This window comes from Chiloscyllium plagiosum, unplaced genomic scaffold (assembly GCF_037043375.1).
Source record: "Chiloscyllium plagiosum isolate Xiang-an unplaced genomic scaffold, Cpla_swu_hap1 HiC_scaffold_52, whole genome shotgun sequence".
Lineage (NCBI taxonomy): Eukaryota > Metazoa > Chordata > Chondrichthyes > Orectolobiformes > Hemiscylliidae > Chiloscyllium > Chiloscyllium plagiosum.
The window spans coordinates 8,075,989-8,148,077 of NW_028270190.1; the positions used below are offsets into that span (position 1 = coordinate 8,075,989).

The following is a 72,089-nucleotide window of genomic DNA, read 5'->3' on the forward strand; positions in this document are numbered from 1 at the left end:
TTTACTGACTCTTCATTTACAAGTTTACGGACAATGCAGCAATATCACCAACACGCAGTATCATTTTAAGTACAGGATACGTAGATATAATCCTTATTAAGAGAATACAGATATGAACACTAAAAAAAAATACGTTGGCATTCGTTGCCGCACTCGCCATCAAAATTACTGCATGCAACTTCCAGAACCATTCATATAGCTGTGCAAAATGATCTGGATTGCATAAACTTGCATTTGACTGTCACTTCCACAGTCCCCCTCGATAGCAATAAAGTGATTTAGTCTTAACAAAATTACTGATCAGTATAAATTGCTGCTATCCCTACACTGGCTATCTTGGTAACTTCTTCCCAACTCTACCGTCCTCCCTCTGGCAGTAATCACCTCCAGTTCCTGTGATCCTCTGCGTGTAACCTGCTCGAATCAACAGAACACACGTAACCTCTGTCAGCTTCTCCACTCTCTCACTCTGCCAGTAAATACAAACTTCATTCTCCATGTAAACTCGTTATAGCAGTCCTTACCCCTAGAAGGTCCTTCTGTCAAAAGAGCTGGCAATGCCTGCGTATTTGCCCTCAATCCCCATATATTTCATGATCTGTGTCATCTTAACTAGAACATTCAATTCACCTTATTGATGAAGCAAGTCCCAGTTTCCTGAGCGGTCCATATCTATGTTGATCTCTTCCAGATCCAAAAGATCTCCCTCAAGTTTCTCATGCCACACAATCCTCACTATCTGTAATCTACTACTGTTCTAAAAATCTCCCCCTCTCTGTAAATTTTTCCAACCCAACCAAACCTCTTTATAAACTCCTGCATCTCCTGCAATGTGGCTAATCGGTGTAACCTCCTCCTGTCTCTATAACAATATTAATCTGTGGAGAACCTACAATCCTCCCATTCTGTGTAATCCTCTCAGATCCCTGAAAGCTTCCCGATCTGTAGAACCCTCTCCAATGCCTGTGACTTTCCCGATCCAGTTCCTACAAGACTCACTGTCGATGCAACATCCTCCCATCGCATTCACACGCCCTCTCAATGCAAGTTCCAGCAGTCGCTCCATCCATCTACTCATCTCCATATTCTGCTTCTGCACTGACGCCCCTATCTGAGCAAATGTCGCCCTCCTCCACAATGTCCCGAGCGAAGGAACTTCCTCCATCACCATGAACCCTTATTAATATGAAGCCTCCGTTGCCACTTCAATCCTCGCAATTTTGCAAAATCCTCCAGTGCTGATATCCCTCCCTGTCTCTGTAACCTGTACCAGTGCCCTTCTGGTGAACATTGCAGAGGAAAAGTTGTTGAGGTTGGGCTATGTTACGGAGGTAGGAAGACCTTCAGAAACTGGAGGACCACTCAAATGTTGGAAGTCTGTGGATCTTGCATTCGAGCAGAGGTAGCGGTATTTAAAGAATCTGAAGGATTGGATCGATAATGGGCTGTGAATCCTGAGGGATATTACAATCTGAATCACGGACGTCTTCTGATTGGGCCAAGGGATTCAAAACAAATATTTTGTAATTATAAATGCACAAACCTTGGATCTTGTTGAGCTGCATCTGGAGAACTTTACTGGAATGGATGAGTGCAGCTTCAGGTTCCCAGGTTGGGAGATGTAGTTCAAATGTGAATCTATTTGGCCATTCTCTCTGAGTGTTTGACTCTGACCTGGTGCTGCTCATGTGATCTCCAGATCTGCATGATACACCAGAGTTCACCTCAGCAAAATCTTAATTTGGAATTTTGTTAATTTTTCTCCTTATTGTAAAGTGGCAAATTGGTAAAATGCAGGAACTGGTTTCCAAGTGGAGAGAATGAAATATTCTTCATTAACTTTGACACATTCAGTGAGGTTTTGTGGATTCTGCCGTTTTCTGTAGACTGTCGTTCAGAGGATTATATAACCTGTGAATCTGAATGATGAGTTTCGTTGTTTTGTGCAATTAGTCATCATGTGACTGTAACGGAGATGTTATGCTGTGGCAATGCTGTAACACTATAAATACCTAAAAGATGGTATGTCTCCAACTGGCTCAGAAGGCTGTGCACTGGGACTTGAGCACGAGGATCTGGGAAACCTCCGATTGTTTATATGTGGCGCTTGCACCAGACTGGGTGAGCGCTGCTAACTGAGGAAATGACAAACCGAGAGCTTGGGGTCTTTCTGTTGTGTCTGCCCTTGTACCACATAGTTACTTACCTCTCATTAAGTGAGCCTGTTCCGTTCTCCATTCCTGGCAGGACACCATCACTGAAACCCACTTCTGCCGCTGAAAGTCTCCCCTCTCTCTAACCCGTTCCAGACCTTACAGCTTCGCCTTCGTCTACTATCTCCTGCAGTTCGCAATGACCTTGTTCTTTGTTACCCTGTGAAATTCGTAGGTGCTGTGTGGAAACAAACCTGAAGTGGATGTGAGTCACTGAAATAAAGACCCCTTCCCCATCTTATATGGGAATTTTCTTTGTCAATATGAGCCTCCTTGTGTGCCTGTCCCATAAGAGGAAGGAGGTATCATTTCAGCATCCATCCTATCAGTTCCCTGGGAATCAGGACATTAATGAGTTCAGTTATCATCCTGATGTCTCTCAGCAGGAAAAGGACCCAAGTATTCAAGTCAGTATCCCTCTGTGTTTCTGCAATCACTTCCTGTTGCTCTATCCTTCTGAAAGCTATCCCAGCCTGGATAGTACTCCAAACTATTATTTCCTGGGAATGCTTTACAACTCCTTACTTCTGCAAACTTCATGCACTCTGACAATCCGCCTGAATCGCTATGAACTTCTCCGGCTTCTACAGTGCTCCCAATTTCTAAATTCTGTGACAGCCATATCTGTATCCCCGAGTCATTACATTTCTCCTTGTCTTGGTGAACTCTTTGTCTCCAGAAGGTCCTGCAGCTCCAACATCCATCCCTATCTGTGGAACTTCCTCTGGACGCCACAACCCTCGCAATGTCTGCAGACTCCTCCAGCCCTCACCATGTCTCTAATAACCTTCGGTCCTGCCAACCCTACTAACACGTCCCTAAAACCCTCCAAATCTGTGGAAGCTCCACCAGACGTTATAGCTATCTTGCTCTCTCTGACTGTCTCAGTGATTTCAAACATCACCAATTCCACAACGTCTTCCAGATTCATACGCTGTATACTCATACAGCGGCTCCTGTCTGTAAAACACCCCACATACGTTCGAGACAACACCCTTGCTCCCCACGTATTCCAAGACTTCCGTTTCGCGGCCCCCAACGCCTCATCTTCACCATGGATATCCAATCACTCTACACCTCCATCCGCCATGACCATGGCCGCCAAGTCCTACGTTTCTTCCTCTTCCGACGTCCCCAACAGCACCCTTCCAACGACACCCTCATTCGTTTGGCTTAACTTGTCCTCACCCTTAACAATTTTTCCTCGAATTCTTCCACTTCCTCCAGACCAAACGGGTAGCCATCTGCACCGGTATGGGGCCCAGCTATGTATGTCTGTTTATTGGCTACGTCGAACAGTCCATTTCCATAGTTATACCGGCACCACTCCCCACCTCTTCCTCCATTACATTGATGACTGCATTGGCGCCACCTCATGCTCCCGAGAGGAGGTTGAGCAATTCATCAACTTCACCAGCACATTCCACGCCGAACTTAAATTCACCTGGACCATCTCTGACACCTCTCTCCCGTTCCTGGACCTCTCCATCTCAATTAATGACGACTGACTTGCCACTGACATAGTTTTACAAACCCACCGACTCCTACAACTACCTGGATTATTCCTATTCCCACCCTACGTCCTGCAAAAATGCCATCCCATATTCCTAATTCCTCCGCCTCCGCTATGTCTGTTCCCAGGAGGACCAGTTCCACCACAGAACACATCAGATGGCCTCCTTCTTTAGAGACCGCAATTCCCCTTCCCACGTGGTTAAAGATGCCCTCCAACGCATCTCATCCACGTCCCCCCTCCGTCCTGAAACCCCACCCCTCCAACCGTAACAAGGAGAGAACCCCCCGGGTGCTCACCTTCCACCCTACCAACATTCGCATAAACCGTACCATCGCAAAAAGACTCCACCATCAGGGATATATTTCCCTCCCCATCCCTTTCCGCCTTCCGCAATGACCATTCCCTCCGTGACTACCTGGTCACGTTCACGCCCCCCTACAACCAACCCTCCCATTCTGGCACCTTCCCCTGCCACAGCAGAAATTGCAAAACCTGCGCCCACACCTACTCCCTCACCTCCATCCAATGCCCCAAAGGAGCCTTCCACATCCATCAAAGTTTCACCTGCACATTCACCAATATCATTTATTGTATCCATTGCTCCCGATGCGGTCTCCTATACATTGGGGAGACTGGACACCTCTGAGCAGAGCGCTTTAGGGAATATCTCCGCGACACCCAGACCAATCAACCCCACCACCCTGTGGTCCAACATTTCAACTCTCCCTCCCACTCTGCTGGGGACATGGAGATCTTGGGCGTCCTGCACCGCCGCTCCCTCACGACCCAGCGCCTGGAGGAAGAACGTCTCATCTTCCACCGCGGAACACTTCAGCCCCATGCTATCAATGTGGATTTCCCCAGTTTCTTCATTTCCCCTTCCCCCACCTCACTCCAGCTCCAGCCTTCCAGTTCAGCACCGCCCTCATGAAGTGTTCTTCCTGCCTATCTTCCTTTCCACCTATCCACTCCATCTTTCTCTCTGACCTATCACCTCCATCCCCACCCCCATTCGCCTACTGTACTCTATGCTAATTACTTCCCACCCCCTCTCATTTATCTCTCTACTCTGCAGGCAGCCTACCTCTGTTCCTGATGAAGGGCTTTTGCCCGAAACGTCGATTTTCCTGCTCCTCGGATGCTGCCTGTCCTGCTGTGCTTTTCCAGCACCACTCTAATCTCGACTCTGGTTTACAGCATCTGTAGTCCTTGTTTCTTACCTCTAAAACTCACCTGCGTCTGTAAACCATCTAAGTGATACAACACTACTCATTTCTGTAATCTCACGCCACCACAACCATTCTCCCCGTCTCTATAAGCTCTGCCTGCCACGAGTATTCTCCCTGTACGTGTCAATACCTCCAGTGACTGCAAGCTCCTTGGTTGTGTAATGCCCACCAGACCCTACAGCCATCACTAACTGTGTAATAACCTTCACCCCCATATCCAACTTGCAGCCACCTTCTCTCACCTTTGCAACCCTCCCTATGTCTTGACATTCTTCAGTCGCTAAATCCATCCCTGTCTGTGTAATCCCCTCCAGTCTCGAAAACACGCTCAATTTTTTTAACCTCTTCAAACCCTGACAGCTTCCCCACCTCCACCCCTCCACTCCTCCATTCCCACCCCCGTGCACACTCCATCAGATGCTATACACCTCCCTATCGGTGTGACGAATTTGAGGCAATTAAATTCTCCTTATATCTGTAAACAATTTGTCTCACTGTAGCCCATCCTAATGTCGTAAGGTACTCCAGTGCATCACAACACTTTGTATGACTGCAGCCTCCTACAGTCACGATAAGCTTCCCTATCCCTGTCCAGCATGCACAACACTCACTCACTCCAAAATATCTTCTAGTGCATAAAACCAGATCATTCTCGAATATTCGCCAGTCCATACTAACCTCTCTGTCCATTTAATATTTTCACGTCCACTCCTTATACCTGTAATACTCTCCAGTCCCTACCATCATCCCTATCCCGTAGCATTCTCCAGTCAATACCATCCTCCCTGTTCCTGAAATAATCTCCAGTGCATACCATCCTCCCTATGTCTATTAGGTTCTTCAGTCCATGCCATCATCCCTATCCCTGTAACATTATCCAGTCCATCCAACCTCCCTCTTCCTGTCACATTCTCCAGTCCTGGACTCATAGAGTCCTGGAGAGGTTCAGCATGGAAACAGACCATTCAGTCCAACCCGTCCATGTCGACCAGATACCCCAACGCAATCTGGTCTCACCTGCCATCACCCGGCCCATATTCCTCCAAACACTTCCCAATCATATACCCATACAAATGCCTCTTAAATGTTGCAATTGTACCAGCCTCCACCACTTCCTCTCACATTCCCCAGTCCATACTATCCTCCATATCTCTGTCACATTCTGCAGATGCGGCAATTGGCATTGAATGTGCCACAACCTTGATTCCTTTGAATGCCACCACATCCTGCTCAATGTAGTATCTAATAATGTGCATCCCGACACACATACCTAAGCCTGGAATCTAATCCAGGCCCCTCTATCGCTGCAACTTCCTCCAATACTGAATTCCTTTCTCCAACTGGCATTCAGCAGCACCAGCAACTATCCTCAACTGTGTAACGTCCTCCTGCCCCTCGATGCCTCCCTGTCTCTGTAAATCACCCCTTTAACCCCTACTATCACTGAAACACTCCCTACATTTGCAAAAATGTCGACGAAAGGTCGCTTTAACTGAAGTGATAAAATATGATTGAACTGTCTGGATGGAAATGTGGCAGCAGAATGACCATGCCTGGGAAGTGAATTTTGAAAGATTGCCATGATTTTCGCAGCATAGGTAAAACGACAAACACAGTGTTGTGAAGAATCAATGCAGTTTGCGAATTAGTGAGACAGCCAATTCAACCTGGGAATTTCACGGAAAATGAAATTCATGAAATGAATTAAATTCAGAGTCATTTTAGTAAAACTTAAAAAACTGAGAATGTACTTGCAGCAAGGGCAGTACAGTAACTGTGTATTAAAATAGTCTCCATCCGAACTGGGTAATGAGTGACTATCAGTATTGGAATGGATGGAATCCAGGATTGTATGTGAGATGGTTTTCTGTAACAGCATACCAAGGAGCAATCAAGAGAAGGGACAGTTCGAGATCAAATGTTCTGAAAAAAGATATGTCTAATCATCTCATATCAGCGGAGTTTTGTGAGCAGAGAACCAGAATACTATAGAATCGTTTTTTGAGTTCGAAACAGATTTAGTTAAGATCATAATTCATAGGAATGGCATCAGGCCATTTGCCCATCGAGAATGCTCTGCCCTTCAATAGGATCGTGGCTGGTCTGATAATCCGCAATTCTACTTTCCTGCCTTTCACGCGAACGCATTGTTTCCCTGATTAATTAAAATCTGACCTTCTCTTCTGTAAGTATACTTAATGACCTAGCCTCGACAGCCCACTGCGGAACTGAATCCCAGAGGTTCACTCCCCTGTGAGGGAAGAAATTCCTCCTCATCTCTGTCGTGAATGAATGTTGTCTTGCTAGGATTTTATGCCTCCAGTCACACTATCTCGAACAAGGGAAACCAAAGGAAGTGGCAAAAATCGTTATTGAGGGTAAGGCAATGGATGTTGTCGATATGAACTTTACTGAGGCATTTGTAAAGGTTCCTCAATTTAGGTTGGTCCAGAAAATACGTGGAACTGTCCATTTTTCGCAGTTACACTGGCATGACATCCGTCGTTTTCCTCCATTACATTGCTGACTGTATCGGCGCCACCTCGTGCTCTCACGAGTAGGTTGGACAGGTCATTGACTTTAACAGTGCCTTCCAGTCTGACCTCAAGTTCAATTGGGCCATTTCCGGCACCTCCCTCTTCTTCCTGGACATCTCCCTCTCCGGGGATCAACTCACCATGGACATCTATTTCAAACCCAGGAACTCCCACATTTGCCTGAACTATACATCCTCCCATATCCGTCTTTGTAAAGCCGCGATCCCGATGTCCCAATTCCTCCGCTATGTTTTCTCCCAAGAGGAGAAATTCCAGCCCAGAACATCCTGGATGGCCTTCTATTTCGAAAAACTCAAAAATGCCTTCCAGTGCATCTTCCCCATTTCACGCACATGAAACCCACGCCTCCAACTGCATGCTACTCTTACGTGAGGAACAAGAGGATTGCCAGAGTGAGGGTAGCGTCATCCGAGATCGTGAAGGGAAATATGTATCTGGAGTAGCAGGAGGTAGGGAAGGTCCTTAGATAATACATTGCCTCAGTATTCACTGTTGAGAACGATCTTGTCGTTTGTGAAGGATGCGTGAAATAGGTTGATATATAAGAACATGTTTATGTTGAGAAGGCGGATGTGATGAACATTTTGAAAAACATTAAGGATAGATAAATCCCGTGGGCCAGAAAAAGATATACCCAAGATTAACACAGCAACAGAGGGAAGATTTTGCTGTACGTTTGACGGTGATCTTTGTGTCCTCACTGTCTATTGGAGTCATGCTAGATAATTGCAGGGTGGCAAATGTTATTGCCTGGTTCAAGACAGGGACGAATTCTAATTGTGTGAATTAGAGACCAGTTAGTCTTACGGGCAGTGAAGGCATATCGAAAGAGTAGGACAAGTCTTAAACAAGGAATCAAGCGGGAAAAAAGCGGTCTTGAAATAGCTATAGCAAGCAGAATTAAGGAAAATCCCAAAGCATTTTATTCTTATATAAGAAGCAAGTGGGTAACAGGAGAAAGGATTGGTCCACTAAATGAGAAAGAAGGAAGGCTTTGTGCTGAACCTGAGAGAATGTGTGAGATTCTGAACGATTACTTTGCATCAGTGTTCACTGAGGAGAGGAACATAATGAACCTTGAGATGAGAGATAGAAGTTCGATTAGTCTGGATCACGTTGGCATAAGTAGGAAAGATGTGTTGGGTGTGTTAGAGGTTATTAAGGTGGAAACATCCCCAGGACCGATGGGATATATCCCAAGTTGCTGAAGGAGGTGAGAGAGGAAATACCTGGGGCCCTGACCAATACCTTTGTGGCATCCGCAAATACAGACGACGTGCATGAGGACTGGAGGGTATTTTATGTTGTCCACCTGTACAAGAAGGTTAGTAGGGATATTTCAGATAACTACAGACCAGTGATCCTGACGTCAGCGTTTGGGAAGTTACTGGAGAGGGTACTGAGAGATAAGATCTATTTATATTGAGAAAAGAATGAGTTTATCAGTGATATGCAACATGGTGTTGTGCAGGGGAGATCGTGCCTTGCCAACTTAATAGAGTTCTTTGAGGAAGTGACCAAGTTGTTAGATGAAGGAAGGGCTGTTGATGTCATATACATGGACTTTAGTAAGGCGTTTGATCAGGTTCCCCATTGTAGACTAATGGAGAAAGTGAGGTCACGTGGTGTGCAGGGTGTTCTAGCAAGGTGGATAAAGAACTGGTTGAGTAACAGGAGACAGTGAGTAGTAGTTGATGGGAGTTTCTCGAAATGGAGAAAGGTGTTCCACAGGCTCCACTGTTGTTTGTAATATACATAAATGATCTAGAAGGGGGTACTGTTTGTATGATCAAATTTGCAGATGGCACAAAGATTGGTGGAGTAGCAGAGAGCATTAGGGGATGTCAGAGAATACAGGAGGATATAGATAGACCGGAGGTTTGGGCGGAAAAGTGGCAGATGGCTTTCAATCCAGATAAATGTGAAGTGATGCATTTAGGCAAGTCTAATTCTAGAGCAAATTATACAACGAATGGAAGATTGTTAGGAAAAGGAGAGGGGCAGACAGATTTGGGAGTGCAGGTCCATTGTACCCTGAAGGTTACTGCACAGGTGGATAGAGTGTTCAAGAAAGCATTTGGAATGCTTGCCTTTATTGGACTGGGTATTGAGTATAAGAGCTGGTATGTCATGTTAAAATTGTACAAGACATTGGTTCGGCCGCATTTAGAATATTGTGTACAGATCTGGTTGCCACATTACCAAAAGAATGTGGACGCTTTAGAGAGGGTACAGAGAAGGTTTACGAGGATGTTGCCTGGAATGGAAGGTGCTAGCTATGAAGAGAGGTTGAGTAGGTTAGGCTTACTTTCAGTCGAAAAAAGGAGATGGAGGGACATGTTTGAGGTTTACAATATCATGAAGGATATAGACAGGGTGGATAGAAACAAACCTTTTCCCAGGGTGAAGGATTCAATAACCAGAAGTCATGCTTTCAAGGTGAGAGTTGGCAAGTTTAAGGTGGATACACACGGCAAGTACTTCATACAGAGGATGTTGGGCGTTTGGAATGCATTGCCAGCAGAGGTGGTAGAGACAGGCACGGTAGATGCATTTAAGCTGAGTCTGGACAGATGCGTGAGTAGGTGGGGAGCAGAGGGATACAAATGCTTAGAAATTGGCTGACAGGTTTAGACAATTGGTTTGGATTGACTCAGGCATGGAGTGCCGAAGGGCCTCTTCCTGAGCTGTAAATTGTCTTTGTTTTTGTCCTTTTTTTTGTGGTGTGCAGATTATTGGAGAAGACTCTGAGAAACAGGATTTATGACCATTTGGAAAACCATAGTTTGATTAAGGATAGTCAGCATGGCTTTGTGTGGGGCAGTTGAAGCCTCACATATTTTAAAGAATTTCTTCAGGCTGTGACAAAGCACATTGATGAGATACAGAGTCACAGAGTCACAGAGATGTACAGCACGGAGGCAGACCCTTCGAAATAACTCGTCCATGCACATAAAATATTTCAACCTAATCTAATCCTATTTTCCAGTACTTGACCATATCCCTCTACACCCTTCCTATTCAGAAACCCATCCAGATGCCTTTTAAATGCTGTAATTGTACCAGCCACCTTCCTCCTGCCAAACTAGTTACTCTGTCAGCTCAATCCATACACGCACCACGCTCGACATGAAAATGTTGCCCCTAAGTTACCTGTTATATCTTTCCAATCTCACCCGAAACATATGTCCTCCAGTTCTGGTCAAGCTCCCCCGGGAAATATACATTGCCTGTTTGTCCTATTCATGCCCCTCATGGTTATTTCAACCTTTATCATGTCACCACTCAGCTTCTGATGCTCCAGGGAAAATATTCCAAGTCTGTTCAGCCTCTCCCGACAATTGAAATCCTACAACTCTGGCAACATTCTTGAAAATATTTGTTGAACAGTTTCAAGCTTCAAAAATATTTCAGTTCGCCAGGGTAGTTGCATTCACAAAGTACGGAGGCATGGATTACAGGGAATTTTGGATATCTGCATACAGAATTGATTGACCATAAAAGTTGGAGGGTGGTGGTAGATGGGAAGCATTCAACCTGGACCTTAGTGATCAGTGGTATTCTGCAGGGATCTTTTCTAGGAAAACACATGGATGTGGATGTGAAAGAGCGGGTTAAGAGGATTCCTGATGACATGAAATTTGTTGGAGTGGTGGATAGTGTGGCGGGATGTTGTAGTTTCCAATGGGATATTGACACGATGCCGACCTTGGTTGAGAAGTGGCAGATGGAGTACAAACTGGAAAAGTGTGATGTGATTCAGTTTGGAAGTTTGCAGAATTCAGGATTAAAGGTAGGTTTCCTGGCAGTGTGAACGAATGGAGGGGCCTTGGGGTCCATGTCTGCATACTCCCCAGTGTTGCCACCCAAGTTGACAGGGTTGTTTGCGTTTAAGAGCTGCATAGTTATGCTGCAGTTCTGTAAAGCTCTGGTTGGACCACACTTGGAATATTGTGTTCAGTTCTGCTTCCCTCATTACAGTAAATATGTGGAACCTTTAGAGAGAGTGCAGAGATTTTCAAGAATGCTGCCCAGACTAAGGGACATTTCTTATGAAGAAAGGTTGTGCGAGCTAAGGCTTTCTCTCATTGGAGTGAAGAAGGATAAGAGGCAACCTGATAGAGGTGAACTGGTTTGAAAGAGTTTTCAAACGAGAGACTCAGGTGAAGATGTGTTGAAGAAATTTATGAAAGAAATGCCAAATTTGACGGAAAAGCAAATGATGACATTAGAGGGCGATTGGATTGTGGGCTGCACAAAGATATATCTGGAGGAACAGAGTAGCATTGGAAGGCGAGATGAGTGGTGCAGAAGGAATGACCAGTCAGAGACATTTCTCCCATGGCACAAGTGACTACCATAAGCAGGCATTATTTTGTCGGGATTGGAGGAAGGCTCACAGTAGATTTTAGTCGTTGGTTCCTTATGCAGAGAATGGTGGGTGCATGGAATGCACTGCCATTGGGGGTCGCAGAGAAAGATACGGTAAGGACACTTAATGGCCTCTTTGATCGGCACATGGTTGATAGGAAAATAAAGGGCATGTAGGTTAGTTTGATCTTAGGATAGGATAACATTTCAGCACAACGTCGAAGGCCAAAGGACCTTGTGTTTTCCTGTTCTATGTTCTGTGCTTTACGTTCCCTATGGTAGATTGGGTAATAAGTTCAGATCAATGTAAAAGGATATGGGATCCAGGAGGAGCTAGTAAACCGAATACAAAATTGGCTTGAAGTGAGGAGAAGGGTGTAGTGGGAGACATTTTGTATTTTCTGACTGTAGGCAATTGACCAGCCATGTACTGCGTAGACTATTCTTTGTCATTTGGATAAATGATTTGGATGAGAATATTGATTTCCTGGTAAGTAACTTTGTGGGTGACACTGAAACTGATGTTATAGTTGGCAGTGAAGAAGGATATCTATGACAAAACAGGATTAACAGTACTGCTGAGATAGTGAGCTGACGAATAGCAAATGGAGTTTAATTAGATAAATACGAGATTTTGAATTTTGATAAGACAAAACAGGGTGGGACGTGTGCATTTAACGTTAAGGCCCTGAGTAGTGTTGTCAAACAGAAACATAGGGGTGCAGATACACAGTTCTTTCAAAGTGGTGTCACAGATACAAAGGCTAGTGAAGCAGGCGTTTGCAACACTTGATTCATTGGTCTGAGCATTGAGTGTAGGAGATGGAACGTCATGTTACGGCTGTGCAAGACATCGGTGGGGCCACCATGAAAGCATTTTTAACAGTTAGAAGACCTCATCTGATTCACTTACCCACTTTAGGGAATGACATCTAATATTCTATTCTAGTCTGGCTCACATGTGACTCCAGACCGAGAGCAATGTGGCTGATTTTGAGCTGCCTCCGATCAATTAGCAGTGGGAGAAAAGGATGCTGGTAAAATCAGTGACAATGACATCCCAGAAATGAAAGAATAATTAAAAGAACATATTTCGCCCCCCCACCCCGCCCCCCCCCCAACCCCCCCGACCTCCGTGAACACTTCCAGCTTCAGCAATTCGTATTGGCTTAGTAACACCATTCAGGCGCTGGCCACGCTCTGTAAGGTTTTCCCCACGTCCTCCACGTTCAACTTTTCCTGTTCCTATTATCTCATGAAACCAAGGCAATGCCTCCCCTTCCCATGCTCTCTTCTTGCTAGGAGACCCTTCTTAATCCCTTTCACGCTTAGTCCTAAAATATACCCGCTTCAGAATCATTAATATGTTTGGTGATCTTCTAATCCTCACAAAGCTAATATTAACCATTTTGTCCTGAGTGAGGAACAGGTGGGAACTTCTTGCTGAGGTTTCGTCTGTTTCACTAGAATGCCCTTCTGCTGAATATTTTATTCAATTCCTGGAAATATTCTACACTGCTCATTTACAGACACACGTTTCAGTCTGTTTACCCTGCTTACCTTGATCAGCTTTGCTCTCAAACTCATGCAATTGGATATTTTACTTTCTAGTTGTAGCGTGTCCATTTTGTGATTCACTTTAAAACTTTATTTTCCATTCAGCTGCAATTTATCACAATTTGCCTGATTATTCCTGATGAACACCGTTTGCCCGAAACGTCGATTTTCCTGCTCCTCGGATGCTGCCTGACCTGCAGTGCTTTTCCAGCACGACTCTAATCTAGACTATGCCCAAGGATGGTCAGGGGACTTCATGAAAAATTACCCAGGAGGCCTGACTCTGTGAGTATGACGATGTCAAACTGTTTCCTGACCGCGTCAATATAGGGAATAAAGTTGACAATGGAGCAGGGAAGAATGGGTGTAATTAGAAGCACTCTATCTGAATGTGTGTTGTATTTTCAAATCAGATACAGGAATTCACTGCATACGCTGAGGGAAATGGATGTGATTTAATGGCATTAGAGAGGTAAGGTGACAGGGTGACTGATATTTGGAACTAAATTTATAGAACATTTACAGCTGCGAGTGTTATACCAAGCTGAAACGGAGGTGGGAGAGATCGCCAAATTAGGGATGGCAACTGTATGATTGTAAAAGAGGAACTGACATTAAGTGATCAATGTATGACATAGATGGTTTAGAGTTGGGAACCAAGTGTAGTGTGTCACAGTTCACAGAGGATACGAAAGTGAGTAGCCCAGCAAAGCATGTGGAGGGCACTGTTGGTTTTCAGAGTTGACAAGGGTCTGTCGGATGGCGAATAATGTTTGCAAATGTGAGGTCATCCATTTTGCCAGGAATAATATTTAAAGGGTGAAATATTGCAGCATGCTGTTGTGCATTGGGGCTTGTGTGTCCTGATGCATGAATCACAAAAGTTGGTTTGCAGATGTAACAGGTAAGACGGGAAATGGAACAATATCCTTCATTGCAAGAGTGATATAGTTTAAAATCAGGGAGACTACGTTACAGTCGTAGAGTGTTCTGGTGGGACCGCAACTGGAGTACTGTGTACAGTTCTGGTGTTTTTACTCGAGAAAGGATGCACTGGCATTGGATTCAAATTAGACTGTGGAGGAAGTTGACGAGATGGATTCCGGAGTTGAGAGCGTTGCCTTATGTGTAAAGATTGAGCATGCTGAGATATATTCGTTGAAATTTAGAAGAACGAGAGGTATCGCATAAAAAACACACAAAAACACAAATAGGATCGAAGCAGGGAGGATGTTTCTGCTGGTGGATGAAATTCGAATTCGGGGCCACTATCTGAAAATATGGAGGAGCAGATTTAGGACTGACCAACCCAAAGGATTGTCATTTTGTGGAATTCAATGCCCACCTGAACAGTCGAGGCTACCTCGTTGAAAGTTTTAAAGGCAAAAGCATTGAGATTCATGAACACTTCAGGAATGAAAGGTCAATGGTACCGGGCGGGTAAGTGGAGCTGATTCCAAGAAAAGGTGATCCGATTGAATGGTGGAGCAGACGAACAATTGGCCTACTCCTGCTCCGGTTTCTTATGTTCTTAAGTATTGACATACATATATTGTTTTGTGCACAAAGTGCCAGTTGAGGTGAGTTTGGCGAGTGATTTGCACCATGACACTGAGTGGATCTCATCAGCTCCCCACATTAACTGGTGTTTGAGCCCACACTGTGAGAATCACGTTGGGTTTCCCCCATTTCTCACTGCACACCATTCCAGAGCAACTCACGATGAGAAGCAGTGCCATCTTTGAAAGCACATCATGAATTGGGAAAGCTCAAACCATGCAGAACTACCCTGCACCCCCTGATATTGAGACTGTACGTGACAGGCAGAGGGAAATAACAGCTCTTCCAAACCCGCGTTGAGTGCTCGGGAATGGAGCTCCTCCTGGGTGGGTAGAGTCACAGGCAGGATTTGCCTTTCCCGCAGGACCAGCTGTGGAGGCCATGACAACAGACCATGCCTGCCCTCTCTCAAATTGCCACTTGGGTTTGAGCAGTCTCAGCCAACGAGAGAAATGGACAAAATTGTAGTAAGTTCATTGTCCTTATCGAAGCCATCAGTGTAAAGGGAGCCCCATGGAGAATCTCACTATTCCCCTTGAGAAGAACAAACAAGTGGCTCTGAGTTATCATAACATCTGTTACAGACTCGAAAAGGCTAAGTGGCCTCAACCTGTCTCTCTTTAACAGACTTGATGGTTGAATGACATCCTCCTATCCTTCTGTAACAGACTCGAGAGGCTGAATTATCTCTTCCTATGGCACTGTAACAGGCTTAAGAGACTGAATGGCCTAATCTTGTTCCTACGTAACAGACTCGAGCGGCTGACTGGCCTCCTCGTGTTCCTCTGTAATAGACTTGAGAAACTGAATGTCCTTCTCCTGTTACTGTGTAACAGCTTCGAGGCGCTGAACGACCTCCTCCTGCCCTTGTGTTACAGTCTAGAGAGGCTAAATAGCCTCCTCCTGTCTCTCTGTAACAGTTTTGAAAGGCTAAACTCCCTCCTCCTGTCCGTCTGCAACCAGCACATGTGGACTGAATTTATTTCCACCTTCATGGGCAGCAGTCCCAGTACTCTGAATGATGTCTAAAGTTTATGAAAGGCTTTGATAACAGGACACTTAACAAAAGGAGCAAAATTAAGCAAAGTCAGTGTGCAATTCAACATTATTACCTTGGTTTGTAAATTCTTGATATTCCCCTAGTACCTACCATTTTCAGTTAGCATGTTATTTTATCCCTGTCTACTTTTATAAACAGAATGGGAGAGATAAAATCCTGCAGTTTTCTGTCTCGGGTCCCACATTCAAGAAAGAAAGATTAAAAAGAGTGAAAGGTTTAAACTTCATCCCTCAGTGACCTCATCCATTCCATCCAAACCCAGAAATTTCTCACTTTTAGTGTGATCTCAAAAGTGATGTAAGGAAGGGGTTAAGTGAATCTGTTTGTTCAATGGCTATGATTGATGTTAGTCTCCATGGATTCTAATTATCCCAATGGAGTTTTCTCATTTTTTTAAATGATAAATGGACTTCCTTCAACGTATTATCCCATAGTATACACGGTAGCATCACCGACAGTGCGAACAGGGATCAGCTGCTCCCTTCGCGAGAAGGGAAAGAGAGGAGAGAATCTGAGAACATTCGGCTCGAATGTTCCAGCAATGCATCCAAATCTGAGAACAGCAGACTGGAATGTTCCAATAATGGACAGGGGTTTACATTGGGATATTTGGCTTCTTTCGACTTATTATGATCGATGGTCATTATCAAAACGGATCAAATATGCACTTTATATTATTGATTATTTTTATTATCCAATCCTAGCTATCGTTGGTGTGCCTGGTAAGTCTTTCTGTTCAGTTGCTAATTATGTACGCCGTGTTTGATATAATACTGTTCTCCTCATCTACTCTATTCTCCTTGCTGCTGTTAGTATTCCTGCTGAGAGTCTGAATCCAGATACCCATTCCATAAACGACTACTAACTAGATCAGTGAGTTGTTCATTCACTTTTTTTTTGCTTCTGGCAGTACAACACACGGGTCTCTCTGTTGACAATGAAATTATTGGTGTCACATTCGGCAATGTCCCATGCTTTGAGACACGCCTTTGAAACTTGGTCTGTGCCTGTCCACTGAACTTCTGTGTTTGTCCCTCTCAGCTGATCTTGTGGTCAGTAACATAAGGAAGCCCCTCGAGTATTGTGCAAAGGACCAGGTATCAAACGTGTAACTGAGGAGTTTTTGAAGACTCATATCGTTGAAACGTTAGTGGTGCTGCTGGGGCTGGTTTGCTGGAGGTTGTGCTGTGAGCTGCCTCAGATATTAGGGAGAGCCGAAGGTTTGATGACCCAATTATGGATGGAGCATGAGGATTGTAGTGACAACACCAAGGCTAGTAACATGAACAACGAATAGGGCGGAGATGAGAAGCTCTGAAATCACGGAATGAGTGTGTGTGGGGAAAGAGATCTCCCATACCTGTCTGTGTCTCTTCCTGTACTCATACACACACTCTCTCTCTCTTTCCCCTCCACACACGCGCGCTTGTCCTTCTCTTACACACACAGGCACACACTGACACAAGACACGTGCACACACACATTCACACTCATACTCTTGTCTCCGTCCCCCCACACACTCCCTCTTTCTATCAAACACGCACACACAGATTCGCACCCGCACTCTCTCTCGCTCCATCTCAGCCACATACACTCAACCTCTGGCACACACACATTCACACTCACACTCTTCCTTTCTCTCCCCAGCACACACATACGCTCCCCCTCTCACACACGCATGTATATGTAAATCTATATGTTAATTTGCATTTGCAGATTTGTACTTGTGGATCCATTCTACTTCTTTTCGAAAAGCGGACTATTTGTTGACAGTCAGTCAATTTACCAATTTCTGAACACCTACTTTGGTAATAAAACTGGTCTGGCTCCAAGTTAAGTCAGAAACAGACTCCAAACAAGATCTAAATTACATTGTATGACTTTAGATGTCACATGCTTTAAATTCGTAACACCTGAAGTTATCTTGGAGCAGTGATTTAAATGACATTCTGAGATTTGATTATTTATCAATTCAGACCTGTGCCCGAAATGATTAAAGATTAATGTCACATCAGGTCTGTTCAATTCTTTCGCTTATAACTTTTTCCCATATAGATTCTGTGTCAAGTTCTTCCTTCTCTCACTAACATCTCATGAAGGAGCAGCCGTCCTAAAGCTAACGTTTTCAAATAAACCCGTTGGATTATACGCTTGTGACGTGTGATATTTGATCTCGTCCAACCCAATACAACCCCGCATGTCATGGCTTTTATTGGTTAGTCATTTCGGTCTCCAAGCATGTTTTTTTCTAACCCGATATGCTAATATCTTGCAAATCAGTCATTTGGTCGGCAATTTATGCAACACATTCTGGAATTCCAGATATACGACATTAGTAGAAAACCCATTATGCACATTGCTTGTTACACTTTTAAAGAACTCAGGCAAATATTTCAACAACGGTTTATTCTTCATATAGCCATATTGACTGTGATGGATTGTGATGTCACTTCCAAAATCCCCTGTTATCAATTCCTTACTAACACTTCCTAAAAAAAATGCTTTCAATCCCAATGATTTACTCACTGAATTTCATTTCCTGGTGAAGCTGCTTATTCTAATTTCTTCTCTTTCTGGAACCTCTACGTTCCTTTTCAATTCCTGCAAAACAGCCACAAGGCTGTGTAAGACGCATAAGTGGTTGAATGCATTCATACTGTTCCTGGTTTACAAACTCGATGGGCTAAATGTCCTCCTGCTGTTCCTACATTATCGGTTCTATGGGCTGAATGCCCTGCTCCTGTTCCTGACAATGTCGCTCAAGCTTTGGTTTGGCATGCTCCTGTTGCTGTCCAGAGATTTGGGAACTTACGGAATCTTCCTGCTGCTTTGCAACATTTAGATGGGCTCCATAACAGGCTCTAGATACTCAATAGTCTCCGCCTGAAATGGGAACGAGGGAGTGGTTTGTATTCAGGCACAGAAACGTGCCTGAATTACCTCGTCCTGCTCAAAGAAAACATCTGAAACGGTTTCTTGTTCTACTCCCATTCCTGTCCAACAGACTCAATGGGTTCAATGGCCTCATCCTCGTGGGATAATTTCCAGACACTTACTGGTCTCTTGCAGTGTTTATGCTGCAGTATTGAGAATGCTGAATGGTCTCATTGTTGTGTAACAGGAGAATGGTGTTGCATGGTCTATTATGGGCGCTGTGTTGTATTGTGGAGGGCCTAATTGGTCTTTTCCTGAAAGTATACATCAGGGTCCAGGAACTAAACAGCCTCCTCCTCATCTGCTGTAACAGAGTTAATGAATCTAGTTTTGCAGTACCTGTTTCCAGGTTTGAGATTAGATTACTTACAGTGTGGAAACAGGCCCTTCGGCCAAACAAGTCCACACCAACCCGCTAAAGCGCAACCCACCCATACATTTACCCCTTACCTAACACTAGGGGCAATTTAGCATGGCCAATTCACCTGACCCCTGCACATCTTTGGACTGTGGGAGGAAACTGGAGCACCCAGAGGAAACCCACGCAGACACGGGGAGATCGTGCAAACTCCACACAGTCGGTCGCCTGAGGCGGGAATTGAACCCAGGTCTCTGGCGCTGTGAGGCAGCAGTGCTAACCACTGTGCCACCGTGCCACCCACGGTGAGAAGTGGAACGGACTCCTGAATTTGCTGTGCAATTGTCTTCTGTTACTAAGCCTTAAAACAAAATCATCTGTCATTCTTGCAAACGTTAATAAGTATTGGATTCACCTGCTCATCCCTCCCTCCTAAGTTAACGTGACACTGTGACTCAGTTAGTTAAAATGCTGATTCAGTAAACAGGTAGATCCAGGGTTGAAACTCTACCAATGCTGATAACTCGCATTAGCCATTGCATGTTTGAACTAGTCTCAAATGCCATGTTGCTGTTCCTTCAGGTTGTTGATTCAACCGGGTGCTGTGGATGGAGACAGCTATTGAAAGAATGTAATTGATGTGTTTAAAGGAAACAATGCTCCCATTACTGTTGCTTGGGTTTGTGTCCCATTAGAGAATATTGTGTTCAGTTAAGGTGATGGCACACTGGTGTTATCACTTCCCTATGCAGCGAGTGATACAGTAATGTCCACAGGAGCTGGATTCAAATTTTGCTCACGGATGCAGAGCTGACCAGGCGAAGGGGCAGAATTTCGATTTCTGCCTGAATGTAGCTGTGGGTTCAAATCCCACCGCTGGCATTGGTGCTGATAATGTGTTACATTGATCCTTGGTGTGGGTGAGAATTATTTAAATTAATCACAATTTAATGTGTTTTTGATGAAGGAAAGCACACTAACTTCAGCAGCCGCACCGTTTATCTGTCGTGCAGAGTTGTTAATATTGACCTCACACGTGAAATGTGACAGTGCAGTAATCAGGCTCTCCTGCAGCTTCATTGTTCAGGCGATATGCGTTGCCCACACTGGGTAGCTCAGTGGTTAACACTGCTCCCTCACAAAAGCAGAGGGCTGGGTTTAATTTTAACCTCAGGTGACTGTCTGTGGGCAGTTAGCTTTTTCTCCCCTTGGCTTGAATGGGTTCCAGCAGTGGGTACGACAGTTTCCTACCACACTCTCAAGATGTGCAGGACTGATACATTGGTCATGCTAAGTTACCCATAATATCCGGGGATAAGCAGTATAGGTGAAATTAGTCATGGAAAATGCAGAGTTACAGAGATTGAGTAAGGGAACGCATTTAGATGGGACGGTATTCTGAGCATCAGAGCGGAGTTGATGGATCAAATGGCCTGCTCCCACACTATAGGGATTCTATGATTAGCATCTTCATTGTCGAAATCGGTTGACCACATCCGTACATATTTCTCCAGATGTGATATCACTATACAGCAGCAGCAATAATTTACTAACCTGCTTTACAAGCATTACTTTATCATCCAGGTTAGAGTAGTCTCAGCTGTCTGGAGGAATACGCTGCATCGTTGAAAAGTTATTGTCCTTATCTACTCCACTAGCATAAGGGAGATCTGGCGGAAATGTTGCAATGACGCAAAAGAAGAGCGGGTAAGATGTGACGATATCAACGTTGAAATCTGCTTCCCGAAATATCTGGTCTGAATCTACACTTAATCTCTCCAGAGCCCACGTCATACTGATTCCATCGAGTCTGGTAAGGTGGAGGTTAGAAACAGCGAGGAGAAGCAAACATGATGAGAGTTTTATATCAAAGTCAAAAGTGTGATACAAATGTTACCAAAACGGAAATTAGAAATGCAAGTTTGCCGGAACTGCGGTAATCGTGGATAAATTCACATTTAAACTGTGTGAATCCAAGTGAAAGTTAATGCTGTAAAAGTGGAATTCATGAGTGTACATGAAATGGTTTCCTTTAACAGTCTGTTGAGTACCGAGCCAAAGATCAGGCTGTTTTGAAATTGGTGTTGTGCGATCAGAGGAGCAAATTCAAAAACTTACAGTAAAAGAGCTTTTGGGAATAGCAGATGGTTACACGAAAACCTCACATCTGTGGTATCTGGAAAGATAAGGATGCAAACGTAGAATTCAAGAAGATGGATTGGGAAGCTCTTCAACAGATTGATGCAAGGAGTGAGCAGGGATTAGAGGCTTTGGCTGGCATAACTTTGCACAAGTGGTCTGGATGAGTTATATCCCAGGCTGCTAACGGAGACAAGGGAGGAGAGGCCTTGACGCAAATGCTCAAATTGAATCTGATCGCAGGTGAGGTGCCAGAGTACTGGAGAACACACTTTACAGGAAGAGTGGCCGAGATAGTCCAGGGAATGATAAGTCAGTAACTATCAGATCAGTGTTGCAGAAGCTATTGTGGAAAATTGGGAGGGAGAAAATTGATCTCCATTATGTGAGGTAATATTTGATCAGGGCTCATCAGTCTGAATTCATCTGCCGGAAGTGATGCTTCAGGAATTTTACTGAAATCTTATCAAGGAGGTTGATTATATGGTTTCTCAACAAGTCCTTTGACAAAATCCCACAAGGAAAATGATAAAGACAGTAACATCTCATGGTATCAAGGTCAACTTACTTAGATTAGATTACCTACAGTGTGGAAGCAGGCCCTTCGGCCCAACAAGTCCATGCCGACCCTCCGAAGAGCAACCCACCCAGACCTATTCCCTTACTTTTACCAATTCACCTAGCACTACAAGCAATTTAGCATGGCCAATTCACCTAAACTGCACATTTTGGACTGTGGGAGCAAACCGGAGCACCCAACATAAGCCGACGTGGACACGGGGAAAATGTTCATACTCCACACAGACAGTTGCCTGAGGACGGAATTGAACCTGGGTCTCTGGCGCTGTGAGGCAACAGTGCTAACCACTGTGCTGCCCCAATATGGCAAGTTGCACCCAAAATTGCCTTCGTGGCAAGAGACAGAGGGTGACGGTGGAAGGCTCTTTGTGTGACTGGTGACCAGTTTCTGATGGAGTACCACAGAAATCAGTGATTTTTCTCTTATTAGTTGTGGTCTCCATAAATGACGTGGGTATGATTGTAGAGAGGTTTGCGAGGGAGTGTGACAAGTCTGTTTGCGTTTGACATAAAGATTGGCCGAATGCTTGACAGTGAGGAGGAAGGTTTTGTGTTACAGGAAGATAAGCTAGGTGGAATGGCCGGATAGGCAGATCAATGGCAAGTGGAATGCGAAACCTTTAAATATGAGGCGATACACTTTGGAAGAAGGAACCAGGCAGGGGTGTACGGATAAATGTCAGCACTCTAGAAAGCTCGGAGAGTGCTTCTCCACTGATGTCTGAACGTGACTGGACAGTTTAATAGGTTGTCTCAGAATACATAGGGATCAGTGAGCATAGTCTTTTTCATCAAGACGGGGATTGTAAGAGCTGTACAGGACTTACCGTGAGGGGTTCTGCATGTCAGATTACAGGAAGGATATAATTGCACTGGAGGGGTTGCAGAGGAGATTCACAGACTGTTCCCTGGGATGGAGCATATCAGCCAGGGAGAGAGGCTGGATAAGCTCGGTTGTTTGTTTTGGAGTTTAGAAGGCTGATGGGGACGTGATTCAGAAGGATAAGATTATGAGGGGGATGGATGGGGCAATAGAAAACAGCTGTTCCTTTCAGTCAAAGGGCCAAGAAAAAGACAAAACATTTTTGATGTGAAGAGTTTGAAGTTTAGAGAGCATTTGAGGATTGCTTTTGATCCAAGGGTGTTGGGGTCAGGAGTGTGTCTCCTGAGAGGGCCATTGTCAGCGATAACTTTAGAGCCATTAAATGTACTTGAATGACCATAATAACATTCCCGGCTGTGGACCTCGTGTTGGAAAGCGGGACTAATGTAGATCGTGCTGTATTTCTGAAGGTACAGAGTCTATATTTCTGTGATTCTATGCGTGTGGAAGAGCAAATAGTGTGCAGCTTCTGGCAGGAATCGATGGGTCTCTGAAGGGTTATGAGCAAGGGTTGTAAGAGTAAGGCAATAGTTTCTTAAAGAATACCAACGGGAAATATGACGGAAGACAAATGCAAATTCCTTATAGCCTAAAATAAAGAGAATGAATAGTGGGAACAGAGAAATAGTAGAACTATGGAACAACTGTGGCTCTTCCATAGTAATAGTTGCTGAAGGACCTGAACTGAAGGGAATTTATATTTGCCAGGAAATAGTGTTGGAGAGACTATTACTCTGAAGGCTGATATGTCCCCGGGACATGATGGCCTACATCCCAGGATACTGAAGGAGGTGGCTGTAGAAATCATGGATGCATTGGTGATCATTTTCCAATGTTCTATAGATCCAGGATCAGTTCCTGCGGATTGGAAGGTGGCTAATGTTGTCCCACTTTTTAACAAAGGAGGGAGAGAGAAAGAAGGGAATTATAAATCAGTTAGTCTGACCTTAGTGTTGGGAAATATGCTGGAGTCAATTAAAAAGGATCAAATTACGACACATCTGGATAGCAGTAACATGATATGTCAGAGTCATCATGGATTTATGAAGGGGAAATCATGCTTGACTAATCTTCTGGAATTTGTTGAGGATGTAACTATGAAAATGGACAAGGGAGATCCAGTGGATGGAGTGCACCTGGACTTTCAGAAAGTCTTTGAGAAAATCCCACAAAGGAGGTTAGTGAGCAAAATTAGGGCGCATGGTATTGTGGGCAAAATACTGACTTGGATTGAGAATTAGTTGGCTGACTGGAAACAAAGAGTACTGATAAACAGCTACCTTTCGGAATGGCAGGCGGTGACCAGTGGGGTACAGCAGGGATCAGTGCTGGGACGCAGCTTTTTACAATGTACATTAATGATATAGATGATGGCATTATAAGTAATATTAGCAAATTTGCTGATGATGCGAAGCTGGGTGGAAGAGTGAAATGTGAAGAGGATGTTAGGAGATTACAGGGAGACCTGGACAGGCTAGGTGAGTGGACAGATGCATCGCAGATGCAGGTTAATGCCAATAAATGTTGGTTATCCACGTTGGTGGCAAGAACAGGAAGGCAAATTACTTCCTAAATGGAGTAACGTTAGGTAAAGGGGCAGTTCAACGAGATCTAGATGTTCTTGTCCATCAGTCAATGAAAGCAAGCATGCCGGTACAGCAGGCAGTGAAGAAAACTAATAGCATGCTGGCCTTCATAACACGAGGAATTGAGTATAGAAGCAAAGAGTTTCTTCTGCAGCTGTACAGGGCCCTGGCGAGACCGCACCTGGAATATTGTGTGCAGTTTTGGTCTCCAAATTTGAGGAAAGACATTCTGGGTATTGAGGGAGTGTAGTGTAGGTTCACGAGGTCAATTCCCGGAATGGCGGGACTATCTTACTTTGAAAGATTGGAGCGACTGGGCTTGTGTAATTATCAGAAAAATATAGTTTAGAAGGCTGAGAGGGGATGTGATTGAGACGTATAAGATTATTAAAGGATTGGACCAACGGGAGGCAGGAAACATGTTTCTGCTGATGAGTGAGTCCCGAACCACAGGACACAGTTTAAAAATAAGGGGTAGGACATTTAGAACATAATTGAGGAGAAACCTCTTAAACCAGAGAGTGGGGGTGTGTGGAATGCTCTGTCCAGAAGGCCGTGAAGGCCAGGTCACTGAATACTTTCAAGAAAGAGTTGGATAGAGCTCTTAAGGATAGTGAAATCAACGGTTATGTGGACAAGGCAGGAACAGGATACTGCTTGAGGATGATCAGCCATGATAATAATGAATGGTGGTGCTGGTTCGAAGGGCAGAATGGCCGACACCTGCACCTATTGTCTATTGTCTATTGTCTAACTGTTTCAGATCTGCCCTCCACAGAACTGAACCAAGCAACCAAAATTTCCCAGCAAGATGAAGAATCGTAAACCTGGCGAAAAAAAATGAATATAATGAAATTAATAAGTAAACAGCTTTAGAGAAATTATTGGGATTAAAGTAATGGCCAAACACCTAGTTAACGTGGATTTATGAATTTTGAATTATGTTTGAGAAACCAACTGAAGATAAATTGTGGAGAAGCAACAGATGCAATGCATTTGGATTTTCAGGATGAATTTTAATGAAGTCCCAAGCCTAGTCCGCTATCTTATATCTTATGGTGTCGGGCTTTATATATGGACATTGTTTTAGAATGCGACAGCTGACAGGAAACACCGAGTAGGAATTGAATAATTTTTTTTGAAGTTGACTTCTCAAGTGGTATCACAGGGATTGGTGCTTGAACCCCAGCTAATCCCAATATATCTCAAACATTTGTTTGAGGGAATAAATGCAAGTTACCACAGTTTGTTGATGGTTCTAAATGAAGTCGGATTGTAAGTGGTTGAGGATTATGTGAACAAGTTCCAAGGTGATTGAGACAAGTGAAGTGAATGGGCAAATATGCATCAGATAAAGAGCAATACGGGTACATGTGACGTGGTGCGCTTTCTTTGCTCCTTGTCCTTTGTTTTCTTCTGCACAGACCTCCGAGGGCCATGCAGGCCAGTTGAGTTCTGAAGCCAGAAGTCAATACTGGGAATGGAATTGGCACGCTGACCAGTGTCCGTGAACCCACCAAGTGGGTACCTGTAACATTTAAAGAATTTCCTTCTTATACACCAGACACTGAAAGCAATATTGCAGGAGCAGATATCAGTTAGGAGATAAATGACGTGTTGACATTCATTTCAAGGCCATTGGAGTACAGGATTAAGAATGTCTTACTGCAGCTCTACAGGGCCTTAGTGAGACCTCATCGCGAAGGTTGTGTGGTACTGTTTGCAGTTTTTGTCTCCTTACTTAAAAAAGGACAAATCTGACATTGAGGAAGTGCAGTCAAGGATGACCAAGGATAATATCTGGGATGACAAGATTGTTGTGGGAGCAAAGTTTGGTTAGACCGGACCTATATTCCATTTGGTTTAAGAAAGTGAGTGGAGATATCAATGAAATATATACGACTCTGACAGGGTGAGACAAATTGGAAGCAGGGATGAAAATTCCCCTGGTTGCGACGTCTAAAGAAAGGACCCATAGTATGAGGTGCAGACAACCCCCCTTTGCATTAAGATGAGAATACATTTCTGCAACTCCGAGACTGGTGAACGTGGGAAATTTTCTCCCACGCAAGCCTGTGGAAGCCAACGCACGAAATATAAATAAGGATTTCAAGACACTAAATTGATGGGGAGAGCGCAGGTGCGTAGTGAGGTCATGGAGGTTCAGCCATAATAACATGAATTGTGCTGAACACTCGATGAATAGAAAGGATCACTCCAGTTCATATTTTTATATTTTTCGGATAATTAAGCACATTAATTATATGTACACCTTGTGAGAAAAATGTGTTTGGCCATGAATTAGAATGAGGAAGGCTCACTGTCTTGAATGTCCTAATCCTTTCCCCGTGCTTCCGTGCAGAATGCGGGAAAGCTTTGTAAATGTTGTCACAAGCTCTCGGATGTTAGGAAAGAGGTCTCTGAAGGGTCGACAGGACGGTGTTTCCCGTTCCCTTTTCCGATCCCAAGGCTGCTGCCAGGCGATCTGCCCGATTTTATCCTTTAAGACCTCGGAGCATTTTGATACAATTGAGTGCCTTGCTTGGCTGTTTCACAGATCATGGAAGAGTTTATCTCAGGTCTATGTGTCTGGAATCACTTTTGGGCCAGAACAATAAAACATGGGAGATTTGATTCCTGAAAGTAGACTGGGAAAGCAATTTGGATTTTAGAATCGGCATTGGATTCAGGGTCACTGCTGCTGACACCAGATTTTAGATCCAATATTTTGTTAACTGTATTTGGCATGATTTGGATTAGTAATCCAGTGACAATTCCACAGCTGCACTATATCCATATGGCAACCTATCGGAAAGCTGCAGTTTATTTCTGTGCTGCTTGACAGCTTTATCAAAAAGAACGTCAACTACTTTGACTGCCGTGATGGGACTGAGGGGGTGGTAATTGGTCATGTTGCGTTCTCCTCTCAGGAGATTGGAGATACTGTATAATTTTCCATACTGCCAGGTAAATGTCAGACTTGGGCATGGAATGAAACAACTTCTCCGTTGACACTGCTTGTTGTTCAGCACAGGTCTTCAGTCCTATTGCAGGAATAGTGCCAGGGCCCAATGCCTTTGCCATATCTACAGTGTTCAGCTGTTTCTTGGTGTCACGTCCAGGGAATCGAATTGGCTGAAGACTGAACTCTCTGATTTTATGAAAATCATGTGGAGAGTGAGTTGAATCATCCACTCAACACTTCTGGCTGAGGATGGTTCAGATACTACTTGACCTTTACACAGATGGACAGGGCTGTTCCATTATTTAGGTTGGGAATATTTGCGAAGCCCTCTCCTCCAATGAGTTTTTTTAATCGTCCATCACTATTTGTGACAGGATGCGGCTGGGAGTCAGAGCTTGGATCTGATCTGCTGGTCTTCGCATCGTTTCGCCCTCTGTATCAGACTTCAGTTCTGCTGTTTGGAATGTAAGCAGCCAGTTGCGGTAGCTTTAATGGGTTATCATCAGTTTTAGGTGCACATAGTTCTGACACTGGCATGTTCACCCACACTCGTCATGAGCCATGGATCAGCTTGATGGGAATGGTATACTGAGGGAACTATTCCGAGCAAAACTTTACAGATCGAGTTTGAATGCAATTCAGTCAGTACTGCTGCGGTCTTCAGCATCACATGGATACTCAGCTTTTAGCTTCAATATCTGCAATACTAATCTACTGCTTGTTCCCTCATTCACACGGAGACACATTCACTCATCGCCCTTATACTCAGTAACCTGTTTTCTGATGTGGTAACACTTCCATTTTAAGATTCCCATTCTTCTGAAGGTCTGTCCATGGTATAATACCCCAATGTGTCACATTAATCAAAATCGTTTAACTGATGTTAATTCAACTGTTTAATTGTTCTGAATCTTCCAATCCTACATGTTTTCCTCTCTTTCTGTCCCGGGCCATGATTAAGAGCTCTGTCGTGGCAGTGATTCCTCGCCTTACCTAGTTTCGAAAGCAATGAAGTTGTGCACTTTATATGAGCGTTCAATTCCGAGAGTATTGCTAAAGGGATGAACTTAAAAGCAGGAGCGTCTGCGGCAAAATTACAGGGTTCTAATGCGGCCACACCTGGTGCACTGTGTGCAGTCTCTTTAGTTGAGAAGGTATGTACTGGTACTGGAGAGGGTGCAGATAAGGTTCACTCGTTTGATTCCGGAGTTGAGGCGCTTCGCTTATGAGCGGAGAACGAGTAGACTGTGATTATATTTAATGGAATATAGAAGAATGATAGGGATCTTCAGAAACATATAAAGTTGTAAAGGGATAGAGAAGATAAAGGTAGAATGGATGTTTCCACTGGCGGGTGAAACGAGGACACAAGGGCATAGCCTCAAGTTTAAAGGGAACAGATTTAGTAGTGAATTGAGAACCAGAGGATAGTGAACCTGTGGAATTCCTTGCCCCGTGAAGTAGTTGGCGCTACTTCAGTGAACGTTTTTAAAGCGAAGGTAGATACTTCTTTGAAAACGAAAGGCAATATGGGATAGGGTGAGAGCGCGCTAAGTGGAGCTGAGTCCACGAAAAGTTCAGCTATGATCTTATTGAATGGCGACGTAGGTTCTTCGGGTCAGATGACCTATTCCTCCTCCGAGCTCATGTGTTCTTTGGTATGGCGCTCCATTTTAGTTTTGGCGTTTGAGTAGATTTGACACGTGTCTTTGAAACTTGTTCAAGAACATAAATTTCTTGCGATGCTAGGCAGCACTGTCAGCATCCATGGAAGAAAGAAAGAGAGTGAGAGTTTATCATTACGTAGTTGCCAGGTGGCTCATGTTGGGGATTGGGCATGACTGTTTTCTACTCGGAGTAAGTTATGGACGATTATTTTACTGATTGCGTGGACCTAGTCCAGCAGGGACTTTGTGTTAGCTTTGGTCTGCCCATAAGAACGTCAAATAGGGTAAGCTCCATGATCTGGTTCACCTGCCACCGTAAGGTGTACAGGGTCAAAGGCAAGGCGTCTGTCCAAGATAGAACTGTCTGTTGTGTAATTTTAGTCAAGGTAGTTTCAAGTGCGCCATTCATCCATTCAACCATGCCTGAGGACTGGGGCTGATAAGGGATGTGGTATTTCCCAGTGCCATACTCATACCTACTCTAACTGTTGAGGTAAAGTGTGACACTTTATCACTATTAATGATACCAGGAATTACGAATCTGGAGGTAACATCCCTCATTAGACATTTAACCAATGTTCTGTCATCATCCTTTCTTGAGGTGAATGATTCCACCCAGTTGGGAAACATGTCCAGGATGTCTGGGCTGCATTGAAACCCTATTTAGTTGGCATGTGGGCAGAGTCAATTGGGAGGTGAGTTAAGGGTCCCTCAGGAATGGGCACCTGGTCGTACCTGGCCACGGGCGTGTCTGCTTTACTTTGCAGGCATATGACATTGTATTTATGCAGCAGCTGCGAATCCAATGCATACCAGGCCTGTCTTACAGTTGTATCATTCCCCTCTTCCCTGCATGACAAACACTGTTTGAGGCTGCTGAGGCCTGGACGTGCAAGTCGGCTTTGGGGCAAATGATACGGTCATCGATGTGCGCTAGTCGGATGACAGCAGGGGATCCTTTAGCGCCAAGGTAGACCCAGCTGTCTGTTCTTCCCGAGGATCAGATTGTTGAGCTTTCCGCGCTCCTTCCATGAGGTCGGGAGCCACCAGAGATCTCGTATTCTGGGAGCTTGTACAATGTATGGGGTGGATTTAAAGCAGCTTATAGAGCTGCCCTCTAGCTGAGGAATTCTCACGTGTGACAGGTCATTGGAATTTGTGTGCACATTTTGCAAAGCTAGAGAAGAGGGCAGCAGAATGGCTTTTAGTAAATTGTCGACATGTTGTGCATGCTGCAGTTATATTCCCGAAGACTAACGCATCACCTTTACTTCCAGAGTGTGCCAAAGTTGTGCACGTCTACAAAGGCATTTCTGGTGTCCGTGTAAACTTTATCTGATCTACCTTGAGCAAGAATTCAGGCCTCAGTGAGGGTGAATAGCTCCGCAGCTTGTGCGGATGTCCCGTCCAGTAGCACAGCAGACTTGAGGGTCTCAAAAGGAATGCAGACAGCATATCCCGCTAGCATGTGTTGGCCTGAGGGAATGAGTGAGACCCGTAGGATTAGGTCAGGGTTGTATAATAGAGTCTCAGATGTCAGGGTGTGCGGCGAGAACGTGCTGAGCTTGGTCTAAGCGGTCATGGTCTTCTGCCTGGAGTTCTTCGGTGACAGGAAGAAAGGCAGCAGGGTTTCAAGCGGGTGCGCATTGAAGGGAAAGTCTGGCACGCAGTGTGACCTCATAGTCTGTTCTCCGAGTGACTGTGCAATTTTGTGTTGCATTCGAATTAAGCAGCAGGCCGACCGAATGGGAACCAAATCAGTGCATGGGTAATCCAGCACAACAGATGTGGACCTTTTGACAGTTACAGTGGTCGCCGCCACGGCTCTTAAACAGTCCTGCATTTCCCCTTACAACAGGTTCCAATTGTGCTGAGTAAAAGGCTACAGGAAGCTGGAGGTCCCAACGTATTGGTGTCTCCATACCGGACATATTTACCTCTTTGTCAGTCATATAGAGTTGAAGTAGCTGTGTATGGTCAGGGACCACGACAGCAGTAGAGGAAGTTATGCGCTTATTGAGTTCCTTAAAACATGCTTCATTTCAGATTTCCCGAGCATTTTCGTTGGATGCTTCCAGGAGAATGCCTCGCAGTAGTTGATCATACCCAAGAATGTTCACAGGTCAGTTCGTGTGGCAGGCAAGGAGAGCTTAGTGATGGCGGTTATGTGCTCCTTAGACAATTCTCTGAGGGTGTGCGATAGCTCGTATACCAGATAATGTACTGTGCCCTGGCAGAGTTGCATGTTTTCTATGGAGAGTTTGTGTCCATCCTGTGCCAGATAGTGAAGCAAGGCGACAGTGTCGTTCATGCAGCCATCAGTAGAGGCGAAGGGTCCTAATATATCATCAGCCTATAAGAACAAGCTGCTTTGACATGACAAGAGGATGGTCCTGATCATCCGGTGTACTGCAGAGGCACATACCGTGGGGCTCTCCGTATACTTTGGAGAAGCCACATTTATATGCATTTGTGGCCACTGTAAGTAAAGGTGAAACGGCACTGGCTCTCAGGAGACAATTTGATGGAGAAAATGGCGAACGTTTGGATGCTGGTGAGGATGGCGTTCGTGTCAGGAATCATCAGGGAGCAGAGAACAACGACAACATTGTCGGCTTGGAGGTCCTGGATAGAACACCATTTCCCTGGTCTGCTTGGTTTTGAGAGAGACAGATGTATGTTACGGAAGATAATGGGTGCATTGCAGGGGCTGGTTGTGGGAACTAGGTTGCTTTGTTAGAGGAGGGAGACGATGACAAGTTTAATTACCTCCACTGTGGCTGGCGAAAATGGGTGCTGTCGTATTGACGGCAGTACAGCTCGCTGTTTAACTGTGACTTTATGTGACGGGGCGGATAGCTTCAGGGCAATGCTGTCTGCTCAGCAGTCCCTCGGGTCCAACAAAAAGACAGTCAGCGCTAGCTGGGAGGGCAAAGCAGGCTGGGAGTCAGTAAGCTCGGAGGAGGGGGATTCCAGCTTATGTGGGACTGAGGCAGTGCAGTGAACCTTACAGAGAAAGTGGCCCACCATAAACACACAGCACAGGAAGGAAGTAGTGAGGGATGGAGGGGCCATGGGCCAGAGGAATAAGAGGGGGTTTAGCAGGGTATGCGCAGGTCACCAAATCTAAACATTCGTGACATGGGAGGGGAGGTGCGAGCTGCTGGCAATTGTGCCTGCAGTATAGAGTAACGAAAGCCGAGAATTTCTAAGGTGAGACCCTGGGGAGATCAGTGAATGGAGATGTTTAATTTACACAGCATTTGGTGGACAAATAGGGCTACTGGACAGGATGAGGCAATTCTGGCTGTGTCAGAGACCGTCACAGATCCGATGCTGAAGAGTCCTGCATTTGATAGTGGCCCTTACATCGGCAATCCGAAGACGCCCACAGTACAGGCAGTTTCAGAACTGTGGGAAAGTTCCACAGAGGGAGTCGCAAATAAGTTCGTGGCCCCAGAGTCCGATAGAACCGACATCGACCCCCTACCTCCTGAGTCCATTACTGAAGTCTCAGACAGTGAAAATGGGAGGTGTACAGAGGTGGCCTGTAAAACCACTTTGCAATGGCAGGCTCATGGTCTTGGAGAGAGTAGTGTGGGAAATGGCTCATTCATAGATAAGGGTGCCTGCTGAGGCTGTCTCTGCAGAGGAGCACGATTTCATTGGGTTTGCGAGGGAATGGAGAAGTTGGAAGCATTCGGCTGCTGGGTGGTGGTTGGTGGCCATTTTTCCCCATGTCCTCACTTCCAACAGACTCTACACTGGTCTCTGATATGGCATTGCTTTGCTGACCATGACTCTCTCTCCGCTGTACTGACCATGAACATGTTCTGCCTGCGTGAGCTGGGTTTTTTGCATCCCTCTCTTCTTTAATTCCAAACAGTCCCTGTCAAACGAAATTGTTTAGAGTGGTTAGTGTGTCCACCCACATGGTAGTTTGACTGGTCAAATTTTGTGACTTGTAAACCTGAGCGTGTCAGGACAACATACAGTTTACGAGTGTTTGGGCAGCTAATTTCCCCTATTCTCGTAAGAGTATGGCCGCTGAGGAGTCCCAGACAGCGTTGAATGCGGGCTCATTTGCATTCTGCAGGCAACGGGTAACTTCTCCTCAGTCGGTCTGTTATCTTGCACTTGCCTTAATGATACCTTTGACATTATTTTCTAACCAGCTAATATGCTCGCGCAAAGTCTCCTACAACTCGGAGAGAAATTGAATAGAGGGTCGGAGAGTTGTCCAGTGACTCCCCGAAGCCAATTGCAATGGAATCTGGACGTCTTGAGGTAGACATTGTAAATAATGAAAATTTGAAATAGCTAGCTGTGAAAAGCTTTCGGGCCCTTCAGCGGATGTAGGGCATCCTGGAGGATGCACCGGAACTCAGTGTGAGCCCCGGGCTTGTCAAGGGGCTTCGTGCCCATCATGATACATTAGAGCTGGTGATCAAGCGTCTGCTATTACATAGCAGTGACCCCACTGCGTGTAAATGTTTGTGCTTTGCACGGGATCAGTTGGTGGAGGTGCCGGGTCAGGGTGTTCTCTGTCTGGCACCCCTTGTTTTGCAACTTTCCGGGGTTTTGATACAACGGAAGATGTGACCTCGTTTATGAGTAGGTTTAGATCTGGGGTCAGGAGGGCAACATTACAGTCGTGGGTTGTTGTACGGCGGCAGGGAAGTTGGCAGAGATTCCAGTGAGTTTGTGTTATATGGAGCCTGGCAATACGCTTTAATTTTACGAGGCTGGTGTCCCTTTGCTATTTATTTAAATTTGTCTGGGCACTGAAGTGTGTACTGAAGGATCAGAAATGATCCCCATGCCCACCTGCTGTACTTGCCCTCCATTATTCAATTTCACTCAATGTGGGCAATGTCTATAGGAATATGTGGACAAACCGTCGCTAAGGAGGATCCGATATCTCTTGTCCCCTGTTTCCTTCGTCTTTCAGCACATGCATTTACCAAAGCGCCTCTGTGTATTCCGTGATAGAATCAATGGCTGCAGATCTCTCTTACCAGCAAGACGTGTCACTGTGGTCAATCCGTCTCAGTACAATTTTCAATTCTGCAAACCCATTACCCTCTGGATGGTCGAGCTGAGAACAAAAAACAGGTTGCAGCGCGGACGGACAGAGGCACAGACAAAAACAAACATGCAGGACAGACAAAGAGTGCAGTGCACGAGACGAAAGGACCAAAACAAGCAATGGTGTCCTGGTCAATTTCCCAAGATCTGAGCAGTCTGAAATCAAGAATTTTAAAGGGTGAGATTCCCAGTCGTACTTCTTGCCAGGCAAGTATTGTATGTGTATACCAGCACTCTAGCTGATCACGCAAAAGCCAAATTATGAGAAATTTGGAAGGGAGTGATTTTACGTAATCTCTCCAGTCTACCACCTTACTTAGTCGTCTGTCCTCTTCTGGATGTCTCTGCTGTTTCAGGTAAGGAATTCCCAAGCGGCCGAATTGTACGACAATTTAATGAGATTGCAATTTAGGCTCTCCTTCCTGTCTACCTTCGTGCCCAGTCGTCTGCCCTTTCCTTCAGGACCAACCGCTGCGTGATGTGAGAACGCATAACTTGCCAAATTGTTCACATTTAGATGTGGTCTGTGGCCCTATGTACACTGGGGGACCTGCGGAATACGCCAATCTGTCGGACAATTGACAAATTATGAATAAAGCCCGTATGCAAACATTGCGAAATCGTCACACACTGGTTTGTTTCACGATTTCGTGGGAAAAGAACTGACTGCTCGTATACGTAATGGGCAATCAGTACAAATGAGTCTCTGCTCTCTTCCCCGAGCTTCAGGCACAGTTAGTTCTTAGAGGGTTACAGGAGATTGATGTTAAGTACAGGACAATGCAGTTTCGATTACAGTTGACAGAGCCAATGCCTCTAGTCCAGCAGTATCGGTCCGTTAACAATGGCAACAGGAGGTGAGTTAATCGACAGAAATGGGTGATTCCTGGCTGCAATAGTTTCATGGGGCAGTGAGCATTCATATCACATATCCTGGTACCCCTTAGCCTTCATGGGCATTGTGATGACTGAGTTTCTGGGAAGAGAGGGTATGCCCTCAGGTCTTCACAGTTGCGATGCCATTGTGAGGTAGAGAATATCATTAGCAGGTCATCGAGATAACATGTTCCTAAATGTCGCCAAATTGAGCTGGCATGGAATTATGAGTGAGCCCTCTTTGACTAAAGACAACCATAGTGTCTGTAAGCAAGTGGTCTGTAGGAAAAGTGGCTTTTCCTTCTCCCACACAGGGACCATTGCCTTTGTTGTATCAAGTGCGTTCAACTGTTTCTTCCGGTCACGTGCACCGAATAGAATTGGTTGTAGATGAGCATCTGTAATTCTGTAAGCATCATGAGAGGAGGAGATGACTCATCCACTCATAAATTCTCATTGAGGATTGTGCAGACAACTGTGTCGTTGTCGTTTGCACTGATGTGCATGGCTGTTCCATTATTAAGGATGGGGATGACTGTGAGCGCTTTCCTCCAATGAATATCTTGACAGTCCATCATCATTGATGACTGGATGTGAATGACTGGAAATCTTAGAGCTGATCTTTTTATTGTGGGATTTTCTCCTCGCCTTGTCTCATATTTATTCGCCTTTGACATGTGACACTACAGAATTCAGTAGCATTAACGGGTTTTCATCTGTTTTAGATACATATGGTTCTGACCCTGGTATGTTCACCCACATTTGTCACTGAACCATATCTCGTCTTGATGGTAATGATAGACGGAGGTATTATCCCGGGAAGGAAAGTTACAGATTGTGGTTGAATAGAATTCTGCTTCCGCAGCTGCTGTGGTGTTTTGCACCAGATGGATACTCAGTTTGAAATGCAATATATGCAATGCAATTCTGTCACCTGCTCCTTATTTCACACTGAGACCCATTCACCCATTAGCCCTGCAATGAGTTTGGTTTCCACTCTAGCTTCTGATGTGGAAACGCTTCCATTTTATTATTCTCATTCCTCTAAGGGTCTCTTTGTCATGTCTTGGCTTCAATTTGTCACATTCCTCGAAACACTTTACATAATCATCTGAAACATTCCCCTTCCAGTGCTGCCGTTTTCGGCATTTAAAGTGAATGTATTTCCCCCGTTTCTGTCCCTGACTATTATTTGCAGCTCCATAATGTCAGTGATGCTAGCCTCATGTAAGTTCAAAACCAATGAATTTGTGCACCTTGCGTTGTTATTCGCTTCCCAGTATATGGTGCTCCATGTTGGACAAGCCGTTCGAGCAGCTTAAACACACGTCATTAAAATGTTTCAAAAATATAAATTGCTCAAGACGTTAAGCAGGTCTGTGGAGTGAAAACAGCATTATTGAAACAAGAACTGTGAATACTGAAAATATGAAGCAAAACCAAAAATTGATGGAGAAATGGGAACGTTGAAGAATTGTAATTGAAACCGAAAGATTAACTCAGCTTTCATTGTTCAGACCTGGTTAGTTTTTCCACAATTCTTTGTTTTTGCTTCACATTTTCAGTATTCACAGTTCTTTGCTAACCGAAAAATTTATTGTGCGACTGTTCATCGTTGGAGGAACTCAGCAAATCTGGCAGTATTTGCAGAGAATGACAAACCGAGTTAATCGTTGAATCAAGCATAACACTTTTTTCAGAACGGGAAAAGATTGGAAAATGGGCTTTCTAATACTTATGAGGTGGACAAGGGGTGACAGGTCATAAAGGTTTGGAGGTGTAGTGCAAAAGACAAATGGGTTTTTAATTGTGACAAAAGAGAAACAGGTGTAACATGTATATAAATTGAGGTGTGAATGGGGAAATGGTTTCACTTTATTGAGTGAAGATAAGCAAGACAGAAAAAAGACAAGGTGATCTGGAGGCAAGGAAGGAGAAAGCAGTTACAATGGGGTCAGGCTGTGAATTTGTAGAATTGAATGTTAACTCCTCCAAGTTGTAATTTACCAAACTGTAAAGTGAAGTGTTGCGAGAACAAGTGTTGTGCTTCTTCGGAACAGGAGAACAATGTAGCTCATTGAATTGAGAACAAATAGAAGATAAAGGTTGTTCCTAAAGAGAGAGCGGAAGTGTTTCTCGAAGCAGCCTCTGTTTGGTCTCACCAATGTAAAGGAGACTACACTGTGAGCAGCAATGACCGGAGACCAGATTGAAAGAGTACAGGGGAAATGTTTTGCCTGGAAGATGTGTTTGGGGCCTGGTGAGTGAGAACAGAAGGGGTGAATGGGCAGCTATTGCAGCTTCTGCAATTGCATGGGAAGGCGCCATTGGGGAGTGAGGAAGTGCTCTGGATGATGGAGAGTGTCAAAGATTGAGTGGCCCCTGTGAAATGCTGACAGTGGACGGGAGGGGAAGCTGTATTTGGTGGTGCTGATCTGCTGGCAGTGGTGGAAGTCGTCAAGAATGTTTCTATGAATGCAGAATCCAGAGCATTGGGAAGTGTGGACAAAGGGAACACAATGATTGACACTTTCTGTATAATTTGAATAAATGCGACGTTGTTGACTTTGGAAACAAATACCAGAAGGCAGACTACTACCTGACTTGTTGTAATTTCGGGGAGGGGAGTGTGCAGCGGGACCTCAGTGTCCTTGAGCGCCAGTCGCTGAAGGTACGTTTGCAGATTCAGCAGGTAGTATCGAAGTCAAATGATACGTTGACAATAATTGCGAGACGTTCTGAGTACAGGAACAGGGATGGTTGCTGTGGTTGCACAGGTAAGGACACATCTAGAACACTGTGTGCAGTTGTGGTCTCTTTTAATGACGAATGATACTCTTTGTATTGAGGCGGCGCAGCAAAGGTTTACCCGGCTGATTCTCGTGATGGCGGGACTGACGTACGAGGAGGGATTGACGAGGTTAGAATTGTTCCAGCTGGAGGTCAGGCGCGTTAAGGGTGATCTCATAGAGATTTATTAAATTCCAATGGCCTAGACAGCATCGACACTGGGAGAATAAGTGTTGGTTGCGTCTAGAACAAGGAGTCAAATCTGAGGATTCGGGGTGGACCATTTAGGACGGAGATGAGGAGATATTTCTTCCCCCAAAAAGTAGTGAGCCTGTGGAGCTCAATACCAAAGGAAGTAGATGATGACAAAACATTGAATGTATTCAAGTAGTGACTGTACAGATCTCTTGGGGTGAAATGAGTCAAAGATTATAGGGAGAGTACAAAATTAATCTATTGAGTTTGAAGATCAGCCATGATCGTGATGAATGGTTGTGGAGGCTCCAAGGGCAGAGAAAGCTCCTACTTTTCCTGTCTTCAATGTTCCTATTTTTCTGGCAAGGAAGGGTAGAGGTGATGGCAGATGTTAAGGAGGTGGATCAGTCACTGCTAAAGTAACAGTCTACTGTAGGCGGGGTATCTAGCTTGAGAGAAAAGGAGATCATGTTGGAGGTTTCCGATTGGAAACTGGTACCGTCAAACAGATAAGACAGAAAGGGAGAAACTCGGATAATGGAGTCCCCCTCAACTGCAATTTGGTTCAGTCATATGCAGAAGTTCCCCTCAAATGATTGAAAAGAACCAAGCTTCGAAATTGCGGACATTTGTCTGGCATCTGGTCTAAAGTGGGATATGAAAATAGACCCAAGGGAAAGTCAGTGGGTATACAGGAGCAGACACTTCAAAAACATTTCATAAAAATCAGCAATGATGGTTTCTGATCAATAAGATGGACTCGATCAGCAGATGAGCTATGTATGGTTCACAAAAGATGCCAAGGGTAGTATTGAGTCAACAATGGATGAAATCAGACTAGCGAGAACTTGCTGAAGCAAGATTTGTTTCGCTTACTTGAGGAACCAGGGGTAGATAATACGAAGCAAAACAGAATGAAAATATTAAGGACTAAATTCAGAAGAAATATTTTAAAAATCAGCTGGAACTATTCCACTTCCATAAAACTCAGATGTTCAAATTGAGTGTGTAAGCATAGGAAGAAAGAAATCCAGGAAAATATATGAGACACCTAGAGGATGCGACTGCAGAATTAGATACAGGAAACAGGCAGAGAATGTAAACCCGTATTTCCATTCTTTTTCAGAGGGGAAAGCCCTGCAATTATTACAAATATGTAAGCAAAATAGTAATATGAATAAAGTTGAGCAGTCTTGTACAAAGAATGTATAACATAAAACAGTACAGCACAGTACAGACACTTCGGCTCTGGATGATGTGCCGAACTTTCATCTTACTCTGAGATAAAACTAACTTACATGCCATTCTTGGATAAACTGCCTTGTCTATCCGAGTGTACTTCAATGTCCGACACTCCTTCCACTGCTTCCACGCACTCACCAGTCTCTGAGTACAAAAACTAGATCGGAGCTCTTCCCTCAACCTTCCTCCAGATTGTATTAGTTCCCAACATCGTTGAAACAGGCCCTTCAGCCCAACAAGACCACACCGACCCTCCAAATTGTAACCATCCCAGATTCATTTCCTCCTGATTTACACACCGAACACTTTGGGCAATTTAGCACATCTTTTGCAATGTTGGAGGAGACCATAGCACCCGGAGGAAACTAACGCCACATGGAGAGAATGTGCAGACTCCACACAGACAATCACCCAGGGTGGGAACCAAACCCGGATCCTTGACAGCAGTGCTAATCACTGAGCCACCGTGCCATCCTCCAATGTATTTGAAAATATTCATCCTTGTGATAGACATTTCCGCCCTGGGTAAAAGTCGCTGGAAAATCACCCTATCTATGCCTTTCACGATCTTGTACACCTCTATCAAGTCGCCTCTCATTCTTCACTCTCACAATCTTTCCGCATAAGGTATAGCGACAAGTGCCTCAGTGGTGAGCTCTGCAATTTCACAGCACAAGGAACACGGGTTCAATACCAGCCTGTCTGTGTGGAGTTTGCATATTCGCCCTCTACCTACATGGGGTTCCTCCAGTTTCCTCCCACAATCCAAAGATGTGCAGGTCAGGTAAATTGGTTATGCTAAATTGAACATCGTGTTTGGTCCACTTAGTCAGAGGGTAAAAATATGGAAATGGGTCTGCGTGGTTTACTCTTCCGAAGGTCACTGTTTAATTGCTGGGCCAAATTGCCTGTCCCCACCATGTGGGGAATCTAATCTAATCTAACATGCCCTTCAGTCCAGGCAGCGTCCGAGCAAATCTCTTCTGCACCCTCTCAAAGGCATCCACATCCTTCCACTAATGAGGTGACCAGACTGAACACAACATTCCAAGGGTGGTCTAACCAGAACTCTAGACAGTGTATAAATTCACGGCTCTTAAACTCAATTCCCCTCATAATGGAAAGAAGCACAGCATATGCCTTGTTAACAAACCTATCAACTCAGGTGGTATCATTGAGGACTCTTTGGACGTGGACCTCAGTATCCCTCTGCTCCTCCACATTGCGAGGACTCCTCCCTTTAACCTTGTATTCTGCATTCAAATACGACCTTCCAAACTGAACGAATTCAAATTTTTCCCGTTTGAACTCCATATGCCACTGAGACCAATTCTGCACCCTGTCAATGACCCATTGCAACCAACGACAGGCCATCACACTATCCACAACTCCAACAACCTTTGTGTCATCGGCAAAAGAACTAACCCAATTTTCCATTTCCTCATACATGTCATTCATAGAAATCACAAAGTGCACAGGTCCAAGAATCAATTCCTACAGAATACCCCTCGTTACGAAACTCCTGGCTGCATAGATTCCGTCTCCAACCTCCCTCTGTCTTCTATGGGCCAGCTAATTCTGTATCTAGACACGCTGGTTTCCCTGTGTCCCATGCCTCCTTACTTTCTAAATGACCCTACAAAGGGAAACCTTATCAAACGCATTGCTAATATCCACTGCAGTACCATATCAATGTGTTTTGTCACATCCTCAAAGAAATCAATCAGGATTCTGAGGCATGACCTGCCTCTCGCCAAGCTATGCTTCCTATTTCTATTCTAATGATGATTTTGCAAGTAATCATAACTCCAGTTTCTCGGAATCCTCTCGATAACCTTGTGCTCCAACGATGTAAAACCGATTGGTCAGTAATTCCTAGGGCTATTCCTTTCTTGAACAAGGGAATAACATTTGACACATTCCATTCATCTGGCACTACTCCAGTTTACAGTGAGGACACAACTATCATCACCAAACATGTAGCAACCTCTTCCTTCGCTTCCTGCATATAACCAAAGATATATTCCATCTGCTCCAGGGGTTTTATACATCCTTGTGTTTTTCAAAATTTTTAGAATATTTTCTTTCCAAACATCAACCTGTTCTAGCATTTCAGTCTGTTTCATGCTCTCCTCAGAAATGTTAACGTCCCTCCCAGTACTGAATACCGCAGCAAAGTATTCATTATAAACGTCACCTATTTCCTCTGACACCAGAAAAAGATTCCCTCCAGTACTTGTAATCATTCCTACCCGGACACTGGCTATCATCGTGTTCCTCACATAAGTGTATAAGACCTTAGACTTTTCCTTTATTCTAAACGTTAATTTTTTCCATTCTCCCTTCTAACTGTCCTAAATCAATTCTTCAGTCCCTTCTCCTCTAACTTGAAACCCTCTTAAGCACTATCTAATCCTTGCCTCCCCAAAATTTAGTAAGCTTCCTTATTGTTCTGGACTAAATGTCATCCCTTGTCACCCAAGGGTCTTTCATACTACCATCCCTTCCTTGCCTCAGTGGGAAAAACGTATCCAGCACTATCAGCATGTACACCCTAAATAGCGTTAACATTTCTGTTGTGCATTTCCCTGAGAACATTTGTTCCCAATGAAGGTGTCCCAGTTCCTGCTCAATAGCGTTGTATTTACCCCATCCCAAGTTAAATACTTTCCCCTACTCTCTGCTCCTATCCTTCTCCATGAATATCTTAAAGGTCAGGGAGTTGCGATCACTATCACCGAAATGCTCTCCCACTGGCAGATCTGACACTTAACGTGGTTCGTTACCAAGCACCAAATTCAATATGGCCTCCACGCTCTTTGGCCTATCTACATATTGTGTCAGGAACCCTTCCTGGACACACCTGACAAAAACAGCTCCATCCAAACTATTTGAATGAAGTAGGTTCCAATCAATACGAGGGGAAAGTGAGGACTGGAAAAGCAGGATATCGGAGTCGAACAGTGTGGTGCTGGAAAATCACAGTCTGTCAGGCAGTATTGAAGACCAAGAGCGTTTCGAGCATAAGCTCTTCATCAGGAATCGGAGTGGTGCAATGGTGCTGAGAGATAAATGGGATGGGGTGGGAACGGGAGCAAGGTAGCTGGGATTGCGATAGCTAGATGAAGACGGGGGTGATGGTGAAATTCCGAGATGTTGGGGAGGAAGATGGATACCTAGGATAGTTCAAGGGAAGGTGCTGAGTTGGAAGATTCGATCTGGTATAGGTGTAGGGAGGGGATTTGGGGGGACTGGTGAAATCCACATTGACCCCGTTTGATTGGAGTGTCCAAAGGTGAAAGATGAGGCTTCTTCCTACTGGCGTCGGGTGGCGAGAGTTCGATGGTGGAGGAGGCCCAGCATGTCTTTGGTGAAGTGAGTGGGGGGTGGAGTTAAAGTATTCGGCACAGGGAGGTGGCATTGATTCATGTGTGTGTACCAGTCATGTTCTCTGAAAGGTTGCACAAGTGGTCGTCCTGTCTCCCCGATGTAAAGGAGACCAGATTAAGAGCAACAGAAACAGTAGACGAGACAAGTGGAAGTGCAGGCAAATGGCTGACAGATCTGGAAGGATCCTTTGGGGCCTTGAACGGAGATGGGGGGAGATGTGAGCACAAAGTTTGCATTTCCTGCTGTGGCAGTTGAAGCTGCCGTGAGTGCAGTGTGGGTTGGTGGGGGACGTGGACCAAACTCAAGCCACTCGACACCAGCAGGAAGAATGCCTCATCTTTCGCATTGGTACACTCAAACCACGCGGAATCAATATGTATTTCACCAGTTTTCTCATTTCTCCGACCTCCACCTTATCCCAGATTCAACCATCCAAGTCACCACTGCACTCTTGAACTGTCCTGCTTGAACATCTTCCTTCACACCTATCTATTCTACACTCCAACCTATCAACTTCATCCCCACCTTCATCTAAATATCCCATCCCCAGCTTCTTTTCCCCAATTCCTACCACCTCCCATTTTTCTCGCAGGCTTCTTGAGGACCCTCACATTCTTGATGAGGAGCTTCTGCTCGAAACGGTGACTCTCCTGCTCCTAAGATGCTGCTTGACAGGCTGTGCTTTCCAGCACGACATTTTTCAACTGCAATCAATATTAGTGAAGTTAAAGTTAAACATGACAACAACTTGATTACTTCCACATATTTTCAAAATCTGCCTCCCAGTCTGCTCTTCCGTATCTCTGTTGCTATTAGGAGGCCTGTCGAAAAATCTCAATAAAGCGACTGATCCTTTCCTGTTCCTGACTTCTACCCATACTGACTCTGTAGACAAATCTTCCTTGACGCCCTCCCTTTCTGAAGCTGTGATACTATTCCTGATTAGCGATGCCGCACTTCCACCTCTTTTACTTTTTCCCCCACCCCATTACTTTTGAATCATCTATGCTTCACCACATCCAACAACCATTCTTGCCCCTATAATATCCAAATCTATGAAATTACCAGAACATCATATTCCAAGTACTGATTCATGTTCTGACTTCATCACCCTTATTCTTGATATTTTTGCATTAACATAGGTACACTTCAATCCATCACACTGACTGCAAAATTGCAATAGCAAATACCTATCCCTCTTCACAGACTCTCTGCTTGCTGTAGCTTACTGATCACTATATACTCTATCATCTGATCCATAGCTCAGGTTCCCATGCCCTTTCTAATATGGTTCAAACCCACCGGAAATGCTCGATCAAAACTACCACCCAGGGTATTGGTGCATCTCCAATTGAGTTGCAATCCATACTTCTTATAAATGCCCCACCTTTCCCAGTAGGTATCCCAATGATTCACAGATCTGAAGCTCTCCATCCTACACTAGCTCTGCAGCCACTTGTTCATCTGCACTCGCTTTCTGTTCCTAGCCTGACTCGCACTTGCCAACATTGGCAATCCTAAGATTACTACTCTGCTCGTCCTGCCTTGCAGCTTCCAAGCTAACTCAATATATTACCTATTCAGGTCCTCTTGCCTTTCCCTGCCTGTGTCATTTTTACCGGTATGTACCACGACTTCTGATGCTCTCTTTCCTCCTTCCAAAACCTGTCGGCGCATTCAGAAATATCCCTGACCCTGGCAGGTGAGAGGCATCAATCGCCTATTCACGAGATAAATCTTCAAGAGGAAAGCTAAGGTCCCCGGTACTTGCACTTGCTGCAAAAAGTTTCTAACAAACAATTCAGAATAAAGGTGGACAGGTCAGCAGCAACTGTGACACGGTTTTAAAAGAAATGGTTACAGGATGACTGGCGGCATTGTTTGAAATAAACTGTTACTCTCTGGATTGCAAGAGAGTGCCAACGAATTTGGGGGAACCACCAATGTGGCACCTGTCTGCAAGAAGCGAGCGAGACAGAAAACAGGAACTTATTGCTCATTTAGCTTGACAGTCTTTGCCGGGAACTCGCTAATATATGTTATTATGGGAAGAATTGCATGACATTGCAAAACGTTTCATGCAATCAGAGTCAGCATAGTTTTGCGTGAAGATAATTAAGTACAGTTATTAGCTTGGAATGAGGATTTGTTAACACACAAAAGACGGAGAGTCCGGGTTAATGTGGTTGTATCGTGTTAAAAAGTTGTATCTAGTGCACTCCCACAAATATTAGTCCTAAGTCATCAGTTTTTTACAACCTATACGAATGAATTGAAGATGGGAGCTGAGTACATTATTTATCCGAAATTGAGGATGATGCAAACATATGTGGGAGAGTATGCTGCATTGAGGTTGTAAACAATCTGAGTGGGGATTTCAATAAGGTCAGTGAGTAGATAATTGGCAGAGGGAGTTTATTTTAAATATATGTTTGAGGTCACGCACATTGGTACTATCAGTCAAAAGGTGGGCTGCTATTGAATCGAGAGAAGTCAAATCAAAGTGCAGTCCAAAGGGATTGGTGTATTCTGGTGTAATAAATATAAAGTTAGGTTGCAAATCTAAAGTTAGATTTATTTTAAAGTAACAGCCTTCATAACAATTTGGAGGCTTGTCCAGGAGAATTGTTACAACGTGGAAGTTGAACCCTTCTGCTAACTAAAACCAAAGATAACTCATAATTTCCACTATTTAGAGAAAGAAAAAACAATATATATTATCCTAGCTCGAATCATAAACACGAAAAAAAATTGGCAATAAAACAAACACTTTTGCCCCAAAGGAATTGCTATCCTTTCGCTGAACACAATTCTAATAATATGCTATTCCAATAACACAATTAATGAGAATGGCAAATGAGCTCAATCTCTTAAAATCCATACCGCTAATCTTCTCCGATTCCTTTAACCTTTCTTCCTCGTTTTCCCGAATCTGTTTTCTGCTCCTTGATCGCCTTCTGTCTTTTTTACTGCGAGTGTTTTTACATGAAAAGAATCATGTTGATTGAGAGTTCCTTCTGATTCAAGAAATTTTTTGTTTGATGGGCAGCTGCTCTCTGGCTTGATGGAAATTGCTCTGAAAAATGTTTCAAAATGTCTGTGTTTTATTATGCCCCAATGTTGTTCTGTCTTATTGTTTCGATGTTGTTAATACAACCAATGCACACTCAATGAGGTTTTAGTTTCCTGGACGTAATTTAAACAATCCGTTAAACTTGATTTGCTGTCTAAACAGCAACCAAAACGCAGGTGTCATTTTAACAGCTAATACTTACCTGCATCTATTTTGGAACTGATTGTCTCTTAGCTGTTAGGTTTTGGCAGCTATGGCTGTACTTTAAATTTGCTTTAACATTCAGAAAACACTCCTCTCTTAAATTGAACATAAACTCTTTCAATTTTGCAACAGTCGGCAGGCTTGAGGGTTTGAATAGGATATCCCGTTATTATTTCTTACGTTCTCATACTCTGTGTTTGGGAAGTGACTTTTCTAAATCGAAGTTGTGTTGTGCAATGCTACATTCAGACAAAGAAGAGGATTTGGTTGAGCTAACCCTGGGTGAGTTACGTGGGCGCTATGTGGAGTGAATCTGGGCCTGCAGCATGACCAAGGTCTGGAGCAAAAGTAGCAGAGAGGGGAAGCTTGCCAGAAGGGAGCGGGGCGGTGCTTTTTCTAACCCAACCCTGGATTTTCCAAGTACATTTTCCCAACCTCCACCTCACAATTGAAGTGGCCTCGATCGGTTCCGTGTAACGTGTCTGAAGGGTTGAATGGAACATTAAAATAGCACTGAGGAGCACGAGTAATCCAATCAACCCTTTGTAGTTATTCCAACGGTAAATAAATGTATGACTCATTTTATTGCTGTCCCAGTTGCACTTTTCTGTCAACACAGTATTATCTCTGATTCACCTGTCTACCAAAAGTCTAACAATGCCAGCTTTGACATAATTTAAAAATACAGGCACCAAAACCTTCTGGGAGAGAGAATTCTCACTTGAATGAATTTCCACTTCGTGATTTTCTCCTCAATCCTGTTCTGGCAAATGTTGGACGGGTCACTGTTTGCTTTCCTCTTCCCACTTCTCCACTGGTCACATTTTAAATGCAGTGTGGGTCGTGATATAGACAACGACATAAGTCTCAGTCTAGGTTAGTGCGTTTTCTTTCGTCAACGACAAATTAATTATTTTGTCTTCAAACAGGCTTCCTCAAGCAAAGCTGCATAGCCCAAAAATAACAGTTCTGTCGGATACAAGCTTATCGAGTATTCAACTGATTCAATCTCCTCAAGATATTGTATGATTCAATAAGATCTCATTGAAACGGCAACCAATTAAACCTAAATAGTATAAACCATTCATTCCAGAAGTAAGTCAAGTTTCACAACTCTGAACGGCTTCCAGTGTCATGGTTTCCTTTCCGAGCTAAGGAGATAAAGGAAAGTGGTTTACCTCAATTGGCAGGATTGTTGGTTTACAGAGTAGTGTGATGCCAACAGCGTTGCTGCAATTCCCATCACCAGTTTGAGTTCACCACGAATGATTCTGCTTCTCAACCTCTTCCCTCGGATGAGGTCTAGTGGCCCTCAGGTTAAAGTACCACCATTGACTTCTCTCTCATAAGCCAGCAGCCAAATGGTCTGATAAGACAATGGCGAAGGGATTCTTTTTTAAACAAAGCGTCATCCTTAGCCCTCTGGATGTGTTCTCAATCAGACTGGGTATAGCTGCAGTAACACTTCCTTCCTACAAATGTGATGAATGTAGAGGCAGCGGGCACATTGTAAGTGTATTTTCTTTTCAAAAGCATCGTCAATCTATTACAGAGAAGAGGAGATTTATTTTGTTTTACCTTTAAAACTGTCATCTCCAGAGAGCATTGGAGGCAGAGACATTAAATGTTTTGAGGCACAGATATATTTGTGAATAACAATAGAGTCAAGGATTATCGGGGAAAGCGTAGGGATGTGCAATGTGTGGGAAAACACTGACAGGGGTACGAAATGAAAGTCCAGATGAGAACTCTCCGAAATGCAACGAAAAACAAAATAACAATGTGGAAAGAAAGAATAATTTGCAAGAAGGTGATAGTAGAAAGTCACGATAGTTCCACAGGACCATCAGCTGCTCTTTTATAACAAATGACTCGTGCTGGTTAAAACTTAGCGTCACCACACCTCGGGCGAGGGTGTGAGGTAGAGAAAGCGGGCCCTTCATGGCAACTGATGTCAGTCTGGGGAATTGAACCTGCGCTGGTGACCTCACTCTGCATCAAAAACCAGCCGTCTACCCAACTGAGTGCAGAGTATGGAGCTGCTATAGGCAGGAAGAGTCATAGACAAAGGGCAGTAGAAAGTTCGATAACAATGAAGAAGCTACAAGTGAGGAAAACGAATGAATATTTAAAAACGTTATCTGCTAGAAATTGCATTTTGTTTTGAGACTATTGTTTCGATGCTGTCTTTGACTGAATAGAATAAGGTATGACAAGTGAAACAATCAGAACTACTAATTGTATTCGAATGTTGATAAACATAAAATAAGTGCATATTTTGCTTGGTGTGCATGAATTGTGCTTACCATTACAGAAAAATATAAAGCTGATGGAGTCCATCGTCATGGGAACTAGCTCCCGAAAACATGTTTGAAGGAAACTATTTTATAATCAACATCTGCAGACCGTTCTGTAATTGTGTGGTGGCATTCCATACTTGAGACAGAGAGAGAGAGAGAATGTGCTGCATGCAGTAATGAGGGTGGTGGAGCATTAGCCTTGTTGGAGGGTAGGTGCTATAACAGTTAGTGTGATGGAGCAGAGAGAACATGGTGACACTTTCTCTGGCAGAGTGTGGAAGGTTATTGATGTTTGTCCCTGTATTGAAGGTTATTGATGTTTGTTCATGTCCCTGTAGACAAATCGTAATATAAATGCTATTTGCTGGGGGTAAACCGTGCAGGACAGCTCTGAACTGAGAAAGCTCAACCGTGCGCCCATTGTCCTATTAAAGATGGCACCACTGTCAGTGATCACGGAATATCCCGGGCAATCCGGGCGATGGTGAGTACCTCCAGGGGTGATGGCTGGGAGAATGAGCTAGCATTGAATGAGAGGGACATCGTGGTGTAGAATAGTTCATGAATGAGGAAAAATCGATAAAGTAGCACCAGGAAAATAGCTCGGCCTCATGCAGACGATCCTTCTGAAACATTCAATGAAAATGACAGAGACAAATTATTGTGAGTTTCAGCCTAATGAGTCGAAGGATCTGCTAATCCCACTCCCAGTTACAAAACTGCAGAACAAATGGTCATTCATACTCTCCATCATCTAAACTCACACTAACATCCTGTTCACCCATCGTTCCTGAAAGCAAAGGCTCATATTGCAAGATGCGATCGAGCTATCTACATTTCAGAATTCTGAAACTTGGGAACACATCCGTCCGTGACATTGTCTTAATCCCTCCCATTTGTTTCCACCAACATCTCCCTCTGGCAGTGACTTCCATACTTACAGCACCCTCTGTCATGGCATGGTTGAGATATGGAGCGGTAAATGGGTGGGAGCTGCACATCCTGTCACTTCCAGCATGGGCTGCAAGTTTTCCCATGTTGGCCAATGAGCAAACATGGTGTTCCCGAGCGATGTTCTGGGTGGTGTACACAGCTCTACATGCTGGGACGATAACTCCTCTCGGTTTATGGCTAACTGTACTGCTGTTCACGACACAGCTCTGCATGCTGCATAGATGATCTACTCTGGATTAATCGATGAATGCACATGTCATCTGCACAGCGCTCCCTGCTTGACAGTTAGCTATTCCTGATTTATAGATCAATGCAGTGATATAGTCTGTACAGATCATCAGGTTTTATTGAGCATTACACTAGACTGGTCTGCACAGTGTCCGTGCATAACAGTTATCTCTTCTGTGGTTATGGTATCTTAACTGGTTCTCTGATGGATTGGATGGGCTGGGATGGATTGAGAATGTGATGAAACTAACCATTCCAACTAATCTGGCACTACCTCCATTTTATGTTCACATTCATTTCATTGAAACACCTAAACTCTCACTCCATTAAAGTTGTAGTGTTATCATGCACTATCATCGAGTCATCGAGGCCTACAGCACGGAAACAGGCCCTGTTGGCCAGAACTAGCACATGCCAATCAAAATGTCCATCATCGCTGACCCCATTTCCCTCAACTTGGTCCATACCCGTCTAATCCTTTCTATCCATGTATTTCATCATGTTGGTGAATACCGACTGTCCTTGCCACAGCCCAAACCTCTTTCGTTCAGAATGAGTCAGCCATTCCCATCGCCTTCGGGTCTCCACGTATAAAGAAAGGGTGGACTGTCAGACACATGCCGTCTGGCTTGATACACGGCTCAATGCACCCGCCCCTCCCCACTTCCCACCATCAACCAACCAGATCAAAATATTCCACGTGTACCGACAGCAGCAGGGCGACTGGAAACATCAGGACGCTGACCATTGGAGAGATGGAGTAACACTTGTGATACCTGAAAGGGTCAGAGTGAACCCTCCAGTGCACATTACATCAGTATGACTTATAATCTATATCTGCTTATGTAATATGCAGCTTTTTATTCTTCCTGAAAAATTGAGTTTTGCATTTACTCAACTGCCAAATTTCACTCCTTTGCTTGCCTGTTTACAGAGTCTCGATCGCCTCTTTATAAGTTAGTTTCCTGCTTATCTTGGCATCATGACAAAATGTATTTAGAATACCTTTGTTCCATTTATCTAAATTGTTGATATATTTTGCAAACAGTTGAGGACCCAGGACTGGTCAATCTGTCACTTTCATCGGTGATTTCGCTTAAACTGCGCGACACTAATTTATCCCGAATGGATTGCATCTTCAACCGCAGTCAGACTTTCCCTCGCCAGGGCTGTGTGCTGTTTGCTCCGACAGATACTGTTAGGAAGAGATACAGCTGTGACAAGGAGTTTGGTGAGAATGTTTCCCTCTTGTTAATGCATTAATAACTTCCCACAGTCTGGCTGCTTTATTTTCTTTTATTAATTTGTGGGTCTTGGGCTTCGCTGGCTAGCCAGGATTGATGGGCCATACCTATTTGCCATTGAGAAGGTGGTGGTCAGTTGCCTTCGTGAAACGCTGCAGTCCACTTGCTGTGGGTTGACCCACAATGTCGGTCGGGAGGGAATCCCAGGAATTCGATCCGATGGCTCTGAAGGTGATATATTTTCAAGTCAATGTTGTGGGGTTCTTGGAGGGGAACTTGCAAGTGTTGCTTTTCAGAGGTACCCTTGTCCTTTCAGATGGAGGTGATCGTGGGTTTCGAAGGTGCTGACTAAGGTTCTTTGGTGAATTTATGCAGTCCTTCTTTTATATAGTACACATTGCTGCTACTGAGTGTCGATGGTGGAGGATTGAATGCTTGTAGATATGATGCCAATCAAACGGAGATGCTTTGTCCTGGATGGTGTTGAGCTTTCTGAGTGTTGTTGGAGATGCACCCACCCAGGCAAGTGGAGTGTGTTTCATTACATGTCTGACTTGTGCTCTGGAGATGGTTGATAGATTTTTGCGTATCAGGGGGTGAGTTCTTGCTGCAGTGTCCCCAGTTTCTTACCTGCTCTTGTAACCACTGTGTGCATGTGGTGAGTCCAGTTCAGTTTCTGTTCAATTGAAACTTGAAGGGTGTTGACAGTGGGAGATTTCTTGATGGTACTACAGTTTAATTTGAAGGGCCTGTGGTTAGAGGGTCGTTTATTGATGAGAATCATGGTCTGGTATTTGTGTGGTGCGAGTTCTATTTGCCCTTTGTCGGGCCAAGCCCGGATATTGTCAAGATCTTGTTGCATTTGAGCATGGACTGCTTCAGTATCTGAGGAGTCACCAGTTGTGCAATGATTGGTGAACATTCCCACTTATGACTTTATGACAGAAGCAAGGTAATTGATGACGCATCTGAATATTATTGGACATAGGACATACCCTGATGGATTTCAGCAGAGATTTGAAAGCTGAGTACAGGATTAAGGATAGGATTCTTGGTAGTGTGGAGGAACAGAGGGATCTTGGGGTGCAGGTACATAGATCCCTTAAAATGGCCACCCAAGTGGACAGGGTTGTTAAGAAAGCATATGGTGTTTTCGCTTTCATTAACAGGGGGGATTGAGTTTAAGAGTCGTGAGATCTTGTTGCAGCTCTATAAAACTTTGGTTAGACCGCACTTGGAATACTGCGTCCAGTTCTGGTCGCCCTATTGTAAGAAAGATGTGGATGCTTTGGAGCGGGTTCAGAGGAGGATTACCAGGATGCTGCCTGGACTGGAGGGCTTGTCATATAAGGAGAGGTTGACTGAGCTCGGACTCTTTTCACTGGAGAACAGGAGGAAAAGAGGGGACCTAATTGAAAGGTATACAAGTTAATGAGAGGCATAGATAGAGTCGATAGCCAAAGACTATTTCCCAGGGCAGAAATGATTAACACGAGGGATCATTGGTTTAAGCTGGTGAGAGGAAAGTATAGAGGAGATGTCAGAGACGGGTTCGTTATACAGAGAGTTCTGAGAGGATGGAATGCGTTGCCAGCAGCAGTTGTGGAGGCAGGGTCATTGGGGTCATTTCAGAAACTCCTCGACATACATATGGTCACAGAAATTTGAGGGTGCATACATGAGGATCAGTGGTCGGCACAACATCGTGGGCTGAAGGGCCTTTTCTGTGCTGTACTGGTCTATGTTCTATGTTCTATGTTCTATGTTCTATGACAGACCCTACATAAACTCAACAATCTACTTTTGTGCCAGGTTTGACTCTAACAAGCATCGTATTGAGACCTCGCCCTTCTTAGTCAGTGGTGGACGTGCGGAGGCACTCTTTGTGTTGGATATTGAAGTCCCAAACACAGAGTACGGTCTGTGTCCTTGTGTCCCTCATGCTTCCTCCGATTTGTTTTCAACATTGAGGAGAATTGAGCTATCGCCGAGGGGTGGTGTGGAGGGCAGTAGATTTCTATCATCAAGCGCTTTCCTTGAACATCTTTGAACTGTTATCATTAGATTTCTTGGTTCTCGAATGAATGTTGGGGAATTACAAAGTAACTTCTTTCCTGACTGTATCCCACGGTGCCCCCATCACTGTTGGGTTTGTATTGCTGGTGGGACAGAATATGCCCAGGTTTGGTCCTGGGGCTTCGTGAAACATTACCCATCAAGCCTGATTCGGTGAGTATGATGTTTCCTGACCGGGACTATATGGAGATGAAAGGCAACCAGGAGGAATAATGGTATAGAAAATGGAAGAAACGCACTCTAACTGAAGGTGTGTGATGTTTTCAAACATGTTCGAGAAATTCAATGTATACATTGAGGTAAATGGATATGATTTAAATACGTTAGAGAGACGTGGTGACAGAGTGGTCGACAATGGGAATTGAATATCAAACATATTTTATGTTTGGGAAATTTATACAAAACTGAGAACGAAGTCAGGTAGATCTCCGAATAAAGCATAGCGTGAGTACAAAAGAGAATCTTACAACAAATAATTAAGGTATTGGTTTAATGTTTTTGTTTTTGTGTGCAACGTGCCGGTTGAGTCGAGTTTGGTGGGTGATTTCCGACAGAGGCTGAGTGGGACTCATCAACGTTAATGGACATAAGTGCCCTTGTGAGAGGAATATTTGTGTCTTTATCACATTTTATATCCGACGTTCTCTGGCATACTCTTTCACATTTATTGGGAATTGCCAGATTCAATTAACTGAAAAAAAAAATAAGATCCCAAGGGAAGAGTAACGTTACAGCAGGAAGATGACACTATTATGACATACCCACCTGCATGTAAAGGGGTGAGGACATTTCCTCTGCGTTTACAATTATTCAAGACAGAGATTGACGACATTTTAGACTTGAATATAGAAATTCCCAACCTCCGTTTGTCTTAAAGTAACTGCGAGTATTCTAAACGGTAAAGAAGTATTTTTACTCTTGAATGATCAAGTGTTTGTGATTGTTCTTGAAACCATCTGTTTGTATGGATGTGTGTCTGTGTGTTTGGGAACAGACAGTTTCTTGTGCATTACATAACAATTTTGTAAATAACTCAGAACTTCCCATCTGTTATTTCAGCTCCCATTAATTCAATAGATCTCCGAAGACAGTAAAATATTTGAAAATCTCACTTGCTCCTTAATCAAACTGGTCACTTTCCCCCAGACTGATGTATAATGTGTTTGCTTTCCTTTCTCACAGTTACCGTATTGACGATCTACGTCCTGCTTTATAAAGATTGTGGATTGTCTCAGTGCATCAGACGTTACCTGGGGGCCATGGCAGTGGCGGATCTACTGGTCATTATCCTCGACCTGATAATGAGACACATTCCCATTATTTATGCCGAACAGTTTTATTTCCTGAGGTACTCCATCCCCGTGTGTAATATCCATGCCGTCCTGCTTTATGCAGCAACTGACTGTTCTGTTTGGTTCACCGTCACTTTCACCTTTGATCGGTTTGTGGCCATATGTTGCCAGAAGCTGAAACGTAAATATTGCAGTGAGAAAACAGCGGCTGTCGTTCTGGGAACAGTGACCGTGCTGGCCTGTTCAAAGAACGTCTTCTGGTATTTTATGTATTTACCTTGGTATTGGTTGGAGAACCCCACTTGGTTTTGTGCTCTAACTATGGATGTTCTATTATCCCCTTTCTGGCTCAAACTCGAGTTCCTTCAACACATTCTGAACCCAGCTACCCCATTCCTCCTCATACTGCTGTTCAATGTTTTCACCATCAGACACATTTTAGTGACAAGCAGAGCCCGCAGCAGACTCCGGGCTCACACCGATGGGGTCGCTCAGTCGGACACAGAAATGAGAAATCGAAAAATATCCATCATTTTACTGTTTGTGATCTCGGCCAATTTCATCCTGCTATGGTCAACGTTAATGGTGTATTCCATATGGTTCCGGATGACAGCGAATGGATATTCTCCTTTGATTACACCGGGTTTTATGATGGAATTGGGCCACATGCTGCAGCTCCTCAGTTGTTGCACAAACACCGCGATTTATGCCGTGACCCAGACTAAGTTCAGACAGCAGCTGAAGAATGTGCTGAAATATCCAGTTACCCAAATTCATCAATCAATCAAGTTCACTCTTTAATCAATCCATCCGGAATTTTCTCATTCAGTTCAGCAATTCAACAATGAAGCAGCCTGTTGGTATGGTAACAGACTGAGTGTCGTGCTGGATTGTCTAACCCTATCCCACAGTGGGATACAGGGACAGATTTCAATGTTGCTCTCAATTCAGAGGCCAGTGAGAAAAGGCACCATCCCACTGATTGTGTTGATCACTTCAATTTGTAAACAATAAAAAAACATGCTCATTAGAACGTGCCAAGGAGAAGAGAGAACAATATTTTTGTTTGACTTTGTGTTGAAGAAGCTGAGCTGGAGAGAGAGAGAGAGAGACTCCTCCCCAAGTTCTCGTACTCATGGATGGTGAGCGGAACAGGGACTGACCTCAGAAGTTGGGTTAAAGTCACTCTGTCATTGCTTTCAAATCCAAGTCAACCAATCCACCTGGCCTCGTTATAATTAATCTCTCTTCCTTTGTACCACTCCTTCCATATCTCCCTCCCAGCATTACACTGTGCTTCTATCTCTCTCCCCTCCCATTTACACACTATATTTCACTGTCAGCCTTTCCTCATTCTCCTTCACTCACTCTCTGTCCTGCACTCACTTCTTCCAATCTCCCATTCTCCGATACTCTCTGCCTCGAATCCTCTCCAAACTTCCGTTGTTGGGGGAACACAGGAGGGATGTGGATCTTCAGGCCGATATTAGGTTTGCAGTTTGTGGCTTGAGTCAAATGCCGTTGGTAGGGAAATGGTGGAAGTGAGAGCATTGGCCGTTACTCGGGGGTAAACACAGGGATGGGAGCATAGGCTATGGCTGGGGATCAATTGTAGAATTGGGACAAGAGTCTGATACACGTGGAAGATAATGTGTGGGACCCATTGTCTGTTACGCAGGGAATAGATCATGGATGTGATCAAAGCTGACCCTGAAAGTGATTAACTGGGAAGGGATTCGCAGGCCAGTGCACAGGGTAGGGAGTGTATGGAGAGTGAGCGTGTGGCGATTGAGCATGACAGTGGGGGAATGTGTGGGACAGAGAACATGGCGGTGGGGAGTGGACGCCGGAGTGAGTGTGATGGTGTGTGAGTGAGCTGAGGAGTGAGCATGATGGTTGTGGAGTGTGTGGGGGAGTGAGTGTGACGATGGGATAGAGTGCACTTTCATGCGCGTGATGATGGGCGAGAGTGCAGTGGAGTGTGTGCGATGGTGGGGAGTGTGTCGGAGAGTCAGAGTGACAGTGGGTGAGCACACAGATGAGTAGTCAAGACAGTGGGGGAATGTGTGGGGGTGCAAGCGTGACAGTAGGAGAGTGAGCAGTAGAGTCGCTGTGACGTGTGGAAGAGTGTAGAGGATTGAGCGTGATGGTGAGGGAAATGTGTGGGGTGGTGAGCATGACAGAGGGGGTGTGGGGGAGTAAGCATGATGGTTGGGGACTGTGTGATGGAGTGAACATGACGGTTGGAGATTGAGCGAGAGTGCACGTGATGGAGGGGGATTGTCTGATGAAGTGCGCTTGAGCGTGGAGAGTATGTAGGGAAGTGAACACAGTGGGGCGAGTGTGCGGGGGAGTGAGCATGATGGTGGGGGATTATGCTGGCGAGTGAGAATGAATACGGAGATAGTGTGGGGGTGAGCGTGACGGATTGCCATTATGCAGAGTGTGAGCATGACGGTGGGGGAAGGAGCGTGATGTTGGGGTTGTGTGTGGGGTGGGATCATGATGATGGGGTGTGTGGAGGAGGGAGCATGACAGACGACCGTGTGGTGGAAGTGAGTGCGACGGTGGTGGAGTGTGTAGTTTATTCAGCATGATGGTTGGGAAGTGTGTGCAAGGAAGTGAGCATGATGATGGGGAGTGTGTGAGGAAGTGATTGTGACAGTCAGGGAGAGGTCAGGATTGCGTAATGGTGTTCTAGTGTGCAGAGGTGTGAGAGAAATGGTGTAGTAATGGGTGGAAGTATTTGTGACGCTGAGCTCGTGTGTGGTGAAGCACGACAGTGGGTTTAGTGTGCGGTAAGTGAGAGTAAAAGTGGGTGGTGTTTGGAGGATTGGGCATGACAGAGTTGTAATGTGCGGGAGAGTGAGCATGAGAAAAGGTTTGTGAGGGGGTGACTCAGCATGGTGATGTGGAAGTGTGCAGCAGAGTTGGTGTGATGGTGCGTTTAGTGTGGGGGTGAGTTTGACGGATGGACAGGGTGCAGGAGTATGAGCGTGATGGGGGATGTGTGCAGAGGAGTGAGCGTGTTAGTGCGTGAGTGTGCGAGAGAGTGAGCCTGAAAGTGGGGTAGTATGTGGGTGAGTGAGCTAGATGGTGTGACAGTATGCACGGATGTAATCGTGATCATACAGGAACGTGTGATGGAGTGAGTTTGACTGTGTCACGGTGATGATGATGGAGTGAGTGTGAAGCGTTCAGGTTGATTCTGTAGGAGTGAGAGTGAGTCTGTCAATGCGATGATGATGGAGTGAGTGAGTGGGCCAGTGTTGCGGTGACAGAGTGACTGTGAGGGATTCATGGTGAGTGATGGAGTAAGTGTGAGGTGGTGAAGGCGAAAGTGAAGGAGTGAGTCTGAGGGGTCAGGGTGACGTTGATGGAGAGAGCTTGATGGGGTCAGGGTGACAGTGATGGAGTGCGCGTGAGGGTGTCAGGATAATGGTGATCGAGTGAGTGTGAATGGGCCAGGGTCATGGTGAAGGAGTGAGTGTGGGGTGTAGGGTAATGGTGACTCGGTGCGTGTGAAGAGGTCAGGGTGATGGTGACAGAGTGAGTGTGAGGGTGTCAAGGTGACGGTGGTGGAGTCAGTATGAGGGGGTCAGGGTCCCAATGACAGAGTGAGTGTGAGGTGGTCAGGGTGAAGGTAATGGAGAGGGTGTGAGGATGTAAGATGATGGTGCCGGAACGAGTATGATGGATCAGGCTAAGGGTAACAGAGTGAGTGTGAGAGGGTCATGGTGAAGGTGATGCAGTGCTTGTGAGGAGTCAGCGTGACGGTGATTGGGTGAGTGTGAAGAGGTCAGGGTGGCAGTGACAGAGTGAGTGTGGGGGTCATAATAACGGTGACGTAGTGAGTGTGAGGGGTCTATCTGAGAATGATGGAGTCAGTGTGAGGGTGCTTAAATGATGGTGACAGAGTGACTATAAGGCTGGCAGGGTGAGGGAACTGCAGTGAGTGTGAGGGTGGACAGTGGATGGCGACAGAGTGGGTCTGACGGGTCAGGGGGACTGTAACAGAGTGTGTGTGTGGGTTTCATGGTGACAGTGACAGAGTGGATGTAAGGGGGCCAGGATGACGCTGGTGGAGTGAGTGTGAAGTGATCAGTGTGACAATGAGCGAGTGAGCCTGAAGGGTGACAGTAACAGAGTAAGTGAGAACAGCAGGTTACGATGATGTGACAGAGTGAGTGTGAGGGGGTCAGGATGACAGTGATGGAGTGCACGCGACGGTTCAGAGTGACAGTCAGCGAATGACTCTCGGGGTGATGGTGATGGAATAAGTGAGAGTGAGTGGGTTGCAATGACCGGGGGGGGGGGGGAGCGAGTGTGAGTCAGTCACTTTGATGGTGACAGAGTGACTGTGAGCAGGTCAGGGTGACGATGTGGGAGTGAGTGTGAGTGTGTCAATCTGATGGCGATAGAGTGAGTGTCCAGGGGTCAGGGTCAAGGTGAATGAGTGAGTGTGGGGAGTAAGGGAGACGGTGACAGAGTGAGTGTGATGGGGTCAGGGTGACAGTGATTGAGTGAGTGTAAGTGGGTCACGGTCATGGTGAATGAGCCAGTGTGAGCGGTCAGGGAGACGGTCATGGTGTGAGTGTGAGGGTGTCAGTGTGGTAGTGTTGGAGTGAATGTGAGGATTTCAGGGTGATAGTGATGGAGTGAGTGTGAGGGGTTCAGGGTCACGTGAATGAGTGAGTGCGGGGGTCAGGATGACGGTGACTGGCTGAGTTTGAGGTGGTCAGTGCGAGGGTGACAGAGTGAGTGTGAGGGGTACAGCGTGAAGGTGATGGAGTGGGTGTGAGGGCGTAAAATGTTGGTGACAGAGTGAGTCTGATGGAGCAGGGTGATGGTGACAGAGTGAGTATGCGAGGATCAGAGTGATGGAGACTGGGTGAGTGTGAAGAGGTCAGTGTGATAGTACAGAGTGAATGTGAGGGTGACAGTTTGACGGTGATGGAGTAAGTATGAGGGGGTCAGGGTCAAGATGACAGAGTGATTGTGTGGGAGTCAGAGTGATAGTGCTGTAGTGAGTGTGAGGGATCAGTCTGAGGATGATGGAGCCAGTGTGACGGTGTTAAAATTATGGTGACAGAGTGATTGTGAAGTGGTCACGGTGAGTGTGACGGAGTGATTGTGAGGGAGTCCGGGAGAGGGTGATGTAGTGACTGTGAGGGTGCAAAATGATGGTGACAGAATGAGTGGGACAGTGACAGTAACGGTGACAGGTTTAGTGTGAATGTATCAGGGTGACAATAATGGAGTGAGTGTGAGGGCGTGAGGATAATGGAGTTAGCGTGTGTGTTTCATGGTGACAATGATGGAATGGGTGTAAGGTGGCCAGGATGACGATGGCGGAGTGAGTGCAAGGGGATCAGCGTGACAGTTAGCGAGTGATTATGAGGGGTGACAGTGACAGAGTAAGTGAGAATAAATGGGAGACGATGATGCTGATGAAGGGAATGTCAGTGCGTAACGGTGATGGTGACACAGTGAGTGTGAAGGTAACGGTGTGGGAACGAGTGTGAGTGTGTCAGTGTGGTGGTCGTGGAATGAATGTGAGGGGGTCAGGGTCACAGCGAATGAGGGAGTGTGAGGGGATGAGTATGAAGACGTCAGGGAGAGTGATGGAGTGAGTGTGAGGCTGTCAAGGTCACAGTGATGGAGTCAGTGTGAGGGGGTCAGGGCCACGATGACAGAGTGAGTGTGAGCGGTCAGGGTGACGGTGATGGAGGGTGTGCTAGGGAATCAGGCAGACGGTAATTGGGTGAGTGTGAAGAGGTAAGGGTAACTGTGACAGAGTGAGTGTAAGAGTGTCAAGGTGATGGTGATGGAGTGAGTGTGAGGGGGTCAGTGTCGTCGGGACAGAGAGACTGGGAAGGTGTCAGGGTAATGGAGTGAGTGCATAAGTTTCATGGTGACAGTGATGGAGGACAAAGTGGTTAAGGTTACAGTGAGGGGTCAGAGTGACAGTGACGGAGTGAGTGTGAGTGTGTCAGGGTGAAGGCGATGGAGTAAGTGTGTAGGGGTCAGTGTCACAGTGACAGAGTGACTGTGAGACGGTAAGGGTGACAATGACTTGGTGAGTGCGAGGGTGTCAAAGTGACAGTGGTGGAGCGAGTGTGAGGGTGTCAGCTTTATGAAGACAAATTGAGTGTGAGGGGGTCAGGATGACGGTGTCACAGTGAGTGTGAGGAGGTCAGAATAATGGTGACAGTGTGAGTGTGACGCGGTCAGGTTGAAGGCGATGGAGTGAGTGTGAAAGGGTCAGGGTCACAGTGACAGAGTGACGTGAAAAGGTCAGGGTGACAGTGACGCGGTGAGCGTGAGGAAGTCAGGGTGGAAGTGACAGAGTGAGTGTGAGGGTGTCAAGATGACATTGGTGGAGCAAGTGTGAGGGGGTAAGGTTTATAAAGATGGAGTGATTGTGCGGTGGTCAGGGTAACGGTGCCAGAGGGAATGTGAAGAGGTCAGAATGATGGTGACGGAGTAAGTGTGAGTGGGTCAGGATGACAGTGATGGAGTGAGTGTGAGGGGGTGAGGGTGATGGTGACGGGGTGAGTGTGAAGAGAGCAGGGCAAGATGACAGAGCAAAGGTGATCCTGTCAGTGTGACAGGGAGGGAGAGAGTGTGTCGGTGTCAGTATGACAGTGATGGAGTGAGTGTGAAGGGGTCAAAGTGATGGAGATGCTGCAAGTGTGAGGGGGCAGGCTCACAATTACAGTTTGAGTGTGATGGGGTGACGGGGATGAAGTGAGTGCGACTATCTCAGGCTGACAGTGACGGAAAGATTGTGTCAGGGTCAGTGTGATTATGTTGGAGTGGGTCTGAGGGGGTCATGGAGACAGTGACAGCGTGAGTGTGTGGGGTCAGGAAGACGGTGACGGAGTGTGTGTGAGCCGGTCAAAGTGAGGCTGCTGCTATAAGTGTGAAGGAGCAGGGTCACGATGACAGTGTGAGTGCTAGTGGGTGAGGGTGACGGGGATAAAGGGAGTGTGACTATCTCAGGCTGACAGTGATGGAGAGATTGTGTCGGGGTCAGAGTGATTATGATGGAGTGAGTCTGAGGGGGTCGTGGTGACAGTGATGGAGTGAGTGTGAGTGTGTCAAACTGGTGGCAATGGCGTAAGTGTGAGGGGGTCAGGTTACGATGACAGTGTATGTGCGAGGAGGTGAGGGTGACGGGAATGGCGTGAGTTTGAGTACGTCGGGGTGACAGTGAGGGAGAGTGTGTGTCGGAGTCAGTGTGAAGGCGATCGAGTGAGGTTGAAGGGGTCGTGGTGAGGCTGAAGGAGCGAGTTTGAGAGTATTAAATTGATGGTGACAAAATGAATGTGACGTGGTCAGAGTGAAGGGTGACAGAGTAAGTGTGAAGGAATCAGGGTGAACATGTCAGAATGAGCGTGATGGCGTCAGAGTGACATGACGAAGTGAGTGGGAGTGAATCAAGGTGACCTTGACGGATTGCTTGTGAGGGTGTCAGGCTTACAGTGATGGAGTAGAGTACGTGGGTGTGAGGGTGACGGGGATGAAGTGATTGTGAGAATGTCAGGGTGACAGGGAGAGGGAGAATGTGAAGGGGTCAGTGACGGCAATGGATTGAGTGTGGGTGGGTCATGGTGACAATGACAGTGTGAGTGTGAGGGGTCAGGAAGATGGCGAAGGGTTGGGTGTGAGGGGGTCAGGGTGAGGGTAATGGAGTGAGTTTGAGGGTGTAAAAATGATGGTGAAAGAGTGAGTTTGTTGGGTCAGGGTGACGGTAGCTGAGTGAGTGTGAGGGCGTCAGGGTTAAGGTGATGTATAATGTGAGAGTGTCAGGGTTATGGTGACCTGTTGAGTGTGAGGAGGTCAGGGTGACAGTGATGGAGTGAGTGTGCGGCGTCAAGGTGACGATGTCAGTGTGAGGGGTCAGGGTCATGATGACAGAGTGAAGATGAGGCAGTCAGGGTGAGAGTGACAGAGTGAGTGTGAGTGGTCAGTGTGACGATGGTGGAGTGAGTATGAGGGAGGCTGAGCGATCGTGTCAGTGTGTGGGTTTCTTGCTGACAGTGACGGAGTGAGTATAAGGGGTTCAGGATGACGGTGATGGAGTGAGTGTGAGTGGATCAGGGTGACAGTGAGCGAGTGAGTGTCAGGGATGATGGTGCTGGAGTGAGAGAACGAGGGTTACGATGATGGTGATGGAGCGAGCGTGAATGAATGACGGTGATGGTGACAGAGTGTTATGGGGTCAGTATGACAGTAATGGAGTGCATTTGAGAGTGTCAGGGTGACGCTGATGGAGTGAGTGTTAAGGGGTCAGGGTCATGGTGACAATAGTGTGAGGGTGTCAGAATGACAGAGATGGGGTGAGTGTGAAGATGTGAGCGTGACAGTGATGTTTTGAGTATGAGGGTGTCAAGTTGATGTTGATGGAGTGACTATGTGGGTGTTAGGTTCATGGTGATGGAGTGAGTGTGTGGGGTCAGGGTCATGTTGACGGATTAAGTGTGAGTACATCAATGTGATGATGATGGAGTGAGTGTGAGAGGATCAGTGTCGTGGTGACAGAGACTGTTTGAGTGTGTCAGGGTGATGAAGTGAGTGTGTAGTGTTTATGATGATAGTGACGGAGTGAGTGTGACAGGGTCAATGTGACAGTGACAGAGTGAAGGTGACAGGGTCAGCGTAATGGCGATGGAGTGAGTGTGAGGGTGAGGGTGATGTTAACGGGGTGAGTGTGAAGAGGGCAGGGCGAAAGTGATAGAGTGAGGGTTATGGTGTCAAGGTGACACGGCTGGAGCGAATGTCGGGGTCAGTGTGACGGTGATGGAGTTAGTGTGAGGGGTTCAAAGTGATGCGATGCTTTAAGTATGAGGGGGCAAGGTCATGATTACAGCGTGAGTATGAGGAGATGAAGGTGACGGGATGAAGTGTGTGTGACTATCTCAGGCTGACAGTGACGGATAGATTGTGTCAGAGTTATTGTGATTATGATGGAGTGAATGTGAGGAAGGTCATGGTAACAGTGTCAGTGTGAGTGTGTGTGGTCAAGACGATGGTGACGGAGTGAGTGTGATAGGGTCAGAGTAAGGTTGAATGACTGAGTTTGAGCGTGTTAAAAAGCTGCTAACTGTGAGTGTGAGGTGGTCATTGTGAATGATGACAGATGAGTGTGAAGGAATCAGGGTGATCGTGATGGACTGAATGAGATGGGGCCAGAGTGACATGATGAAGTGAGTGTGAGGGAATCAGCGTGACAGTGATAGAGGATGGTGATGGGTTCAGGGTGTCAGAGAGAGTGTGGGGGGTTAGCGTGACAGAAACCGTGTGTGTGAGAGGGTCAAGGTTACAGTGGAGGTGTGATCAACGAGGTCCAGATTATGTTGATGGAGTGCAAGCGTGAATGTCAGGGTGACGGTGACAGAGCGACTATGAGGGTGTCAGGATTATGGCGATGGACTGAGTGTGAGAGGATCAGGATCACGGTGGCAGAGTGCGTGTGAGGGGCTCAGGGGTGACGGTGACGGAGTGAGTGTGAAGAGCGTATCGCAAGAGTGAAGGAGTGAGTGTGATGGTGTCAAGGCGACAGTGATGGAGTGAGTTTGAAGGGGTGAAATTGATGAAGATGAAGTGGGTGTGAGCACGTCAGGATGACAGGGAGGGAGAGAGTGTGTCGGGATCAGTGTGCCGGTGATAGAGTGAGTGTGAGGGGGTCAGGATGAGGTTGAGGGAGTCAGTTTGAGGGTGTAAAAATGATGATGACAGAGTGAGTGTAAGACGGTCAGGGTGAGTGTGGGAGTGTGAAGGAATCAGATTGACCGTGACAGAGTGAGTGTTTGGGGGTCAGGGTGATGGTGATGGAGCAGAGTATGAGAGGGTTGAGGGTGACGGGGATGAAGTGAGTGTGAGTATGTCAGAGTGACGGGCAGGGGGAGAGTATGTCTGGGTCAGTGAGACGGAAATAGATTGAGGGGGTCTTGGTGACAGTGACAGTTTGAGTGTGAGGTGTCAGGAAGATGGTGACGGAGTGTGTGTGACGGGGTCAGGGTGAGGGTAATGGAGTGAGTCTCAGGGTGCAAAAATGATGGTGACAGAGTGACTCTGATATGTCACAGTGACGGTGAGTGAGTGAGTGTGAGTGCGTCAGGATTACGATGATGGAGTGAATGTTAGGGTGTCAAGGCTGATGGTGATTTGGTGAATGTGAAGAGGTCAGTGTGACAATAATGGAGTGAGTGTGAGGCTGTACAGTTGACGGTGATGGAGTCAGTGTGAGGTGTCAGGGTCACAATGACAGAGTCAATATGAGGTGGTCCAAGTGAGGGTGACAGAGCGAGCGTGAGGGGTCAGGGCAATGTTGACAGAGTGAGTGTGAGGAGTCAGGGTGATGATGGCGGAGTGAGTGTGAGGGTGTCCGGGTGTTGGAGTGAATGTGTTGGTTTTATGCTGAGAGAGATGGAGTGAGTGTGAGGGGTTCAGGATGACAGTGATAGAGTGAGTGTGAGTGAATCAGCGTGACAGTGAGCGAGTGAGTGTCAGTGATGATGGTGCTGGAGTGAGAGCATGTGGGTTACGATTATGGGGATGGCGTGAATGCGAGTTTGTCAGATAGGGTCAAAGTGATGGTGTGCGACGGGGTCAGGGCGATGGTGCTGGAGTGAGTGTAAGGGTGTTAGGGTGATGATGCCAAATTGAGTGTGAGGCGGTCAGGGTTGTGAAGGAGTGAGTGTTAGTGGTATTGGTGACGCAATGGAGTGAACGGTCAGAGTGACAGTGACAGAGTGAGTGTGATGAGATCAGGGTAACGGTATGGAGTAGAGTGAGAGGGGGTCAGGGTGATGTTGATGAAGGGAATGTGATGGTATTACGGTGACGGTGACAGTACGAGGGCATGGGGTCCCAGTGGTGGTGCTGGAGTGACTGTGAGGTGCTCATGGTGACAGTTTTCAGAGAGAGTGTGAGGAGGCCAGGGTGAGAGTGATGGAGTGAGTGTAAGGGGATCAGGGTGACGGTGATGGAGAGACTGCACGGGAGTCAGGGTGTCAGTGATAGAGTAAGTGTAAGGGGGTGAGGATGACAGTTAGGATGGATGGTGAGGAGGTCAGGGTGATAATAATAGTGTGTGTGTGTGGGTCAGAGTGATGGTCAAGATTAAGTGAGAGGGTTGAAGGGAGACAGTAGGGTGTGAACGCTATACGGTCACAGAGGTAGTGGGGGAATAATTTCGAGGGGATCAGGATGAAAGTGTAGGAGTGTGTGTGACTATATCAGGATGATAGTGATGGAGTGAGTGTGAGAGGCTCAAGGTGATGATGACAGAGTGAATCAAAGGGGCTCAGGGTGAGAGTGATCGGGTGAGCGTGAGGGCGTCAGGTTAGGGTAACGTTGTGAGAGTGAGGTGGTGAGTATGAACGTGCAAGAATGAGTATGATTGGGTCAGGGTGATGGAATCAGTGTGAGAGTGATGGAGTGAGTGTGAGGGGCTCAGGGTGAGGATGACAGAGTGACTGTGATAGAGTGAGGATGCCAGTACATGAGTGACAATAATGGAGTCAGGGTGACAGTGACCGGGTGTGTATGAGCAGGACATTAATGGTGACAGAGCTAGTGTCAGGGGACAGTGTGACAGTGAGGGAGTGAGTGTGAGGGCTTGAGGGTGTTGGTGACAGTGTGAAAGGGTTAGGGTGATGGTGAGGGAATGAGTGTGAGGTTGTCAGAGTAAGACTGATGGAGTGAATGTGAGGGGGTCATGGTGACAGTGACGGAGTGAGTGTGAGGAGGACAGCGTGGTGGTAACAGTGCAAATGTCAGTTGACAGTGAGGGAGGGAGTGTGAAGGCGTCAGAGTGTTCCTGACTGTATGAATGTGAGGGCGTCAGGGTGACGGTAGTGAAGTGAGTTTGAGGTCAGGGCGACCGTGACAGAGTGAGTTTCAGTTGGACAGGGTGATGGTGATGGAGTGAGTGTGAGGGAGTTCTGAGTAATGGTGATGGAGAGAATGTAAGTGTGGTGTGACGATGACTGAGAGAACGTGAGGGTGTTAATGTGATAGTAAGGGAGTGTTTGCTAAGGTGTGAGGGTGCTGGTGTAGGAGCGAGTGTGAGGTGGTTTGGGTGACGGTGACAGCGTGAGAGTGATGTGTAAAGTTGATTGTAATGGAGTGACTGTGAGGTGGCCAGGGTGACTGTGATGGAGTGAATGTGAGGGGATTGGGATGACAGAGTGAATGTGAGGGACGCATGGTGATGGTGAGTGTGAGGGGATCTGGGTGACGATGACGGAGTAATGTTGTGTGGGATCATGTTGATGTGAAGGAGTCAGGGTCACGGAGACGGAGTGAGTGTGAGATTGATAGTGTAGGAGTGAGTATGAGTCCGTCAGGTTGATAGTGATGGAGTGAGTGTGAGGGGGTCAAGTTAATGATGACGGAGTGAATCTGAAGGGGTCAGGCTCAGAGTGACTGGGTATGGGTGAGGGGGTCAGTTTGAGGGTGATGGCATAAGAGTGAGGGCTAAGGTTGACTGTCAAGTAGTGAGTGTGAGAGGGTGAGGGTGACATTGAAAGAGTGACAATGAAGGGGTCAGGGTGAGGGAGAAGAAGTGAATGTGAGGAGGACAGGGTGTTGATGACCGAGCTAGTGTCAGTGGTTAGTGAGAAAGTAAGGGAGTGAATGTGAGGGCGTCAGGGTAATAGTGAGACACTGAATGTGAGGCAGTCAGAATGACAGTGATGGAGTGTGTGGGGGTGTCAAGTTGAAGGTGATGGAGAGAGTGTGATGTGGTCACATTGACATTAACAGAGTGTTTAGGAAAATGGTGATGGTGACGGATGAGCATGAGGGCGACAGGGGTATGGCGATAGTGATTGTGAGGTGGACAGGCTGCCAGTGACGGAGTGAATATGAGGGGGAGAGGGTGACGGTGAAGGAGTTAATGTGGGCAATCATGGTGACAGAGTGAGAGGGTGGGTTTAAGCCTCATGGTGATCGATTAAGTGTGAGCGTGTCTGGTGATGGTGACATAGTAAGTGTATTGCTCTCAGCATGACAGTGAAAGAGAGACTGCAAGGAGGGATCGGGGGATTTTGATGGAATGAGCGTGTTCGTGGCGAGGTTGAGAGTGATGGAGTGAGTATATGGGGGTCAGGATGATGGTGTGGAGTGTGAGGGGGTCAACTGAATGTGACAGAGTGAGGCCAATGAGTTCAGGGTGACAGTAACAGAATGAGTGTGAGTGGACATGGTGATAGTGATGGAGTGAGTGTGATTGGGTCAGAGCGATGGTCAGGATTGAGCGTGAGGGTTACAGGGAGACAGTAGGGTCTGAATGTTATACGGTCAGGGAGACAGTGGGAGAGTTAATATGAGGGGATGAAGATAACTGCGTGGGAGCGGCTGTGAGTATATCTGGTTCATAGTGTATGAGTGACTGTGAATATGTCAGTTTGATAGTGATTGACTGCGTATGAAAGGTTCAAGGTGATGATTATAGAGTGAATGTGAAGGGGTCAGGGTGAGAGTGACGGGCTAAGCGTGAGGAGCTCAGGTTAAGGGTGACGGAGTGAGAGTGAGGGTTGAGGGTTAATGAGAAGGACTAAGTGTGAGTGGGTCAAGGTGAGGGTGACCGAGTGAATGTTAGTAGGTGAGAGTTACAGTGAAGATGTGACTGTGAGGGTGTCAGGGTGTTGGTGACAGTGTCAAAGTGAATCAGTTAGGGTGATAGTGAGGGAGTTAGGATGAAAGTGAGAGAGTGAGTATGAGGGGAGATCAGTGTGGTGTTGATCAAGTTATTGTGACATGAACAGGGTGAAACTGACGGAGTCTTTGTGACAGGTTCAGGGTAACTTTGATGGAATGTGCGTGACTTGCATTTGGTGACAGTGATGGATTGAGTGTGAAGGGGTCTGTGATGGCGACATAGTGAGTGTGAGGGGGTCATGGGGACAGTTTGAGGTGGACAGGGTGGCAATGATGGAGTGGGTGTTAGGGGGTTCAGAGTGATGCACATGCAGAGAATGTGAACAGGTCAATGTGACGATGATGGAAAGAATGTAAGGGTGCCATTGTGAAAGTAAGGGAGTGATTACGAATGTGTAAGGGTGACGGTGTAGAAGAGACTTTCAGGTGGTTTGGGTGACCGTGACGGTGTGAGAGTGAGGTGTGAGGTTGACTGTGTCGGAGTGATTGTGGCAACGACAAGGTGACTGTGATATAGTGAGTCTGAGGGGTCAGAGTGATGTTGATGGAGTGAGTGTGAGGGGGTCAGGTTGAAGGTGATGGATTGAGTTTTAGAGCGTTATGTAACAATAAGTAGGTGAGTGTGTGTGGGTCAGTGTGATAGCTGACGATATCGGAGTGAATGTGAGGGTGTCAGTATGAGGGTGATAGAATAAGAGAGAGAGACATGTTGACTTTGAGGGAGTGATTGTGAGTAGGTCAGGGTGACTGCGATGGAGTGATTGTGAGGGGATTGGGATGAGTGTGAGTGTGAGGGACTCAGTGTCATGGTGACTGTCAGGGGTCTGGGTAATGATGATGGAGTGTTTGTGTGGGGGCCAGGTTGACAGTGATGGAATGAATGTGTGGGTGTCTGTTTAACGGTGACGGAGAGAGTGTAAGAGGGACACAACGTCCGTTAGGATTGAGTGTGAGGAGGTCAGGGTGATAGTGATTAAGTGAGTGTGAGTGGGTCAGAGTGACATTCAGGCTTCCCCGTGTTACGCGGGAACAATAAGGTGTGAATGTTATGTGGTCAGGGAGAGAATGGTAGAGTGAATGCGAAGGCTTCAGAAATAAAGGGTAGGAGTGAGTTTGAGTGTATCAGGTTGATAGTGAAGGCATGAGTGTGAGGGGCTCAAGGAGTGATTGCGAGGGTGTCAGGGTGAGAATCACCGGGTGAGCATGGAGGTAGTCAGTTTGAGGGTGCTGCATTGAGAGTGAAGGGGTGAGGGTGACAGTAAAGGATTGAGTGTGAGTGGGTCCTGGTTATGGTGATGAAGCCAGTGTGACGATGATGGAGTGAGTGTGAGGGGAGTCAGGGTGAGGGTGGCCGAATGAATGCGAGGGGGTGAGTGTGTCAGTGAAGGAGTGACAATGAGAGGGTCAGGGTGACCATGATGGAGTGAGTGCGAGAAGGATAGGGTAAAAGATTGAGAGGGTTAGTGTAAGGGTGATAGAGTGAGTGTGATTGGATCAGGGTGACGGTGATGTAGTCAGTCTGAGGTTGACGGGGTGAGTGTGAGGTGTATCAGGGTGAAAGTAATAGAGTGTGTGTGAGGGTTTCAGGGTGACAGTGAAGGAATGACAATGGGGCTTAGGGTGAGGGTGACGGAGTGAGTGTGAGGAGGGCTGTGTGATGGTGATGGCGCTAGTGTCAGGGGCAGGGTGACAGTGAGGGAGTGAGTGTAAGGGCTTCAAGGTGTTGGGGACAGTGTGAAGATGAGGACTTTTGGGTGACAGTGAAGGAGTGAGTGAGTTTGCCAGGGTGTCAGTGACGGAGTGAATGTGAAGGGGTCTGGGACAGGCTGGCTGATGTAGTGGTGGGGATAAGTAAAATTTTGTCATTTAAAAAACATTTGGGAGAAATACATGAATGGGACAGGTATGGAGGGAAATGGGGAAAACGCAGGCAAATGGGAATTGTTTAATTGTGAAAATTGGGCAGAATACGCAGGTTGGGACGTAGGGCCTGCTGAGACGCTCTAAACCTCAGTGCTTCTATATTTGACTTTCTCGGTATGCCACCAGTTCTTCACTGTCACAGGGTCATATACTTGTAATTACTTCCTTAACTGCGTGTCTCAACATTCCAAAGGCAGCAATAGTTCGACAAGGTGTTCCTGAGAATGATGAGGAATGGGTAATAAAAACCTGTTGGTAACAGTAGCTGACATTTCAAAACAATTTTTGCTTCTTCCACTATAATGAATGTGTTTCGCTTTGATATTGTATGCATGCGTGCTAAAATAAGAGGCCCAAACACACAGTTGCTGTGTGAGTAAAATGGAGTGTGTAGTGTTATGACACGGAGTAATTCTCTCTGCTAATTTAAAACAGTCACACAGAAAAAGTTCACTTCGTGCTGATATATATTAAAATTCGACAGACGAAAAAATATGCCAGAGTTTTCTATTTAAAGTCAAAATTAAGCATTTTGTGTTTTAAGTCGGACAGGGAATAAACATTTTTCATGACATTGCATATTAAAATGTTGCAACGTCAGTCCCAAATTCACTGGTTCCTTTTCGGTGATAGAGGATTTCCTCTGTGGATATTGAGTTTGTTCGAAAAGGAATCAACTAGTAATTCAATCCCCTCATCGTCTTTCTGTAACAGTGCAGCTCGGCTCCTACGTCACGAGCATCGATGGCAAATTTAAATGGTTTTCGAAAATTTGGTCCAGCTAAAACTGTTTTGGTGGATAATATTATTTCGAAATGGACAAATCTGTTCCGATAAAAATCTCAATTAAGATTTACTAAAAAAGCAACCTCGTTTTAAAAACCAGTTACCTATGTCGATTCTTCTTTGTAGATTTTCCTCTGTTGATTTCCTCTCAGTCGGTTTTGATGTTCTGCCCCGAGCTGTTCAAAATGTCCGGTTTCAAACTACAAAAATACCAGTCATTATATTGGTTTGATGTCATCAAAAAAGTTTTATTCAAATTTGATTGGATTTTGGTTTCTTGCGAGATAATTTCAACTGATTGGCCGAATTTGATTTTTTTTTCTTCCATAGCACCAAAATTGCACTATCGGTTTCACAGGCAAATTGTACATTTTAAGTACTTTCAGTACGTTCTGTGCCTCCATAACTCCGTGCCAGCTTTTCAACTCTTTTTAAGGTACAGTACGCATGTGGAACTTGATAACATCGCCATCCATTAAGAAAAAAAGAACCATCACAATGGAAAGATGGCTTCTGTTTTTCTCTATTTCTTAACCACATAATCATGACGTACATATAACTTTAATCTAAGTTTATATTAACTTCTTCTAACATTTACATAACGTTTAATAGACAACAATTTTATCAATACTTTATATGTCAAAGCTGCGGTAACACATCTGCGATTACATTCTTACAACCTGCAACATGTATGATATATACATTAAAAGTCTGTAACATAAGACTTCGAAAAATTAGTTTCATAATTTTGTCTTCAAAGCTTTCCCAGAATGTAAGAGGAATGTGATCCGTGCACACAACCGTCTCCGAAACATTTTTCATGACATTGCACATTAAAATGTTGCAACGTCAGTCCCAAATTCACTGGTTCCTTTTCGGTGATGGAGGATTTCCTCTGTAGATATTGAGTTTATAAGTAATCAACTCGTAATTCAAACCCCTCATCGTCTTTCTGTAACAATGCAGCTCGGCTCCTACATCACGAGCATAGATGGCAAATTTAAAAGGCTTTGGAAAATTTGGTGCAGCTAAAACTGGTTTGGTGGATAATATTATTTCGAAATGGACAAATGACCCCTGCTATTGTTCTGTCCACCGAAACGTTGCGTCCTTCGTCAGGAAATTGATTGGCGGTGCCACAGCACTGCTGAAGTTTGGAACACACCTCTGATAGAATTAGCTTAGTACCAAAACTTGAAGCAACTCTATCTTCGAGTCTGGTGTTGGAAATTTCACAATGGCCCTCGTCTTTGCCATGGAAATTTCTCAATGGCTTTCGTAGGGTTAACCTTCCATGCCCAATGTTGTGTCCCAAGAACTTCACTTGTGCTTCAGCGAAATCATTTTCTTTTTAGTTTATTACCAGTTTTGCTTCTTGTAGTCGTTCAAAGAGCTTTTCCAACGGTACTCAATGATCTTTCCAGGACTTCCTAAAGATCATGGCATTGTCCAGATAGACTGCACAGTCTGAAAACACTGTCACGACTGTGTTTATGAGTCTTCAGAGTGTGGAGGGTGCGTTCTCCATTCCAAAGGGCATCACTTTGAATTGATAGAGCACATTTGTGGTTACATCGCA

The 72,089-nt window shown here is 45.5% G+C and overlaps 1 protein-coding gene across 1 annotated transcript; it reads left to right on the forward strand.

The window, feature by feature from the left end:
- The first annotated feature begins 7,814 nt into the window (after positions 1-7,814).
- On the forward strand, positions 7,815-54,928 carry LOC148134778 (putative G protein-coupled receptor 139). The gene is made up of 3 exons (XM_087985362.1): positions 7,815-7,965; positions 16,499-16,786; positions 54,018-54,928. The coding sequence occupies exons 1-3, from the start codon at positions 7,815-7,817 to the stop codon at positions 54,926-54,928; spliced, it is 1,350 nt and encodes a 449-aa protein (XP_087841488.1).
- The last annotated feature ends 17,161 nt before the right edge of the window (positions 54,929-72,089 follow it).

Coding starts and splice junctions, on each gene's coding strand:
- LOC148134778 (XM_087985362.1), top strand. CDS start 7,815: ATGCCTTCCAGTGCATCTTCCCCATTTCACGCACATGAAACCCACGCC. Junction 7,966..16,498: donor TGTATCTGGAGTAGCAGGAG/GTAGGGAAGGTC, acceptor ATTATCCCATAG/TATACACGGTAGCATCACCG. Junction 16,787..54,017: donor AGCTATCGTTGGTGTGCCTG/GTAAGTCTTTCT, acceptor CCTTTCTCACAG/TTACCGTATTGACGATCTAC.